Genomic DNA, 72,089 nt, shown 5'->3' with positions numbered 1-72,089 from the left:
AAACCCATCCTCTCCAAGACATAGAGTCTTGCATGGCATGGGATAAGCTAGTCGAATTTTAAAAGATGAAAATTAGACGTTGAAATAGTTGAAGTCATGCTTAAATACGAAAAAAACAGTTGTCGTTGTTGCGTACCGTTTCAACATCGAAGGTCTCCTCGAGCTTAATGCTGAAGCGCCGATCTTCGTCCAGCTGAAGGAACCTGTCGCACAGACCTCGATCATCGTGGCACCAACTGCACTCCCCCGGGAGACTGTCATCATCCGAGTACGACATTTCCTACGTTCATAATTCAAAGATTAAACTTGTACAATTAAATATATATACTAAAAAACCTAAATTAGATCATTATTTTTCGAGAAAATCCAGGCCACTCGATATTTCCTACATATTCTAGACAAGTCATGCCAGAATTCACGGAAAAATCTGGCATGACCTTTGCTAAAAAAGGACATATCGAGCGCCTGAAATTTGCTGGAACAGAAATTAATCAACAGTCCGGCAAAACATAGGCCACTCGGAGGTGTAACCTGAACATGACCGGCCACTTGGGCAACCACATATCCTATTTGAGCAACACAAGATATACATGGAGATTTGGCTGGTCTCACCTCGAGGTCGGAGGGGGTCGGTGACGGGGACGACGGCGGGGATGATGGAGGGGCTCCTTGATTTCTGCAAAAGCAAAAACCCTATAAGTTATCACTAATACATCCCGAATAATTGCTTAAACTAAAAAAATAACAACAAATATGACATGTTCAACTAGTTCTATTAATTCAACTAGTTCTTACTAAATATAAACTTACTATAAATAGAAAAAAACTAGTTCTTTCTAAAAATAAAGTAGTTCAACTAGTTATATTAATTATCTTACTAAAAATACATTAGTTCTATTAATTCAACTAGTTCAACTAGTTTATTAATTTACTTACTAAACTAGTTCAACTAAAACTAAACTAGTTCAACTAGTTTATTAATTTACTTACTAATTATTTTAAACAGTAAAAATAAACTACATTATACAATAGTAAAAAACATCTACTATTAACCATACTGCCCTAGTTAACTAGTACCATCACTACTACTAATTAACATCTACTACTACTAAAAATCATTATCTATGAACCCTAAATTAACATCTACTACTACTAAAAAACATCTAGTACTAACTAAGCAGAGAGAAAGGGGGTGGGGGAGGGGTGGGGGGCTTACAGAGAGGGGAGAGACGGTGGCGGGGAGGTGCTCGACGACGGAGAGGTAGGGGCGGCGGGGGCGGGCTCGGGATCAGGAGGCGGCGGTGCTGGGCGGGCTCGGGCGGCGACGGTGAGGTCGTGGGCGGCGGCGGTGAGGTCGAGGGCGGCGACGGTGAGGTCGAGAGCGGTGGCGGGCGGCGGTGGTGAGGGCAGGCTCGGGCGGCGGCGACAGAGGAGTAGGGGAACATGGGGGAATGGAGGACTTAGCAAAATTTTGAGCCCGCAGGTGGTTAAGTCAAACTAGAAGTAGCGCACTTTAGTAAACGCGCTATAGCTAACGTAGCAATTGCGCATTTTACGTAAAAACGCTACTGATAAGTCTAAACTTAATTAGGTGCAATACTTAGCAGCAGCGAGTTTTGAAGAAAAACGCTGCTACTAAGTACTTTAGCAGCAGCGCGTCCAGGGAAGGGCGCTACTACTATATCTAGCCTGGAGGCAACGTCGTGGCAATTATAGTAGTAGCGCTTGTTTCATCTAGGGTGCTACTGCTACCGTGTTATTAGTAGCGAGCTTTCGTCAAGATCGCTACTGCTAATTAGCAGTAGCGTTTGTTTTTAAACCGCGCTGCTGCTAAGATTCCATGTATAAGGTTTTCCCTAGTAGTGACACCACAGTCATCGCCCAAGAGGAACCATTTGACTTGTCCGTGACCACCACAGAGAGGGAAAACTGTCCCGAGAGGGAAAATTGTAATTCATGTGCTTCTTGGAGCAATATAGTTTGCTTCAATTGGTGAATAGCAGCCGGTTGAATATCAGAAAATTAGTACTTCTTGTTAGTCACGCTTCATTGATTTTATAGCATATGCTTCTAATGTAGACATGTAATGCTGCACACCAACAGTTTTTCAGGAACATTAAATTTGTGTACCCAAATCTTGCTTGGAAAGCATGTAGATTTCTCAAGTCAATTTTCTATGCTTTTAGTGCATGATGTAGAAATCTATGGGTAAGCGTATCAATCTACATACATGGAGACCCGCCGGGTATATATATTGATTGTGGATGCGGTACAGAAGATAGTAGCGTCAAGGCTAACCATCGGAAGATATTACAGGAGGTTTAGGAGATAAGAGAGATAAAACACAAAAGAAGGAAACCTCCTAACTACCATCGCCGTGAGCCTCAAGGCCTCAAGTCGTGTTACAAAAGGACACGCTAAAACCTGTACACAATATATTTACCATCCTCCCTTAATATGAACTTCTCAAGTTTAGATTACGCTTAAATTCTTCAAATGATCTTGTGGGCAGAGCCTTTGTGAATCCATCTACAACTTGGTCCTTTCTAGCAACCCTTTCTCTCACAAAATGATAATCAACCTCAGTATGTTTTGTTCTTGCATGAAAGACAGGGTTAGCAGAAGGATATGTTGCACCAATGTTATCACACCAGAGACATGGAGTTTGTGTGCAACATATTCCAAGTTCCTTAAGCAGAGCTTTAACCCATATTATTTCCGCTGTGGCATTCTCCAGTGCTTTGTATTCCACCTTAGTACTTGATCTTGATACTGTTGCCTGTTTCTTTGCACACCAAGAAATTAAATTGGGCCCATAGAAAACCGCAAAGCCACCTGTAGACCTCCTATCTTCCAAGCAGCCTGCCCAATCAGAGTCAGAAAAACCACTAATAAGAGTGGAGGTTGACTTTGTGAAGGTTAACCCAACACTTAATGTGTTCTTAACATATCTGAGTATGCGTTTGGCAGCAGTCCAATGAGCAGAAGTAGGTGCATGAAGAAACCGACATACCTTATTTACTGCAAAAGAAATATTAGGCATGGTAAGTGTCAAGTACTGAAGTGCTCCTACCAAACTCCTGTATTTGGTGCCATCCTCTTGACTCAAAGGAACACCCTCTGCAAAGAGACAATTGTTCTGAATTGGAGAGTGGTGTTGATGATGGTTTACAGCCCTGCAACCCTGCCTTGCTCAGAAGATCAGTTGCATATTTTTCTTGAGAAAGATGAAGACCACTTTCCTGGTTCTTCTTGACCTCAATGCCAAGGAAAAAGTGCAAGTCACCGAGATCTTTGAGAGGAAAATCTGACTGCAAGTCTTTCAAGAGATCTATTACTGCCTCATTGGATGAACTAGTGAAATGATGTCATCAACATAAATAAGCATGAAGATAACAGTGTTGGATTTGTTGTAAATAAACAATGAAGTATCAGACTTGGAAGGAACAAATCCAAGAGTGTGAAGTTTGGAGCTGAGACAAGAGTACCATGCCCTTGGAGCTTGCTTCAGTCCATAGAGCGATTTATCAAGTTTAGAAACATGGAATGGTTTATCAGGATCTACAAACCCAAGAGGTTGCTTCATGTAAACTTCCTCTTCTAGAACACCATGAAGGAACGCATTCTGCACATCTAGCTGACGAAGGCACCAACCTCGAGACACAGTTATGGATAGAAAAAGATAGATAGTGGCGGCTTTAACAACATGACTAAATGTGTCCTCATATTCGAGGTTGTTACTTTGCTTGAACCCTTTGGCAACGAGATGAGCTTTGTAGCAGTCTATGGAACCATCTGATTGTCGCTGGATACGAAAAACCCACTTGCAATCAATTAGGTTTGTACCTATACGGGAAGGGACAAGATGCCAAGTGCGATTTTTTGAAGAGCTCCAAACTCTTCATGCATGGAAGGTTTCCACTTCGGATCAGCAAGGGCCTGAGAAACAGTGCGCGATTCCCCTATAACAGCATCAGAAATAATTAAACCATGCATCGGCAGGCGGCGAGGCAGAGGCACCGCCTCGGGTAATCAGCCCTGATCTACTCTTCTTCAAGACCCTGGCCTGCGGCTTCTTCGGTGGGGGGGTGCCCCTGGACCTCGTCGTGACCCCGGCGGGGTTCAACAACTCCCTCACCGAATGCTTGCCGGCCTCGTCGTCATCAGGGAAGGTGCGGAGGAGATCGGCTACGCGCGGAGGAGAAGTCTCCCCCTCCCCCTCCCAGGTCACCTTCGAGTCCGACCTCTCCTCCTCGCCGGACTCGCCGGAAGACACCACCACCGGAGCCTCGCTGGGCGTCGGCGGGACAAGCCCGCACTCGTTGAAGACATGCATGGCAGCGGCGACCTCCGCCCCATCTGGGCGGCGGTACAGCGGAAGATGGGTATCTGGCGGGTACCCCTGGTTCTCCCCGACCAGGAGATGGAGGGCCTTGTCCAGCTCTTCGTCGCACAGGGCGTCCGGGCTCAGTGACAGAAACTCCTTGATGATCATGGCCCTCGTCAGCTTCTCCGCCTTCGGGTCGTCAGGCTTGAGGTTGGCAGCCATCTTCTCCAACACCTGCTTTGCCCGGGGTCTGCAAGCTTCGCTCTGAGCCAACCCTCGTGAGGCGAAGGCATCCCTGTCGGCAGCGCCAGCCGAGGATAGGAGCTCTTGGCATCCATGAGGACCCATTTGTTCCTAAAGCCCTTGACTTTCTTCCTGGCTCTTGAGATTGCATTGGTCCCATTGGCCGCTATGAAGTTAGCGCACCCGGAGCAGTGGCCCTCCTTGTTCCGGAGGTAGAAGAAATGGTGAAGCAGCGCCACAGACGGCATCACCCCCACAAATGCCTCACAGTAGAAGGCAAAGATCGACAGGAGGAGGCCGGAGTTGGGATGAAGATGGAGGGCATGGAGGTTATAATGGCCAAGGACAACATAGAAGAAATCAGAGAAAGGGGGGACCAGCCCCACATAGACGCTGTGCTAGAAGAAGGGATAAAAGGTACAACCCGAGGCCTCCGGCTTGACAGAGCCGACCCGAAGCGCAGTCTCTTCCCCCTCGTTGCTGTCACCCGCCGTCACCAAGAGCGCGGCGGCAAGGTTCTTCTCCGAGACCGTGGGCGCGCTCAAGGCAGGCTCGTACCAGGAGGGCGGGTGCGTGGCCTTCGCCTTGTCGTGTGATGACCCACAAGTATAGGGGATCTATCATAGTCCTTTCGATAAGTAAGAGTGTCGAACCCAACGAGAAGCAGAAGGAAATGACAAGCGGTTTTTAGTAAGCTATTCTCTGCAAGCACTGAAATTATTGGTAACAGATAGTTTTATGATAAGGTAATTCGTAACGGGTAACAAGTAACAAAAGTAAACAATGTACAGCAAGGTGGCCCAATCCTTTTAATAGCAAAGGACAAGCCTGGACAAACTCTTATATAAAGTAAAACGCTCCCGAGGACACATGGGAATTATCGTCAAGCTAGTTTTCATCATGCTCATATGATTCACATTCGTTACTTTGATAATTTGATATGTGGGTGGACCGGTGCTTGGGTACTGCCCTTCCTTGGACAAGCATCCCACTTATGATTAACCCCTCTCGCAAGCATCCGCAACTACGAAAGAAGAACTAAGGTAAACCTAACCATAGCATGAAACATGTGGATCCAAATCAGCCCCTTACGAAGCAACGCATAAACTAGGGTTTAAGCGTCTGTCACTCTAGCAACCCATCATCTACTTATTACTTCCCAATGCCTTCCCCTAGGCCCAAACAATGGTGAAGTGTCATGTAGTCGACGTTCACATAACACCACTAGAGGAAATACAACATACATCTCATCAAAATATCGAACGAATACCAAATTCACATGACTATTTATAACAAGACTTCTCCCATGTCCTCAGGAACAAACGTAACTACTCATAAATCATATTAATGTTCATAATCAGAGGGGTATTAATATGCATAAATGGTCTGAACATATAATCTTCCACCGAATAAACCAACTAGCATCAGCTACAAGGAGTAATCAACACTACTAGCAACCCACAGGTACCAATCTCAGGTTTTGAGACAAAGATCGGATACAAGAGATGAACTAGGGTTTGAGAGGAGATGGTGCTGGTGAAGATGTTGATGGGATTGACCCCCTCCCGATGAGAGGATCGATGGTGATGATGATGGTGATGATGATGGTGATGATTTCCCCCTCTCGGGGGGATGTTTCCCCGGCAGAACAGCTCCGCCGGTGCCTAGATTGGTTTCTCCAGGTTCTGCCTCGAGATGGCGGCGCTTCGTCCCAGAAGCTTCATTCTTCTTTTTTCCAGGGCAAAAGACACCTTATACCAGAAGATGGGCATCGGGGGGCTTCCAGGTGGCCCACGAGGCAGGGGGCGCACCCAGGGGGTAGGGCGCGCCCTCCACCCTCGTGGACAGTGGATGGCCCCCCTTTGGTGCTTTCTTCGCTCAATATTTTTAATATATTCCAAAACTGACTTTCGTGAAGTTTCAGGACTTTTGGAGTTGTGCAGAATAGGTCTCTAATATTTGCTCCTTTTCCAGCCCAGAATTCCAGCTGCCGGCATTCTCCCTATTCATGTAAACCTTGTAAAATAAGAGAGAAAAGGCATAAGCATTGTGACATAATGCGTAATAACAGCCAATAATGCAATAAATATCGATATAAAAGCATGATGCAAAATGGACGTATCAACTCCCCCAAGCTTAGACCTCGCTTGTCCTCAAGCGAAAGCCGATATCGAAAAATATGTCCACATGTTTAGAGATAGAGGTGTCGATAAAATAAAATACAGACATGAGGGCATCATGATCATTCTTAGAATAGCAACATATATATTGTCATATGATTTCTTATGCTAAAGTAACAATCTATTCACAATGTAAAGTATGAATCAGAAACTTCATTGAAAACTAACAAACTATAATCTCAGTCATCGAAGCAATTGCAATTTATCATAACATCGGAAAGAGTCAATATAAGAGCTTTTCAGCAAGTCCACATACTCAACTATCATTTAGTCTTTCACAATTGCTAACACTAACGCAACACTTATGGGTATAAAGTTTTAATCGGACACAGAGAAAGATAGGGGCTTATAGTTTTGCCTCCCAACCTTTTACCTCAAGGGTGACGTCAACAATAATGCTTTATGAAAACCCACATCCAATTGGATATATATATATATATATATATATATATATATATATATATATATATATATATATATATATATATATCAGGATCTTTCCAACACATAGTGCTTTCCAAAAGATAAGGTGTAAAAAGGAAAGGTGAAGATCACCACGACTCTTGTATAAGGTATAAGACAAAAATAAAAGATAGGCCCTTCGCAGAGGGAAGCAGAGGTTGTCATGTGCTTTTATGGTTGGATGCACAAAATCTTAATGCAAAAGAACGTCACTTTATATTGCCACTTGTGATAGGGACCTTTATTATGCAGTCCGTCGCTTTTATTTCTTCCATATCACAAGCTCCTATAAAGCTTAATTTCTCCACACTAATAGATCATACATATTTAGAGAGCAACTTATATTGCTTGCAACAATGACAACTTACTTGAAGGATCTTACTCAATCCATAGGTAGATATGGTGGACTCTCATGGCAAAACTGGGTTTAAGGATATTTGGAAGCACAAGTAGTATCTCTACACTACAAAAAAAAGACACATCTGTGACATTTTGGGCTGAACGAAAAAAATTTCTGTCATACTTATGACACTTCTATGACGATAATTGTGACAAAACCCGGTATCATCATAGATGTGGTGGGCTCCTAGTTCTACGACAAAAACTCTTGACAGAAAATGGGCTTTTCGTCCTGAGCGGGCCGGAGACGCAGCTGCATGACATTCTTTGGGCCGTCCATGACGGAAAAAACCGTGGTAGAAGCGAGGGCGCGGAAAATATCAGGGAGTTCCCAGTACGGTGGGTGGTCGCGGGCTAAGCGATGCGCGTTTCTCTCGTACACGTACGCGCGCGGGTGCGAGGCGTTGGGCTCTAACTGAACCCGAGCGAGGCGTTCGCCTGCTAAACCCGAGCGATTGCACTTCAGGCTACGCGTTACTGAACCCGAGCGATCGGTCGATCCCTTGCTGTTAACTGAACCCGATCGATGCTGCCTCTGGATGAAGAGTGAGCATTGTTGGGGGGTTTGGATGAATATTTCTCGGTGGGGGTTTGGATGAACAGGACCCCATGGTAGTAGAGGCCGTTGCCGCTGGGTGAACAGTACCCCAATCGATCGAGCCGGTGGAGGGGTGGATGAACAGGACCCAGTGAAGGGCTGGATGAACAGGACAACCCCGTGGAGCGCTGGTTGAATAGTAGCCGGTGGAGGGCTGGATGAACAGTAGCCCGTGGAGGGGTGGTTGAACAGGACCCCGTGGAGAGGGATGGCTGAACAGTAGCCGATGGAGGAGCGGTGGAGGCTGGATGAACAGGAGCCCGTGGATGAACAGTCGTAGGTGGAGGCTGGAGGAGGTCGACGGTGGATGAACAGTAGCCCGTGGAGGCTGGAGGAGGTCGACAGTGGAGATGAACAGTATCCCGTGGAGTCCCGTTTTGCGGTACGTCACACCCCTCCTGATGAACAGGACCCCCGTTTCGACTGTAGCGCTCCAACACAAGTCCGTTTACTCCATTTTGCGGTACGCCACACCCCTCCCGGTCAACAAGACCCCGTTCGACCGTAGGAGGTCCAACAGAAGTCTATTTCCTCCGTTTTACGGTACGCCAGACCCCTCCCGATGAACAGGATCCCGTTTCGACCGTGGCCGGTCGAACACAAGGCCGTTTCCTCTGTTCTGCGGTATGCCAGGCCTCGTTTCCATCGGCTGTTCCGTCCAATCCGGTTGGCTCCCGATGAACAGCACGCGTTCCGTTGCCTCCCGATGAACACGACGCATTCCGTTGCCTCCCCATGAACACGACGACGATGCAGTTTCTCTGTTCTGACTCAGCCATGTACACGATCCCTGGCCGTATGTATGCGCGAGTAGGCGTTCGAGATCCCGCCTGTATGTACGTACGTGGCCGTATTTACTTTTTTGCACCATGGCCGCTGTACGTATGTGTACATGCTACGTGCGCGCCTCTACTACGACACGTGCACGCCTCTAGTACGACACGTGCCCTTCCTTGCACGGCCACGGTTCATCGCTGCAGCCTGCAGACAGACCGATCGACCAGTATGTATGTACACGTTCACGACCAGAATGACAACGCTACGTACGCTTCGACCAGGTGGGTCTCGACTGTCAGGCACTTTCTTGCGTGCGAAGATGTAGCTGGTGGGTCCCAGCAGTCAGGGGGCGAATTCGTTTTTTTGCCCGTAATATGGACGCACTTCCTTGCATGCGAGGATGTAGCTGGTGGGTCCCAGCAGTCAGGGGGGAAATGTTTTTTTTCACGAAATATGGTGGCCCGTCCGGTGGGTCCCTGCTGTCAGGTGGAGGTATCATTATTTTTCGCGTAATAAGGAGGCACTTTCCTTGCTGCGGCAGTGGACCAGCTGTCAGCCTCTCCACGTACAATACTCTTCCCGATGGATGTCGTTCCTTGACCACGTTGACCACACCGCGCCGAGAGCGCCACGGCGGTGGACGACGGTGAGGCCTACGAAGGGGACGACACGGAGACGGGGAAGACGCGGCATGGAAGCCCACGCGGAGAGGAGTACGAGGGTTCACTGGTTCGGCTGCGGTGTGAGGCTGCCGTCGCCGCAGAATAACAGGGGGTGTGGGTGAGTAGAGGGGATGCCTGGCCAGCGGTGGGAGTAGTAGGGGGCGGTGAGGCCTGCGCGGCAGCACAGCCGGCCACGGGAGGCGGGAGCAGGCGTCCCGCCGGCGCTGGATTTGGCGGGTGGAGCAAGAAGATCAGAGATTGAAGAAACACGACGGCCGTTGGATTGACATCCAATGGTTACGTCTGCTAGAATCGTTTGTTGACGTATATAATAAGTAAAAAAATCTTGCATACGCATCAACTTAATAGGCCCACAAGTCAGACCATTCCCTATTTTTTTTAATAATTTATATATAGCTCATTGCAACTTCTTATGCAATTTATTGCAGTCCGTTTTTTTGTTGGCCAGGGCCAGGGTTAAAAATTTAAAGGAAATTTCGCATATTTCTGTGGGTTCCAAACTATTTTTAATACCGAAATGTCGAGCCAGATTTAAAGTACTTTGAAGATATATTAAAATTAGGTTAAAGCCCAGTGAAATAGAAATCTGAAAATGTGAAAAAATTCAGAAATTATAAAGTAATTGCCAATTTGTCATCTGTTTTTATATTTATAACCAATTTCATATTACTTTCAAGATTTGCAGGCGTCTTGAAAGAGTTGCAGCCCATCAGGGCGTAGAAAAATAAGTAGGCCTGGATTGGGTATTCTACAGAAAAAATAATCTGGGCTCATTTTCACAAAGAAAAAATAGCTGGGCTGGTCATATGGTGAACATAAAATATATGCCTGGGCTAGACGGGCCACAGCCCAGTTGAAACCCTGCTCCGTCTCAACAATAACAAAAAGAAACAATACTGCTCGAGCAGCTACGTCCCAGGTGTCAGCCGATCTTGTGCTGTTCTCTTGTCTATTGACTATATACGCTCACAATGTCGTGGGTCCCAGATGTCAGGAAACCACTAGGAGGAAGCATTTTCTTTTTCCATACGCTGACATGGTGGGCCCCTACTGTCATCCTCTCCACGTACTTCTGCCGATTCCTGTTGTTTGTTGACCATGTTGACAACGCGAGAGGGCGGCGCCGCGGCGAGCGCACCAAAGCGCGGAGGACGACGGCGAGGCCTCGGACGTCGGCGTTAACGATTTAGGAGACGGTGGGGCGGCGATGCGTGCGCTGAGGCGCAGCCAGCCATGGGAGGCCGGAAGCAGGCGACCCCGCCGGCGCTGGTTTGGTTTTGGCGGCTCGAGGAATATGGGACTGAAGAAACACGACAGACTGTAAAAGCAGCAGGAGTACTTAACAACCTTAACTGAAACCAGCAGGGGCACTTAACAACCATAGCTGAAAGCAGTATGAGTACTTATACAGGTTCAACCGTACAAAGCACGCCTCGAACAGTGCTACTTTGCCTACAGTTAACCAAGGGTGAGGCCGCCAAGCCCCAGGACAAGGCCCAGGCGCCACCCCGCGCATCCACAACCTTCTGAAAGCGGCTTCATCTCGCAATGTGGTCAATAAACAGGATATTCGCTTTAGAGCCATGGAAAAGCAGGAACATAATCTTCTGTCCTATTCTCCAAGATGGACGGGCCTTCATTATTTGAGACCACCCATGAATAAGTATCTTTTCACCTCCAAGGGGAATGGAGTAGGTCGACATAAACATCATGTTGTGACCAAGCGCAAGTCTGACCCGACCATGGTCAGGCATCTGTATAGGAACAATAGAACTGGGCAGTTTCTGTTTCAAGAAGATCACAGCTGTAAAACTGTGTATAAGCAATAGTTTATGAACAACATATATAACAGAAAACAGCTCGTACCATAAGTTTCTCGACACAGTTGGACCTGTTCAACGAGTGCAGCAGTGGCACACATATCCCACGTGGCCTTCCACCATTGAAACGCCCCACAAGGACCTCAAGACGATCAATAAAGTGTAGGAACTTGTGGATGTCGTCCCAGTCAACTTCAGTGCCATCAGTAACAGCCGAGTTCTTATAGAATAACAAACGAGCAGCCTGCTTAACTCTGAAAAAACCTACACGTGCCACCAATTATAAGAAAATATTAGTTAGAAGTAGCATCTTCGTGAGAGATTCGTTGCTACTTCTAAAGTTAAATTGTGATTAGTTAGACAGAATAGGTGGATTAAGAAGTAATCGAGGCAACAAGCAAGAACCAGATACAAAACTAACATGGATGAACAATTGGAACGACGTCGGGGTGGAAGATCGCAGTGAAGATGAGACCAGGTTCTGCTATTTCCATCAACATTCGTGCGCCAACTTTCAGTCCGTAACACTTGAGAAAGTTTATCCAAGTTCGGCCATAAAAAAGCAGCGATCTTCTTGGTTCATGAACCCAACTCGGAACTTATATCCATGGCTTGTCTTCACTGTGACCATTAAACTGGTGTATTCAGTTATGGCAAGGCCGAGCATCTTGAGTACATGTGTTCTGGCAGAGCAAGTAATGCACTGCAGGAAAAATAATATGAGAACACAATGTATTCCCTATCCAAATCTAGAAATAATTTCCTCCTTCACGTCAGTGTTGACCATCGTACTAGTACCTTTTATCCAAATTTCCAAATTAGTCGACAGCATGTTCAAAAAACCCCACCCTCCGAGATAGAAAAGAGGATTCTAGGAACATACTGTGCGCGTTTTAAAATCCTGTGTTAGGATGAGAAGGAACAAGTGTGGCGTCTCGCGAGGGCGCAGAAACCTGTAGGGTCCTCGCACTTTGGGCACTGCAAATGAAACACACTAGATTCAGTAGGAAGAAAAATGCATCAACGGCGGCGGCTGCCATCCTAGGATTACCCGCGACCAAGGGACTTGGATTTATCGGGGATGGATGAAGAATTCGTACCTGGTTCTCCATGAGAAAACCCTATGCAATCGCCGAGAGGGGGTTTTCTCTGAACAAGCAGACGAGGGAGAAGGGGATTCAGGCCCAGTGAAATATTGTCGCTTCGTCCATCCAGCTTACTGCTAAAGCTGGAAAGGTGGGGGGTTTGTGATTTGACGGCTCATTGGGCATTACTGCGGCGCTACGACCGGGGTGTGTCTACCGTGCAGTTGTGCACTCTAATTTGGTGCATATGGCACGTGGACCCCGTTGCCGGATGCCCCACATATCAGCGAAAGGAAGTAGAAAGACAGGAGTAACTAGTTACACATAAATATATTTTTGACAGAGAGATACTCCCTCTGTAAAGAAATATAAAAATCTTTTATATCACAACTTTATACATAAGAAAAATCAAGGGGAATATATATAACATATATAATTATAAAAAACAGAGTTTTTTTAACACAGTATAGACGAGTTGGTGATGATGGTGTGCCTGCCATCTTGCAACATAGGCCGTCCGATTTATATCTGACGGATAGGAAGGAAACTATGGCAATTTTGCAAAAAGGTACCCACACACCTCTCCACATTTGCAAATAAGGCCTTCCCTCATTCATCCTTTTCTCTCACAAGATAAAATACTCATACAAATGCATCTTGATGTTACATGCAACGCACGGACACTATGGGGGTTCAGCTGAGAATATAATACTCAGACAGGCTCACGGTTCTGGACTTTGGGCCATAGTCCGGTGGGCCTACATGTTTGGGGGCCCATGTGTTCTACCTTAGCGCTTTCCATATTGCAAGCGATCGGTACGGCGCTGGTTTTAGATGCTGTCGCAAGGCGAATACACAAAATTGAATAAAGCACGGCAGCTGTTGGAATGAAATCGAACGACAGTTCCTAACCAGCAATCAGAGTTGCAATTCTATCAACGATATACCATGTGATAAATAATACTATCGTACTACTTATACACACAGGACACTTGTTTCACCATGACAGATTATTACATCAAAATCTCTCAGAGGATAGATCAGTTCGACAGTTGCATGGTGCTACTGAAGAATTTCAAAGTTGATTTGGACCAGCTCTCCTTGCCGAGAAAGTTTGATTTTGACATCATCCCCTACCGCAAGATATGATTTAGATTTGAACCTTGACCATTCTTTAGCATCAATCATCATGCGACCATCCTTTGTACTTATGGTATATTGAGCAGGTTCATTCACACCAAGGCTGCGCATGGTAAGAGAAACTTGGCCACGGTCGCCCGGATTGTTGAACGACTCCCTTGTTGCTCTAGGAATTCTTTGTTTGCAAACAAGAAGACATACAAAAATAGTTAGATCAACATAGTGAATCATGTGAAACAACATGGAAAGAAAAAAGAACCACCCGCCAAAAAAGGAAAAAAGAACGAAGCACTTGGGCGGCCAATGCTTACCAAGAAGGTGGACATGTCACTTTTTGTAAGGACTTTGGTATACGAAGTGCGAACTGCAGCCCAGTCTGTTGCCGGTGCAACTGCTTGTTCGGTTGCCGCTGCACGGGCCGGAGCAGATGCAAGTGTTGGTGCAGGTGCCGAAGCCGTTGCTGGTGCCCATGCCGGTGCGACTGGTAGTGCCGCTGCTGCTGCCGGAGATGGTGCTCCTTGTAGAGCTGGTGCCGGTGTCGATACCCGATCTTCCGGTAGATCAGCCTGATCCGCTGACGCAGTCGGTGCCCAATCCTCGGCTGGATCAGACTGAGATGTTGCCGCTGTCAGTGCTACAGCAACTGCCGGTGCTCGATCCATTGCTGAAGGTGGTACCGATGTGCGAGACAGCGGCGATCGTGTCTGGTCTGCTATGATCAGCTTTCTAACTTGACTAGGCTCCGTGATCGTGATCCAGTTTTTTTCTTCATTTCTTTTAAACCCGAGAAGGACTAATTGTGACGTGTTTGTTAAACCAAACTTTAGTTCATCATAGGGATTCAGCTTGTACTCAGACAACAGACTGATCCAATTTTTCCAGTAATATAAGTGATGGACAGTGCCTTCGTTACAGACACGACATAAGAACTGAAACCTGCAAAAAATTAGCCATCGTAGAGCAAACCAAACGGGTTATTCTGTGCTGAATGTCACATGGCAAAACGTGCATCGTAAAATTGCAGCAAAAGAAAGAAAACATGACATTAAATCAATAAGATTGTGACAGTAAATCAATAAGATTTACTTGATGTGACACGAGTGAATCCTTACCAGGAAATCACTATGTTGAAGTACTAAAGAGAAGATTGATTGTCAAACTATGCATGGCATGCAGGGCCCCCGCCTACTCCCACAAGCAGGACAGTCCAAAGGTCCTGACAAATCGTATGGACCGAACATCCAAGGGATTGGAAATCCTGGTGGGTGCGATAAACCCTGCAATGCATATAGATATTGGAGTGTAACCATAATTGATAAACCATCATCACAAAAAATATGATCTGGATACTTCAAAATATACAGACTAAATAGAGTGGACAGACATTAAAATAGACTGTTCTCAGGACTCACCACACACCAAAAGCGGCAGTACTAAACAATACAGGGTTTACAAACACAAATCAAGTACTGAACAATAGTACTTACTACAGACAAGCAAAGTTGCACTAATTAAACTCTGCAGACTATTTCTTGCCACCGACCTACGGGATGAACCCCGCATAACTGACTAGGCCATGGACTTCGTGAGAGATGTCTACCGGCACCATCACCATCTCGTCAACATGACGATGAAGACATGCCGCACCAGATTTGTCGGGAAGCTTTACAAGAACCACACCCTTCATAATCGAAGGCACAGCCAGGAAATTGTTGTGGCCAAGTACAGCCTCGAGAATATGCCTGACAACAATGCTACAGGAAAACACTAGTTCAGGACACGTGGCGACAAGGACACAACAGCTGGATAGTTTAGAAGTAGAACTCATCCTCAGGTCTTCCAGTTCACACGGCATGACTTTGAGAACTTCATCTCCACCGCGGACCTGGTTCTAATTCAAACAGAAACCAAATATTTTATTACTACCTCCGTTCAGAAATATAAGATGATTTTCGATATTATACTCCATATATGACTACATATACGCACAGAAATGAGTGAACAAATACACTAGAACATGTCTTCAAAGGCATGAGAGCAGAGGGATTACTTGCAATATCCATAACACAAGTTACTGAGGCAAATATACCCTCTTCAAAAGTAGCATTGATGTTCATAAAGTAGTTGAAAGTAATCTATAAGAAATCAGTGTCAACCTCTCGCATGTTTTGGTCAAAAGAGGAATTTAGAACCGTCACTTTGGCACACAAAAATCACATGCAAGATCACCCAGAAGGTTGTCCTACTAGTACTAGTACTGCGGGTTAGATGAAAAAACACGATCAAGATCGAGAAAAAGATCGTCAAGAAGAGATATTACCTGGACTTGCTTAATGAGGGATCCCGGAGAGGGGGGCTTGGACAGGGCGATGGCTTTGAGCTTGTCTGCGGTAGTCTCGGCGGGGTGCTTGCGCTTCTTCGTACCATGAGCCTCGACGGTTTTGGCCAGAGCCATAGACATCACTTCGGCCGGTGCTCCAGCGTCCATCAAGAAACTGTCAAATAGAAATAAAAGAAAAGAAACCATAATCACAAACCCAAAAGAAGAACAGAGAGGGAGTTATAGGATCAGTCTCGGGGTTGCAAGACCGGGCCTTGGCCAGAATCAACACCATTGATGCGCTCACCTTTCCTTCTTTGGGAGAGAAGAACAATGGCAGAAGCAGGTCGGGGTTTTCTTGAAGAAATGAGGAACAAGATGAGGGAGAAGCGAGTGGGGGTTTTCTTCAAGAGAGGAAGCTGAGAGAGAAGAGTGAAATGATGGTTGCTTCGTCCGTCCAACTTACTGCTGGAAAGGAGGGGGTTTTGTGATTTGACGGCTCATTGGGCATTACTGCGGCGCTTCGATCGGGGTAGTCTACCGTGCAGTTGGGCACTCTACTATGGAATAATTTAGTGCATGGCTGGTGGACCCCGATGCTGGCTGTCCCACACGTCGGCGAAAGTGAGTAGCAAGGTTCCCGACGACCGTGGAGGAGGATCCGCACGGTAGAGCGTGTCCACTGTTTTTCTGAAGAAAAAAATGATTACAACAAGCGTTTCCACTCTTACGACGGAGGAGTGCGAAACACCGCAGCCACTTGAACATACACAGTGCTCCTACTACTAGGCATGTGCAGTGGTTCATACGTCAGTACTACATAATCTTGTTGCTAGTGTAGTAAGATATGACGATAACAAATGATGTTGTGCGCATGTCAACTATATGAACAGTAATGTAGTAACATAGTACCGCTTTTTCGACTGTCCGGTCGAGAATGAACAGTGAGATCAATGTTAACAGAACTAGGTCTACAGCGCACGGAGAGTACGGTGCTACAGTACTACACGAAACATGAACCATATGAAGCACGAATCAGTGTTAGGCAGGGTCTATGAAGGGTGCACGGGATGGGAGCAAAAGTTCCCTTCTCGACCCACTTTTGGTGTTTGGCAGAGTGCATGAAGGGTGCATGAGTCCACACTAGTAGGTTAACACAAATACACGAAGAGGGAACAACTATATTGAGATGAGAATGCAACCAAACACACCCACATGCTTTGTGCTACAGTGACTGATCTGCACCGTCTGAGTTTGATCCAATGGTCATGTTGCGCCGAGACATGGACATGCCCATGCAGAGGGCGCCTAAACAACACCGAAGTCCCTCTGCTTCTCGAGGCGCACGACGTTGGTGATGCAGGGTGCAACCGCCTGCAGAGCCCGCTCCCGGTCGACGGGAGCCAGCTCGTCAAAGACGGCGTCCAGTGGCACGAATGGATCCCGGTGACGGAGCCCTGAGAGGATTCGCCCGGCAACGGCTACGGCAGCCCGCAACCCCTCCTTGTCCAGCTCTGCCCACACCATCGCGCGGAGACGGCTCAGCTCCTCGAAGATATAGGTGAAGAAGGAGACCAGGTCAGGAAGCCACAGCTCGTTGAAATCAACGGGGTGGTCGAACGGGTTTAGCCCGACGGCCGGCGTGGTCACGCTGGCACAACAGTACGCATCGCGCAGCCGCAACACGTGCGTGGCAACTTGGTAAACCAAGTGCCTGAGGCGATCCTGGACCTCGTCACGATCGGCCCGCTCGCTCTCCAGCCGGCTGCCCTGATGGCCTATCGTATCTCCCGCTTTCTGCAGCAACGCCGCCGACACCTCGAGCATCTTTGTGGTGGACGCCTGCCGCTTTTGAAGCTCCGTGAGCTCCCGCACATAACGGAGGAGCATGGCACTCCTCTCCTCCTTGAGCTCACGGAGCTCCACGTCCTTGACCCTGAGCTCCGCATCCTTGGCCTAGAGCTCCTGTGTTAGGCGCCTCACCTCAGACTTCATGATCTGCTGCGCCGCCATGGCACCAGGTAGAAGCAATGGGGAGAGGAAGCAAAGGGGGCGAAACGGCTGAAAGGCAATGCAATCTACGGGAAGGCGGAGGGAGCCAGCCGAGGAGCGGGGAATCTTTTGGTTTTCACCATGGGAAAACACCAGTCGACGACTTCTCACATCAGGGAGTAGTGGGTTTTACAGGCGAAGTCATTGTGACTAATTGCTGCAGCGCCTGCTCCCGTCAATCAAAAAATTAAAGATCCTGCCACACCTACTCCCGTCAATCAAAAAATTAAAACTCCGGCCGCACCCAAACACCAGAGAAACACCGCGGTGGATATTTAAATTTACCTGCCGGCGAGGAGATAAAAAAGGGGTGAAAAAACAAATGTGGCGGCGGCCTAGCTAATCGGTTGCACTAGCCCAACTAGCTAGCCACCGTGCTTACTGATGTACTTGGCGGAAAAGGTGGTCTTTCGTGATTTGATGACTCATTTACTTGCTTGGGCGCTATGACTAAGGAGGACCCAGAAAACGCGCGGTAGGGCGTCCCACGTCTCGGAAAGGAAGAATATATGAGTGCACCACTCGGGAGGACACCGAAACCGCGTGGTAGGGTGTGCCACGTCTCGGCACGGAGGAAAAATGTGCGTGTAAAAATATACTGTATCAGACGTAGTACCTATGGTTCAACCTCGGGACCCAGCCAGTCGGTCGAAAACACCCCACTAGCCACATAGCTTCATCATGCTAACGTGGCATGGAGGACAGGTGTGGTTAGCTCCATCTCAACCAGCCACAACGTCTCTTGTTCTTGGCAATTCTTCTATTTTCCAAGATTTTTTTAGTTATAATAACACCACGGCAAGCTAACGCCGCCGCTCTTCGTGTGTGCCCGTGCGTCTAAAGGTTAGACGATGGAGAGGAGAGACAGATCGCAGACCTGGGACCCACCAGTAAGTGAGTCAACGGTCATGCACGTGTTGACGACGCACTCCCTCTACTCTACTCAACGTAATACTATATAAAATCAAGTTACGGGACAAAGCCAACAACCGTTGTTGTTTCAGGCTATCGACTTACGCTTTGTAGTCCAAGTTGCCAGTTCGAATCTCGTCTTTCAGATTTGTTAGTTTTAGGTCCAAATTTGATCAATGACAAGTGGGACCCCCGTGTGTTGTTCCGATATTTCAGTGTAGGATGGTTTTTTTAAACAAAAACTTTGCGCGATTAGACAAGTAACAGCACAAGTTACACGTATTTTGCAAGTTTACGAACAAAAATGACAACGGCATAGAATATCACATCCACCCCGCAGCTTAGATGCTATGGTGATACGAGTTTTTACATCGTTGGAAGTGAGATCCAATGGCTTGGGAGTAGTCTTTGTAATTATGCGCAATTTCCAAACTCTCCAAAGGTTTTTTGCAAATAAAACATTCAGGCCTCGTGTGTGCCGCTGCATCTTGGATCCAACGGCTCCCCGTTGCTCATATTAGGTGCTCCCCGTAGCTTAATTAGCCGCTACGGTGATACGAGCATCTAGGTCGTATGATCTGTGATCAGATGGCACATGCGTAGTACTTGTACTTTCTGCGCAATTCCCAAACTCTCTCAGTCGTATATTGCAAAAACATTCAAACCTCCTACTGTGGGCCGTTAGATCTCCGTGAACTCGTATCACCATAGAATCTACGGTGCGGGAGCACCTCATATTCTCCCGTGCGAGAAAACATCAGGTGCTCTCGCAGCTTGGATGCTACGGTGATACGAGCTTCGAGGTCGTTTGATCTGAGATCCAATGGCATCTGAGCAGTCTTTGTGCTTGTAAGCAGTGGCCGAACTCTTTGGGGCTTTTCTGCAAAAAACCATTCGAACCACCGAGGAGTTGTTGGGTCACAAATCCAACGGCTCCGAAGAGCTTGTATCACCAAAGCATCTAAGGTGTGGTAGCACATGATATTCTTACATACAGGAGAATATGATGTCCTCCTTCATCTTAGATGCTACGGTGATACGAGCTTCGAGGTCGTTGGATATGGGATCCAAGGGTATCTGAGTAGTTTTTGTACAAATTGTGTGCAATTCTCAAACTCATTAAGGTTTCCTGTAAAAATATTAAGACATCCTGTGAGCTGCTATATCTCAGATCTACAAGCTCCAAGCAACTCGTATCAGCATATAGCATCTAAGGTGTGGGGGCACATGATATTCTCCGGGGAGGAGGGGGTGCACAACCAATCGGTGTTTGGGAGTAGGGTGGGGACAAATATAATCTAAACAATCCTAAACAGAGCTTCATAATTTTATCTAAGGTCGAGGGGTTAACCCCCAACAATCTAGATAGCTCCGCCTAAACACAACATTTGCATGTACTGTAGTACTAGACTTAATATTCATGTTTCAGTTTCCTGTTCATTTTAAATATTGAATTGAGGACCATGCATGTCTTACATTTTACTCCCTTCGTTCCTAAATATTAGTCTTTTTAGAGATTTCAAATGGACTGGCACATACGGATGTATATAGACATATTTTAGAGTGTAGATTCACTCATTTTGCTTCGTATGTTGTCACTTGTTGAAATATCTAAAAGGCTAATATTTAGGAACAGAAGGAGTATTTTTGAATTCGTGTCATACATGCATGGTTTGGAAAAATAGATGCACTATACTTATTGGATTGTTGTTGTGTTCGTGTGTGTGTGTGTGTGTGTGTGTGTGGTCATATGCTTGATACATACAAAGTTTTCTCACCACCATATTGTTCATCTTTTAAATTTGAATTTGCAATGAAAAACTTACTAGGGATACCATGAAATGTGAAATCCATGTTGAGATCACTATATCACAAACTCACTCTAATTCAAGAACTCGTCATAAATCAATTACCACGTCGAGATTACTATTTGCAAGGAAAATACGGGCATTGTAATACACATAGATTCATTCGGCAATTTAAAAGATTCCTTTCGTATTCTCGAATGGTACCCAATGGCGTACGAGCCATACCTTGGCTCGTGTTGATCCTCAAAAAAAACCGGGCTCGTGTCCTTCTGGTGGCGTGCGTGGTACACACATTAGCCAACCCCAACCAGTCGAGCCTCCGCGTTTCGAGTCGAAATATCTGGCGGCCAGAATTCCAGCCCTAGGAAATTCCCCTCATGTCCCCGGTCCATAATGACTACCGATGAACAATGGAGGGATGATTTAGTAACTAGACAACGTTACCTACCATGCCGAGCATGGTTCAATTCCCTCGGTCGCCGCTCCCCAAGGTCACCCGTCAACTGCATTGCCTAGTACTACTACTACTACACCAGGATGAGCACAGAATTGAGCCCGTTTGTTCATGCCTAGTACTTGAGTTAATATATCAGGGACACCTCAGAAAAGAGAGTTAATATATCAGGCAATGCACTGGTACGGACAGATTATCCTTTTACTCCGCATATATAACTTGTCCGAAGTCTAACTAAGGAAAAATGTTTGACCAAATCCTTCTTAAGAAATACAACAGGACAGATGTATCGCTTGAAAATTTATTGCATGATGCAGGTTATGATATTGTTTCGAATCCTGGATTTTAAATTTTAGAAAATCCAAAAGTGACCAGAAATTAATGAAACTGAGCATGGTCACGTGATATGGCACAAATATTCCTTCATAATTTTTTTCTTCAATTTGAGACAAGCTGCTTATGACAAGTTGCACAAATGAAGAGCCAAGGTATTTTGGAACAAAGACCTGTCACGTTAAGGCGAACACTTTCACTATTGAAACCGTGAGCGTTTACGTGCCGCCACGAGTCCCACTTCTCATTGGCAGGTGCCGTCCGAGCAAGCGTGTTAGTCGACAGGAGGCGTGCGAGCAGACCGCTGTGCCGGCTGACAGGGAGGCGTGCGAGCAGACCGCTGCGCAGGCTCACCGGGAGGTGAGCCCTTTAACCAGGCTCCGCCGCCCACCTTCGTCCCAACTGCTCCCACTTTTAATGTTGCCGGTGCCGCAGTTTAAAATCAACCCCGCACTACCTGGTATCGCTACAATCTTCTCTCTTCCTCTCTGATTCTCCTGTCGTCTACCTCCAACTAGCCTGACCTAAACATACGCCATGCCGCATCACGATGGTCTGCCCTTAGTCTTCCAGTTTCCTAAGGAAGACATCCAGCCGGAGTCTCAAGAACATAAGGCGCTTTGGGACGAGTTTGAACCGGCCTTGCGGGAAGACGCCGCGCCTGTCGCCGCTCCCGTTCCGGCTCCCGTCCCCCCACTGCGCCAGCGCCCATCCCCGTGGCATTGATGGGCTAGGAGCCACACAATGTCGCTGAGCTTGATGCCACGGGATTCCATAAGGTCCCCCCGACTTTCACGCGCCCGTGCACCTGCCAGCGCATGCGCCTGCGCGTGCAGTAACGCGCACGCCCATGCCGGTGCCCGTGCACCTGCCAGCGCATGCGCATGCACGTGCACTAACGAGCGCACCCGTGCCGGTGCCCGTGCACACGCATGTCTCCGCCACGCTGTTGCCAGCGCCTGTCCCCGTGCGGGTGCCAGTGCCCCCCTCAGCGGCATGGATGGCCGCCGTCGACCGCTTCCTTGCACCAACGCTAGTCGCCTCCTCCCGCCAGTTGACTCGCTCCTGAAGACCGAAGTCCAGAAAATTGTGGCCTTCCTTGAAGCTAGGGCCAACGTCCAGGAGTACTCCAACAACAGCGCAAGACAACAACAGCGCAAGATGCCACCATCGCCGTCGCTGTCACCGTCGGTCAGTGGCCCGACGAGACACACAGCACGGCAGAGGAGCCGCTTCCCACCGCAAGACGCCCCCGCCGCCGCCGCGTAATCTAAATTTGCCATGAAAAACGTTCGGATTGCCATGCTTAAAATCCGAACGTTTATCATTTCCATTTATTTTACATCGATCGCCGTATGAATGTAAAGTCGGAGTCAGACTGAATGAAATCTATGGTTTGATCGATTGAATGTTCTGCTAGAGCCATATCAAATTAAATATAAAATGTCATCAAGCCACATGTATTCCTTCTCATCCAACAACCTAGACTGCTTCAATGTCGAGCGCTCAACACATTTAGCGTGCAGTTAATTTCATGCCAAAAATAGTGCTAATCACATAATAACACGCAAATAATATCCTACTTAATATCCGCATGCACTTAATATACTTCCAAATTATCGTGCATTGCACATGCACATTGACTAGTACTACTAGTACGTGAAACTGGTGCCGTAACTTGTGAACGCGTCCAGATATGGTCAACGGCAACATCGCCCGTGAGTTCTTCGTGTTTGCCCGTGCGTCTAAACGCAGAAGGGGAGGAGAGAGAGAGGGAGAGGGAGAGAGCACACATGGAACCCACCAGTAAGTGAAGGCGAATAGTACGTGCTAATGAGCCGGTCCCACTAATGTACTAAAAATAATATTACATGTTATCCATTAAATAGGATGTGGTAATATAAAAACATTATATGAACAAAGGGGGGTACAACAAACATTGTTGTTCTACGTATGTTGCCAATTGACGTGCAGCTTGAAGGCCCTGGTCGCATGTTCGATCCTCGTCCTTTATTTTTTAATTTTATATGGGTCCAAATTTGTTTCATGACAGGTGGGCCCCTCGGTGTGTAGTTTGTGGCACTTTAATTTGTGGGTCGAAATTTGTTCCATTCCAAGTGTACTATCGGTGTGTAGTTTTGTAGCTTATTCGTAATAATCAAAGTTTTTTGCAATAATACCATGGTGCGACGTTGAAGGCGAGAACGGACGTGCGAGAGAGCGATGACCGAGCCAGAGGGAAATCAATTGGGGGAGGTGCAGGGGTTGCAACGGTGTTTGGAGTAGTTGTGGGCCGAATGCTATGAAAATATAATCTACCACCGGAATAAATGCCTACACAAATTAATCCAAGTTTGGAGTCCCCCTCGCAATGTAAATAGCTTCGGCTTTGCGAGGGATGGAGAGGTAGCTTCAATGTGTGGAAGATACGGCGTGAGAAAGCGAGGTCAATCGGGAGACATATAGATAGAGAGACAAAGTGAGTGTGGTCCGACATTCATTGAAAAGATATATATGCTCTGGAGAGATATTGTCCGATTGAGCTTTTGGGAAGGGTGAGGGCTGTAAGATAGAGCTTGAGAGATGATCCAGTCACAGACATGTAGATATATTTTGTGCGTGGGAGGAAGCAAGGTCAATCGATTACATATTTAAAAGGAGAGAGATTGAGCGAGTGTGGGTCGTCGTGCGATCGAAAGAGTGATACGGGTTGGAGAGAGTGACCTAGATAGACAATGTGCGTGAGAGAGTATACAATATGGATATGTCAAATTGGGCTCAAACATGGAGATATATCGTTTGTGTCCGAGAAAGAGCGAGGTCAATCGAGACATACAAAGAGAGACAGAGAGAGAGAGGGAGGGAGAGAGAGATTGAGTGAGCATGGCCCGCCATGAGGTCGAAAGAGTGGGGGCGGCTTGGATGGACTGACCTAGATAGACAATCTGCGTGAGAGAGTATAAAGTGTGTCGATCGAGGCCCGAACAGGGAGATATATCATTTGTGTGTGAAAGAAAACGAGGTTAATCGAGACTCGGATAAAGAGAGCGAGATTGAGCAAGTGTGGCCCGCCGTGCGGAAGAAAGAGTGAGACAGTCTCGAGGAAGTGACCTAGATAGACAACGTGCGTGCGTGCGCACGAGAGGTTGGGGGCTAGATAGGCAATGCATGTATCTAGCGAGAGAGGGTGGGAGGGAGAGAGACAGAGAGAGCTCGGCATGGGGTGCAATGGCGGGTGTGTGAGGTAAATACATTTGGTAACAGAGTGGAAAAGGGGGGTTGTATAGTTGAGAGAGTTAGACAACGAAACATGGAGAGAAAGAATGAATGTGTGTCGGAAACCGATAGCTTCTTAAGGTGGTTAGGAGAGGAAGATTGACCGATACAGGAAGTATGTAGCGTGTGTGCCGGGGGGGGGGGGGCTAAAAACAACATTTGAATGTAGATAGTACCAGACTTAATATCGATGTTTCAATTCGGTGTACATTGTAAGATTTGAACTGAGGACCATGCATATGGGTAATTATTTCGAATTTGTGCCATACTAGGTTTGGAAAAGTTGACATTGACTCGATTGTTGTGCTATTTTTGTAGGTCATATGCTTGAATCCATCCAAAAAATTTCTCGCTACCATGGTGTTCATCATATACATACGAATTTGTATTAAAAAAGTAGCGTGGATACAGTGAAATGCGAAATCAACGTTAGAATTGGAGATCGCTATGTGACACACACTCTAGTTCAAATAACTAATTATGTGACACACACTCTAATCCACGTTAGCGTGGATACCGTGGATACCGTTTGGTTTTTTTCTTCAAATAACTCCTCATTAATTAATTTATACTATCTCGTTTTGAATGACTAATTATTTGCAAGGAAAACACAGGCATGGTAATACATACAGGTTCATTTGCAAATGAAAGAAGATTCGTTTGCATCCTCAAATTTCCTCTCAAATGTAGGCGCACCAGGCAGACCAGGGTCGTGTCGTGGTGGTCGCGTGTGTCGTACGGACGCTTAGCACCCAGCCACCCAGCCCCCTCCCTCCCTCCCCCTCCCCCCCAAAAAAAGGACGACGACAAAATAAGTTCGCGCTTCCACATTCCGGATTGAAATATCTGTGTTGGTGGGAACGACACCTATGGGGTCACTGGGATCCCTTCCACGGTCGGCGGGCGTGAGGTTGTGCAAAGAGCAGGTCTGACAGGAAGCACACGGGTCGTTTACCCAGGTTCGGGCCGCGAAGATGCGTAATACCCTAGTCATGCTTTGGTGGATGTATTTCAGAGTGTTTTTGAGCTCTCGAACTAGCTACGGTGGCTGCATAGTTCCAAAGAGCCGAATCCATCTCCTGGTCCCCTCGGGCCTCCTTTTATAGGCAAAAAGGGGTTGCCACAGTGGCACACAGGAGGTGGAAAGGTGTACAGTGCGCGAGCTTATCGCCCGGCATTACGGGACAAAGCGCATTAAATGCGCTACTTAGGTGTCCATTAGCTTTATCGGGGACGGGAACGAGGCCCGTCCCGTCCGTCGCCGCTCCGCCTCGTTTCGACACGCGCCCGGGCCAGCGATGTGTGCATCGCCATGTAGGCAGGCAAGCTGCTGAGGTGGCGCGGTGGCAGGGCCTTCACGAAGATCCGCATGCCACCACGCAGGTGCTTGCTGAGTTGGCCTGGAAGCCGCATGTTGCCATGCAGGTGCCTGCCCAGCTGGTTGGGCTGGCAGCTGCATGCGAACGGCGGCGGAGTCTTGGTCGATGCGGGCCCGGCTACGGCCCCACTAATGCCATCGGCAAGGGTCTTGCCCGGGGGCCCGACAAGGGTCTTGTTGTGGCGTTGCAGTCATCTCCGGCAAGGCGCTTGCTGGGGGTCTTGTGGATTCCCTCGGCTAGGATCCCGCAGAGGGTCGCCATCTTCTGATCCTCATCTAATCTTGTGTGTTCATGATCTTGACAAAGATTTGCATGCCACCACGGAGGTGCCTCCTGAGTCCTGGTTCCAATGTAGTTGTTGACGGCGTTTGGAACCTTTGGGCTCAAGGGTGGCTCGCTCTGCTAGTGTTGGGCAAGTTGCCCGGCAAGGGTCTTGCCGGGGCCGCGGAGGCCGCCCCGGCAAGGGTCTTGCCGGGGGAGTCCACCTCGCCCCTTTGCTCTTTGTGTTTCTGGTCTTGGCGTTGCCTCTGGTCGCCTTGTGCCTTCGGCTTCTCTCCGGCCTCCCTCCTCTTTCCTACTAAGTGTGGCCGTGGCGCGTGGCTCTGACTGCCCGTGCACAAGTAAAGGGGTCAAAAGGAGAGCCCCTACTTTTGTACACCGACAGGAGCCCCCGGGTCTGGGCCACCCATATGGGTGACGCGTTGTTGGGCCAGGCCCAGAACGGTGCGCGGGCAGGTGGGGCGGATATTACCGCAGTAATTTTTCGTCTGATGCGCTTCCCCACGACCCACGTTGGACGTGCGACGTGGAGGGTCCTGTGTGACGTGGGGGTCATGTGTGGGGCGGTTCCCGCACGCATGCGTCACATCGCAGTTAATGGGAAAAGAGGCGGCCCGCGCCTTCCTCGTAAAAAGGAATAACCGCGGGCGCGCTGCTCATTTACCCTCCGTGCATTCCCCAATCTCGGAACCGCCGTCCCCTTCTCCTTCCTTCGCAAGCTTTCGCCTTTGCTCACCACCGCCGCATCTCCGACGCCCATCCTCCTTCACCTCTCGTAGACGCCATGGTGCCCAAAACCAGCAAAGGCAAGGGAGTGGCCAAGGACGCCAGGGCGGAGGAGCCACCGGAGAGCGAGTTGGCGGTACGGCAGACGCAGTCCGCCTACTTCCCCACGGCAGTCGACACGGTCCACCTCCGGGACTACTTCAAGCATCTGTGGGGGTGCAAGACGGGAGGGGAGACGACGGGGCACCCGGCCACACGCGTCATCCCTACTGCCTTCACCAAGGCCGGCCCGAATCGGTACCCATTCTTCGTTGACTACTTCTCCTGCGGCCTCTGCCCCCTCTTCTCCGATTTCTTCAGCGACATCATGCACACCTACGGCTTCCACCTACTGAGGAGAGGGACAAGAACGGGATTACGGGCACCTTATCTCCTTTTAGTTTGTAAGCCTGCGGTTACTTGTTAATTTTAAGACTTGTAATCCCCTTGCTCATGTTTTTAATTCCGTATGAACTGTACCTGTATGGGATGTTTTTAATGAAAAAGGGTGCTTGTCGGGTTCTTTGTGCGTGAGCGAGGCCCATGCCAAGGAACGAATCCTTGTTATTTTTAAGATAAACATTGTCGCCCGGCAAAAGGCCTTGCCGTCCCCCCACTTCAGTCGACCATTCTCGCGCTCTTGGCGGAGGCAGGGGCGAAGTAGAGTTAGGCCCCTCATTTATTTCCTTGCCACCGCGTCTACGACCCGGTTCTATCCCAGGGGCTTGGGTACAAGAAGAAGGGGGAGCACGGTGGTTTCGGAGTAAAACGAGGTTTCATTTGTCCCAGTTCCATACGGAAATGCACAACAGGGGATGAAGGACTTATCTAAATCCGCAGCCCCCGGCAACCTTGGCTTGCCGTGGTTGGATCCTTGTGTCTTCAGCCCCTGGCAGTCATGGCTCGCCAGGGCCGGGGCGCCGGTTCGTCCTCTTTTTCCCAAGCGGCTCAGCGGAAGTGTCCACGTGCCCTGTGAACCAAAGAGGACAGAAAGACACATACTCAACCTCTAGGCTAGGGGTTAGCCGCCGCTAAGCACTATCAAGCCTAACCGAGGGAGAGACTTAACCTAGCATGCATGCTAAAACTTAGGGCGCGAGCGCTTCGTTTATTTATGCTCAGGGTATGCGCCTGGCTTTGTACAGAGGGTTACATGCCTTGTCGGCAAAGCTTGTACAAAAGGTGGCTTGTCGGGAGGCCCGGCAACCGCACCTTATGGGTAAAACTTGCGAAGATGTTCGATGTTCCAGGAGTTGCTCACTGGGACAGCATCTTCGGTCTCCAGGCGGACTACACTGGGCCTGGTGACTCATATTACCCGATAAGGGCCTTCCCACTTCAGCGTCAACTTGTTGGAATTCTTGGCCGACTGAACGCGCCGAAGAACAAGGTCGCCTTCCTCAAAGCTTCGGGCATGAACCTTGCGGCTAAGGTAGCGGCGCAAGGCTTGCTGGTAGCGTGCTGCTCTCACAGCCGCCCGAAGACGATCTTCCACAAGGAGTGTTGCGTCATCTTGCCGCAATTTCTCTTGCTGAAGCTCGTCATAAGCGAGCACTCGAGGTGACCCGTATGTGAGTTCCATGGGGAGAACTGCTTCTGCCCCATATACCAGGGCAAAGGGTGTCTGGCCGGTGGCTCGATTTGGCGTCGTTCTGATCGACCAAAGAACTGCCGGCAACTCATCAATCCAGCGCCTTCCACTCTTGTGCAGCCTGTCAAAAGTCTTTGTCCTCAAGCCTCGCAACACTTCAGCATTTTCCCTCTCCGCGTGGCTGTTGTTCCGTGGATATGCCACGGAAGCGAAACAGACCTTGCTGCCGAGGTCTTGGATATATTGCATGAAGGTGTGGCTTGTGAACTACGTGCCATTGTCGGTGATGACTCTGTTTGGCACACCAAAACGGCAGACTAGCCCTTTGAAGAACTTGACGGCTGATTGTGCAGTTACCTTCCTCACTGCCTCCACCTTCGGCCACTTTGTGAACTTGTCGATTGCAACATACAAGTACTCAAAGCCCCCGATAGCACGAGGGAAAGGGCCTAGTATGTCGAGCCCCCAGACCGAAAACGGCCAGGAGAGAGGGATTGTTTGAAGGGCTTGAGCTGGTTGATGAAGCTTCTTCGAATGGTTACTAGTGTCGTTGCATCCTGGAGGGCGGTGGGCCAGAAGAAGCCTTGCCGGAATGCCTTGCCGGCAAGTGCCCTCGACCCTATGTGGGAGCCACATATGCCTCCATGTATCTCTGCCAACAGCTCCAGTCCTTCCTCCCGGGGGATGCACTTCAATTTCACACCGTTCGGTCTTTTTCTGTACAGGACGTCGTCGGCGAACTGGTACAAGCCAGACCGACAGGCTACTTTTTCCACTTCTTCCTGCTCCTCAGGAAATTCCCCTGTCTGGAGGAAACGGACGGTATGATGTGCCCATGCCGGAGGCTGGGGCTCGACGGCGAGGACCAAAGGCATCTCTTCTGCCATGGGGGCGGCCATCTCTACGGCCAAGGCTTGGTGCCCTGCCGGAGCTAGCTGCCCCTCGGCAGGCTCAGTACCCATGACATTACACCTGCCGGTGGCCCTAGGGGGCTCGGCGGGAAAGTACTTGCCGGGGTCTGATTTCCTCCGCTTGTTCTGCCCCGTTCATGGTTCGGCGGATGGTTGAGTTAGCCGAAGCACAAAAGTACCTGGTTCCACAGGCAGTTTGAAGGCAGCGCGCTTTGACAGGTAATCGGCGATGTCGTTCTCCACTTGGGGAACGTGCTCTGCTTGTATACCGTCAAAGCGCTCTTCCAGCTTCCTCACCTCATCTACATAGGCCTCCATCAACGGGCTCTGATAATCCTTGTTAACTTGTCTGATGACAAGCTGTGAATCACCCCTGATGATGAGCTTCTTATCCCCGAGGTCTGCTGCGATCCTTAAACCGGCAAGCAGTCCCTCGTATTCGGCAGTGTTGTTTGTGGACATGTCGCTGGGAAAGTGCATCTGGATTACATACTGGAGGTGCTCTCCGGTGGGTGCGACAAGCAGCACACCGGCACCGGCGTCTTGCAGCGAGAAAACCCCATCAAAGTACATGATCCAGTCGCGACTTGCCTCCTTGTCGGGGAGAGTGGTCTCCTGGATTTCCTCGTCAGGTGTTGAGGTCCATTCTGCAATGAACTCCGCCAAGACTCCGCTCTGGATTGTCGAAGTACTTTCAAACTTCAAACCAAAGCTCGACAGCTCCAAGGCCCACTCCACAATCCTTCCGGTTGCGTCTGGGTTGTGCAGTATCCGTTGTAACGGGAGGCGGGTGACGACGGTGATTTCGTGTGCTTGGAAGTAGTGATCCAGCTTCCTCGAGGCCATAAGGAGGCCGAAGAGCAATTTCTGCACACCAGAGTACCTTGACCTAGCCCCCTGCAGGAGGGAGCTGACAAAGTAAACCGGGTGCTGCATCATCTTCTTCTTCTGCACCACCTCATTTGATTGCATGGGCCCTATCCTGATGGTGTCAGACTCTGCTGGGGGCCTTTCCTTGCCGGCATTGGGCCCTGCTGGGGGAATCTCTCGCTTGCCATCCGCCAGTCCCGCTGTCGCCACTGCCTCTTCATCGACCTCCCTCTGCGCCACTAGTGCGGCACTGACCACTTGATTTGTCGCTGCCAGATACAGCAGCAACGGCTCTTGTGGTTTAGGCGCAACCAGTATTTGTGTAGAGGAAAGGTATTTCTTCAGATCCTGCAACGCTGCCCCGGCCTCTGGGGTCCACTCCATTGGGCCCGCCTTCTTCAAGATCTTGAAAAAGGGAAGGGCACGCTCAGCGGACATGGAGATGAATCTGCTCATGGCGGCAACGCAGCCAGTGAGCCGACGCACATCCTTGATCCGCTTGGGTGCCTCAATCTGCTCGATAGCCTTGATCTTGTCCAAGTTTGCCTCGATCCCACGCCGCGACACAAAGAACCCGAGAAGTTTGCCGGACGGGACGCCGAAGACACACTTCTCAGGGTTCGACTTGATGTTGATCTTGCGTAGGTTGGCAAACATCTCTTCTAAGTCTTGTACAAGGGTTGCCTTGTCCTTGGTTTTGACCACTATGTCATCCATATAAGCTTCCATATTTCTATGTAGCTGGGGCTCAAAACCAATTTGGACCGCCCTTGCGAATGTCGAGCCAGCACTCTTCAACCCGAAAGGCATCCGTAAAAAGCAATACGTACCACATGGGGTGATGAATGTTGTCTTCTCTTCATCTTCCTTTGTCATGAAGATCTGGTGGTAGCCCGAGTAGGCGTCGAGGAATGATAACAGATCGCATCCGACCGTGGAGTCAACAATCTGGTTAATGCGCGGCAATGGTAAGGGGTCCTTAGGACAAGCCTTATTGATATCTGTGTAATCAATACACAGCCTCCACTTCCCGTTCGCCTTGCGCACCACCACCGGATTGGCCAACCACGTCGGATGGAGCACTCCTCTCACCAAGCCCGCCGCTTCCAACTTCCTGATCTCCTCTATGATGAACTCCTGCCATTCCAAAGCTTGCTTCCTGACCTTCTGCTTGACGGGCCGCGCATGGGGACAGACAGCAAGATCGTGCTCAATCACTTCCCTGGGAACACCGGGCATGTCGGATGCTTGACATGCAAACACATCGACATTCGCCTGTAGGAAAGTGACGAGCGCGCTTTCCTATTTGCTGTCGAGGGTGGAGCTTATGGTGAAACCCCTCCCATGCCATCCTCCTTGACGGACACACTCTTGGTCTCTGGTGGTGCAGCTCTGGATTTCTTGCTCTTGCCGGTGGAGCCCTCTGGCACGTCCTCGGTGGTAGCACAACACTCCGAAGAGGTGCGCTTGCCGGAGTGGGTGCGAGAGGTCTTGCCGGTCTTCTTCTTAACTCCTGGGGCTTCAACGGCAGGAGCAAGTGCCTTGGCGGCAGCTGCTGCAACTGCTTCTCAGTAGAGTTGGTCAGCACAAATCAGCGCGTCCTTCTTGTCGGAGGGGACGGTGATGATGGACATCGGCCCAGGCATCTTCAGCATGTTGTAGGCGTAGTGCGACGCTGCCATGAACTTGGCTAGTGCCGGGCGGCCGAGGATCCCATTGTAGGGCAAGGGGATCTCAGCTACATCGAAGACAATCCTCTCCGTCCTGTAGTTCAACTCGCCCCCGAATGTCACAGGCAATGTGACCTTCCCCTTCGGCTGGCCCTTTCCGGGTTGACCCCTTGAAACGTACCCGTTTCCTCGAGGTCTCCATCAGGAATTTGCAGCCTTTTGATCACGATGGGTGAGATCAAGTTCAGGCCGGCCCCGCCGTTAACCAGCATCTTGTTCACCTTGAGGTTGCGTATCATTGGCGAGACCAACAACGGCAAACACCCGACCGCAGTTGTGCGGTCAGGGTGGTCCTCGGCGTCAAAGATGAGGGGCATGCTGGACCACTTCAGTGGCTTCTGAGCGTCGAATGATGGCTCTGCTCCTGTAATCTCACGCGCCCATTGCTTGAGCTGGCGGTGAGAAGTGTGCAGTGAGGCGCCACCATTGACACACATGGCCTCTGTAGCCTTCTGAAACTCTTGCTCGCCGGACTCGTCGTCCTCGTCATGATCATCGTCTTCCTGCTTCTTATCACGGCCCCGAGTGGGCCTCTCTTGCTGGTTATCCTTGCCGCGTCGGCCTCCTTGCCTCCACGCTTCTTGTCGGATCCTTCGGCACCATCCTGACCCTTCTCCTTGTCCCGCCTCTCATACTCGGCCTTTTGCTTCTTAGCAAGCAGCTCGACCTATCGGCAGTTCTGGAGGCCATGGCCCTTGGTGCGGTGGATCTTGCAACACTGCTTGTCGGAGCTTCCTGGCTTGTCGGCGGCTGTCAAGGCCCGGCAGGTGGCGCACCTAGCAATCTCCTTGTCGGGGTCGTCTGCCTTGGCCTTCTTGGCGGCACCGGTGTCGTCGGATCCCTCGACGGCAAGCACGGCCTTGCCCTTGTGTTTCCTGTTGTGATGCCGGCCCTTCTTCATCGGGGCGGCGGTGTCTTCATCAGTAGAGTCAGTTTCCACGCCGGCGTCCTCGCCGGGGTACTTCCTTCCCTCTTCAGCCCGGGCACACCTATCGGCCAGAACATAAACTTCAGCCACATCCTTAAACTTTTTCATCGCCAGCTCTTCACGCATCTTGCGATTGTGCACGTTCTGATGGAATGCGCTAATCACGGCGGCGGGATGAACATCGGGGATGTTTTACTACACCCGGCTGAACCTCTGTATGTACTTGCGCAGGGTTTCCCCTTCCTTCTGGGGAATGATATGCAAATCACTGGCCTGGCCATGAGCTTGGTGGCCTCCAGTGAAGGCACCGACGAACTCATGGCACAAATCCGACCAAGAAGAAATGGAATCTGTCGACAAGTGCATCAACCAAGACATGACGTTGGGCTTCAGTGCCAACGGGAAGTAATTGGCAAGCACCTTGTCGTCGCGAGCTCCAGCTGCTTGCATCGCGATGGTGTAGATGTTGAGGAACTCCGACGGATGGATCTTGTCGTTGTACTTCTCGCCGACGTCGGGCTTGAACGTGCGGTGGGATGGCCACTGGAACTGCCGCAGCTCACGGGTAAAGGTTGGGCAACCTACCTCGTAAGGTAGGCCGCCGGAGCCCCCCGGTGCTGGGTGGTCCATACCGGGCCCTGCCCGCTTATCCGACTGGTGGCGTGTATCGCGCCGGCGCTCGATGGTCGTTCGAGCGTCTTCATGGGCTCGCTCCCGAAGAACTTGGCGCTGATCGCGGTGGGTCCGTGGGTCGGACGACGCTATAGAAATGTTATCACAAGCGTCGTCATGACGGACCGGCACCGGCGGCAACTGGCGCGGGGGAGGAGAGTGTACCATGGCTACAGCTCCCCCGGTCCTACCACCGCTGGCATGTGGTGGCTCGATGGAGCGCCGGCCCGAGGGCCCCGCCGATCGTGGATCGTCTTTGTTGGCGATGGTGACGAGGCTCCGGATGGTGGCTCTCCACTCCTCGAGCTTCTTCGCAGCAGGAGGGAAGTCGAGGAGCAGCTGCACGCGTGCCAAAGCTTCTGCTGGCGTGGGTGGTGGCGAAAGCTGCGTGGACCGTGGCGCGCTTCGACTTCTAACCACGTTAGAAGGAGCTCTATCATGGCCCAGCGGCTGCGTGCCATTTTCGCCAGCACTTCGGCGGGCATGCTGGCCTCCTTCGTCCCGCAGATGATGCACAGGGCTCTTCCCACGGCGGTGTCCAGGGTCACCTGTGTGGTGACGCTGCTCATCGCGCACACCATGGGAAGAGCGTGCTGTGGGCGCCGGGTGGGCGTCTTGGAGGTCGCCATGCCGCCCATGGGTGGCACGGCGATGCCCCCGGAGGGCCCCGTGCCGCCTGCGGGGGGCCCAGCTCCGTCTCTGGATTTTGCAGCGTGCGGCCCGTCGTATCGCGCATGAACGACGCTGCTCGCCAGGCTCTGATTGCCAGAGCGATGTTGGTGATCGCGGGCCGCGCCTCGGGTCCTATCCGCGACCGGCCCGCTGCTCGCCCACACCGGTACGGGCCGTCCGGCTCCCGACAAACCGACCGTCGTGGCCGCCTTCTTCTTGGGAGCCATGGTGATGAAGAGTTGCTAGGCTAACTGCTAGGACGGATTCTCACAACTGCGCCAACCCCCTACCTGGCGCGCCAAAGATGTCGGTGGGAACGACACCTATGGGGTCACTGGGTTCCCTTCTACGGTCGGCGGGCGCGAGGTTGTGCAAAGAGCAGGTCTGACATGAAGCACACGGGTCGTTTACCCAGGTTCGGGCCGCGAAGATGCGTAATACCCTAGTCCTGCTTTGGTGGATGTATTTCAGAGTGTTCTTGAGCTCTCGAACTAGCTACGGTGGCTGCTTAGTTCCAAAGAGCCGAATCCATCTCCTGGTCGCCTCGGGCCTCCTTTTATAGGCAAAAAGGGGTTGCCACAGTGGCACACAGGAGGTGGAAAGGTGTATAGTGCGCGAGCTTATAGCCCGGCATTACGGGACAAAGCGCATTAAATGCGCTACTTAGGTGTCCATTAGCTTTATCGGGGACGGGAACGAGGCCCGTCCCGTCTGTCGCCCCTCCGCCTCGTTTCGACATGCGCCCAGGCCAGCGATGTGTGCAGCGCGATGTAGGCAGGCAGGCTGCTGAGGTGGCGCGATGGCAGGGCCTTCATGAAGATCTGCATGCCACCACGTAGGTGCTTGCTGAGTTGGCCTGGAAGCCGCATGTTGCCACGCAGGTGCCTGCCCAGCTGGTTGGGCTGGCAGCTGCATGTGAACGGCGGAGGAGTCTTGGTCGATGCGGGCCGGACTGCGGCCCCGCTGATGCCTTCGGCAAGGGTCTTGCCGGGGGCCCGGCAAGGGTCTTGACGTGGCGTTGCATTCGGCTCCGGCAAGGCGCTTGCCGGGGGTCTTGTGGATTCCCTCGGCTAGGATCCCGCCGAGGGTCGCCGTCTTTTGATCCTCATCTGATCTTGTGCATTCATGATCTTGACAAAGATCTGCATGCCACCACGGAGGTGCCTCCCGAGTCCTGGTTCCAATGTAGTTGTTGACGGCGTTCGGAACCTTTGGGCTCAAGGGTGGCTCGCTCTGCTGGTGTTGGGCAAGTTGCCCCGGCAAGGCTCTTGCCGGGGCCGCAGAGGCCGCCCCGGCAAGGGTCTTGCCGGGGGAGTCCACCTCGCCCCTTTGGTCTTTGTGTTTCTGGTCTTGGCGTTGCCTCTGGTCGCCTTGTGCCTTCGGCTTCTCTCCGGCTTCCCTCCTCTGTCCTGCTAAGTGTGGCCGTGGCGCGTGGCTCTGACTGTCCGTGCACAAGTAAAGGGGTCAAAAGGAGAGCCCCTACTTTTGTACACCGACAATCTGGCGGCCCCAATTCCAACCCTGCAAAATCTCCCTTCTCCATCGTCCCCTTCCGCGCCCAGATTGCTCAAATCCCCAATTCTCCGCCAACCCAAGCAAAGTTCGAATCGCCCCTCGTCTCGTCTCTTTCCCCACCTCTTTGCCGGATGACGAAGACGACGGTCGTGCTTCACCACCGCACCGGAGCTACCTCATCTACGCCCTCATCCACCGCACCGGGTGATCCACCGACAACGTCGGCCGCCGCATCCGACGTGCATCACAGACACCGACTTCCACCGCATCAGGTGTGCTTCACCGACGCCGTCTCCCACCTCACCGGGGCTACTTCACCGAGCACATCATCGCACCTCCGCCCCCCGAGGCCGTTGGGGCTTCACCAACGGTCTTGTCCACCGCATCGTAGCGCTCCGCTGCCACACAAGATCTGCATCCGTGCGCGGCCAGCCAACACCAGCGCATCACCCTCAACGGCTCTGAAGACCCGCACTCTAGCTAGGCGAGCAAGCCCAAACACCGGCCCAAACTAGGTATCCACACATCACTCCCTTGTGCACTGTTCTGACGATGTTTGGATATCCTTTCACTGCTCTCTTAGCTTACACGCCTATGCAACTCTGACTTTAACTCTTATTTCTTCTGGAGATATCATCTGAAACAAGCAAAACCATTTTTTAGCGAAGCGTGACGGCGCTACGGGATCTGGTACACATCCTGCACACCCGTATAACCTTGTAAGTATCTGTCCTCCGGTACAACAACAAGGTCGATTCCTCTTATTTGATCAACCATTCGCCGTGTCAAAATGCAGAGGGGGATGCAAGGAGCACAAGGCCTGCACATCCAAGCAAGTGGTAACATGGACTTGTACATGGAACATCCCAAGCGCAAGCAGAGCTGCAGTGAGCCTATACAACGAGCTAGCGTAAGTCCCTGCATTTCATTTAATTCGTACTGGCATGCGTGTATGATTTGTGTGCAGTGGCGGATCCACGAATTCAAGTTACCAGGGGCGAACATTTAACTTAAAAAATATGAAGGCACTTGCACTCCAAAATCAACATAACTTGAGAAATGTGAAGAAGCTACATGCACCTTGAAAACTAGCTAATGATCCAAAGTAGTTCAGATTATAAAACACTAAATGATGCAAGCACCAAAAAACACAAAATGCAACATGGTGTACAAGGACTACTAACATGGTCTGTACCTGCTTGAATTATTCGTTCTCTGGCTGAAAATATTGAAGTGTAAGTGCACCTATAACCAGTGTGCAAACTGCATATCAATATATCTATCTTGCACAAGTATGCCAATAGTTTCAAACAACAGATTAGAAAAGTATTTATGCTACGTTGTCATGATACGGGGACTTTCTGGTAGATGGCCTCGACGTTTCCTCAAGCCATGAAAATGTACTATAATTTGCTTGTCATCAATGCCTGCAAATCTCTATGTCTCTCTCAACATAGCAGATCATCATTAGACACTAAATCCTTCAATGGGAGCTTACAAAATGCTTGCATTAGATCCCTCATTAGACACTATATGTTCATCACCAGGAGCGTGTAAAATGTTTGCATCAAATCCTTCATTAGCAGTCTGTTCATTAGACACTTCAGGCTCAAGAACAACATGAGCTTGTATGTTTGCACCGGAAACTTGATTAGATACATCAGATTCAGTTAGTTCAGTATTGATTGGGGGAGTTATAAAATAAGCAGAAATTGGTTTCATTTTCTCATGGATTCCCTACATACAAGCAGTTTTACAACACCGTCGGCTTTAACTATTGGCCAGAAATTGAACAGTTGAATTAGATATAATCAGGGATGTGATGTACCTGCTCGTTGCACATGCTACTCTTGCAAGCTGCGACTGTCCGTTTGCGCAAGCTCGATGCCATTCCCATGCTTCCGCCGCTGCCTCCCACGCAGGCTACACCCAGGGTTGGATCTTCATCTTCTTATCCTTCCGTTCGATTGAAGCCCGGCGACCGCCCTCCAACAAGGGCGCGAGGAAGTGTTGTGTCGGTCTGTCCAGCGGCGGCTAGGTTAGGAGCGAACCAGACTGGAGGCTGGAGCGAACAAATTGGGATTTTTCCTACTGTCGATCGATATGGGAGGCGCTCGTTTGGGCCGCGAGCCTGCTATAGGGCTTGCCTTGCACTTACGTTATTGGCCCATCCAAATTGAAACATTTTTCTTCATTTTTTACATTGCCTGCTTGTGCGTTGGGCCAACCTGGACGACTCAAACTAGGTGCACACTTTCCAGCCACCCGAGGCGGCCGCCCATACCAGCCCCTATGGTGGCGTCGCCCCTTTTTGTGTGTATGATTGGGGTAGTGAAAAATATTCTAGTGGCTCTTTTGATTTACCCACATAATGGTTGAATTGCTTGTTTCTATGAACTGAGTTCGCCAATAATGTGAAGGATGCCAGTCTTTTCATCCTATTGTAGATTGCTTAGATCTCGATATGCCAAATGTAATCGCATGAAATATACAGTAAAAGCCAGTGTGATGTGTGTGGCTACAACTAGTCTGACTACGTGTCCTCATATAACATATCAAGGACGCACCATCTTACCAGATTAACCATGCGACTTACCAATACAGTGTGCGAAGAAAGAAGTATTGGGACTGCGTATCCAAGCAATTGATGCCATGGACTCCTTCGTAGAACCTTGTAAGCGAAAAAGAAGTTGCAGTGTGCCTGTACAAAGAGCTAGCGTAAGTTCAGTTATCTGCTTCTCGAATTTTAGTTAGCCACTTATTGCAAAATTGTTCAATTACGTTGCTTGGCTTAATTTAGTTTGCTACTAATTACATAATGCCATAGCCTGTTAATCCTATTATAGACTGTGCCTATGTATGTGTTTGATACTTACTGTTAAGAATTACCTGTTTGCCTGAACTTAAATAGCTACTTAAGCACGTAGATAGCTGGTCATATGTACTTCTAGGGTGAAGCAGAATTCACGTGTAATTTACGTTCTGATACCCTGTTTGTTTAAATGGTTTGCTGTTATCACTTGTAGCACTAGTAATGTTTGCATGTTCATAGATAGACAACTGTCAGGTTTATATGAGGGACACCGTCTTTTTAACTTATATATGTGTTGGAATCATTTTGCTTACATCAAAGAAATTTACAGATGTCTGTGTTGCTGGTAAATGGTACCGACTTGTTACTTTAATACGTTGCCAAGAACTTGTTAGTTTTACTAGTTCATGTGTAATTAAATACGTTGCCAAAACCGGTTAGTTTTACTAGTTTGATGTTAGTTTCTTATGGCTCTTGCAAAACTTTATTTATTGATTGCTAACATTCAAGTTTGCAGGATCCAACTGAAACTCCGTTGGCACAACAGGTATGTTTTCAGAAACTTCCTTGTTTACCTGGTTTGCTGCTGTAACTTGTTGCTGTAATCATCTTACCAACTTCAAGTTTTCAGGATCGAATTGGAAGTCCAATTGCACAGTAGGTACATTTTCAAAAATATATTTGTGTAACAAGTTTGCTGCTGTTACTTGTTGCTCTAATCAAGTTACTGACTACTCAACTTTTCAGGATCCAAGAGAAACTCCAATGCCACAACAGGTTCCTTTTGCAAAACTTGTTTGTTTAACTGCTTTGCTGCTGCAACCGGTTGCTCTAATCACGTTACTGGCTACTCAACTTTTCAGGATCCAAGAGAAACTCCAATGCCACAACAGGTACCTTTTGCAAAACTTGTTTGTTTAACTGCTTTGCTGCTGCAACAACCGGTTACAATGATGTTAATAACTACTTTTCAGCATCCAATTGAAACTCTTTAATTCCTTGTTTGTTTAACTGGTTTGCTGTTATAACTCCCAGTTGAGATGTTTTGCTAACTTCAACTTTTCGGAATCCAATCGGAACTTTAATGGCAAAACAGGTTAGCCCAAGATCAAAGAGCGAGGTCCCCATGGACGTTGTATCATCCCACAGCAGTGGCACCGGCCCAATCGTGCATCATGAATTGCCAACTGCTGATGCTCTAGAGGCTAAACTAGTGGTAGAAAGAGATTCTGCTTCTGCACTTAGAGATGAAGTTGACATGTTGAGGAAGCAAACAGCACAATCACAAGCAGTACTCAAGACAACCATTAAATATTTGGTGGATTTCAAAACGAAGCAAGCTGAGACTGACCGCATTGTTAAGGTCCTGAAGGAAAAAAGGAAATTAAATTCCCACTTGGTAAATCATAGGTGAAATGTTCTTTCCATCGTTGAATAACCTTTGTGTTGTTTGTTCATGTAATCAATCAAACCATTTGTTTTAGAGATCATGTAATAATTGTTTTTGTTTTTGGTTTGTAATTTTATTTGAGCACAAGTCTGTATTAATTGATAAGACTCGGAGACATTTCATTTTGATTGCTTGTGCCAGACCTACAAATATGCCAATCGGGCTGAATGTGCATTCAGCAATAATAGTAGTATAGATGGACCATAAGTGGCACGCAACGTAAAGGGCCAAGATGCTGTAGTAGCTTCGCTAAAAAAAGGATGATGTTCTAGTAAAAAAGTACAACGGCCTGGCTTATGTATGTTAGTTGATATTATTGATCCATATACTCTATAAGTGTTTATATGTCTGTTAGTTATGTACATTCTTGGTTGATTGACTCGGTATTTGAATCTTGATACATCACTTGTGTACATATCTAAATGGGAGTACACATTATGCTGCGTGTGACATTTGAGTTGGACATAAAGTGTTCCAAATATTCGAATTCACCTTAAACTGGATTCTAGCTTCTGAATTTGAGTATCGGCATTTGTAAATCATATTCATATATGACAGTGGAATACATCTTTGTCGTGCTTTTGAAGATATATAAAAACACATATAATGATTTATAAAGATTCGTATAGAAATACAAAATGGATTCGAATTTAGTTGCCGGGGTAAACGTGGATGCTTATTGTCCCAAAATTCGAAAGAAGCGGCAAAATGTCCACTCCCACGTCGGCTACCCGCAGCCAAGTGTTTGGGAGATGGAAATTACTGTCTACCCATTACACGGACAATCCATCGGCCAGATTTCCACTGCTTTCAATAGGGGTAGGTTAGTAACTTCAATTAGACGTGACACGACCGCCTCTGAGCCCATTCCGACACGGTGGGCGCCAAACATGGGCGGCAAAACACATTTGATTCAAGCTCATCCGAAAGACCTTTGTTTCTCCCTCCAATTCCCCATTCATACACGGTGGGCGGCAAAACAAACTCGACTCGGCCGAAATCGATGTAGGCAAATATTTTCAATAGGGGCAGTTTGTAACTTCACTCAGACGTGACACAACCGCCCTACCTGTCAGTCCCGTTCATACACCGTGGGCGCAAACCATGGGCGCTAAAACACCCTCTCCTCGCCCGAAATCGCTCTGGGCAAATATTGGCGAGATGCGAGATTACCGTCCTATCCCCAACCGACGAGACATCCAAATTTTAAACGGGGGCTAAGTTCGTAACTTCCCCATATTTCAGACAGGCGTGTCCCAAAAACATGGTTCCCCGTACCTCTCCCTCCATTTTCCTATTCATACACCGTCCACGCTAGAACACCATCCGCACACCAGCCTCCTTCGTCTGCCACCCCTTCCATCGTCGCCGTCCTCCACCCCATCTATCGCCACCGTCTTCCACCATGTCGGAGCGCCTACCAAGACGGCGTCGTCCACTGCTAGAGATGGACGTTTCTCATCCATGGCGACGGACCAAGAGCCTTGCATCGCGTCCTCTCGCTTCATCGGCGATGTCGTCCTCTTTGCCGGGGCCGCTCACACGACCTTCTCTTCCACCGCAACGGGACTTATACCCCAATGCACCCGTCTACCGTCACAGATCTGCTTCAACGCCACCGACAGCCACCGCACCCCCGATGCCTACACGACACCGCAAGAGAGGTGGTACTTCATATCTCCTCAACTTTTGATCTCAACCAGAAAATAGATCGTAACTTGGTTACTCTACTTTCTTTTTAGCTCTTAGAATTTAGTTCTTAGTTCGAAGCAAACAATGGATGCTAAATATCATTTCTCCGGTTTGCAGCTTTAAATCTGCCATGGCACAGTGATAATACAGTTTAATTGATAATGCTTAGGGTTTAATTGACCATGTTGGTTCTGTGGTGGTTTCTTTGATAGAAATCGGAGGGGAAACCCTCTTTTGCTAAAAAAATGCTTAGGGTTTCCCCCTTTTATGATCACTATATGATCAGAATACGTGCTTCGTGTCATAATAGCACTGCTCCACCCATCAAGCTAAACAAGCTTAGTTGTTCAAATACAAATCTGATATTATTAAAACAGAGTCGTTTAATTGGTCAGCTAAATGTTCCTAATTTAGTTTCAAAAATGCATGTTCACCGCTCGGGTGTGTATCTCTACAGGGTGCCCACGGTGGGCCGGCCCACCCTGTGATTTTGGGTCGTCCCAGGCCTCGATTCCCCTCTATTCTGCTGCGTGCTTCCAATCTCTACTTGCCCCCAGCTGCCTGCCTCGTCGGCGACTTGCCGTCCCCGGACGGCATGACTCTAGGAGGAGACGCCGGACTAGCAGGAGGTCAGGAGGCACTCGCCCTACAGCGTCACCGCTGCCCGGGCACGCCGCCGTGCCTACCTTCCCAGTCCGTTCAGGGCTCAGGCGTGCAGCACCCACTAAGCCAACCCGATTTATCCTGGTATACGTCCTCAACACTCATCACTTCAGCAGCCACTCCTCATCACCCATTTTCTAATTGATTCATTACTCATTAGGCAGGACTGTCATTAGGGTTTGTTGTGTGTTGAGTGCTACCTACACTTAATGGTTCATATGTATTTCAGTAATCTTTAGTACCTGTAAAGTTCACAGGGTTTCAAAATTCTGGCCCTAGGAACAGACACTAGTCATTTTGGATTGTTGGTCGTAGTGACATTGACCCAGATTACTACTGCAGGCCAGGTTTGTTGACAATTTTACTTGGCTTTCTTACTCATTCGATATGATATCCAATTATTCACGTCGATTAGTTGCAAACAGTAAGTGCTAGACAAACTTCTTGATTCAGATTTTGGACGGTCTCTTACTGCAGTTACAATTCTGCATACTTGTCCTAGTGAGCTCACAAGTAAATGATTGCTTCACTACACCTATGCTTGCCTTCTCATATTTGTTGTCAATATTCTTTTAGGGTGGACCACCCTGTTTCAAAATACTGGAACCGTAGACATGAGTGAATAGTATTTCTCTGTGTGATCTCTTCCATCATGTATGGGCAACGAATACTGCATTGTATAGAAAGAAAGTGTCATTTCCAGCTTTTACAAAGGCTACGATCTTTTACATGGAATACAATCTGCCTACTTGCTTTGTGTCGCACTACCAACACTCCACCCTTGAAGCTAAACATTATGCCACTCATAATTCCTTGGTTTATTTGTTCAAATATGAATTTGATATGATTCTAATGTTCCTACTTCAGTTTTGAAATGTGTGTCTGCCTGTTATAGAGACATAAGGGGTTTGTATTTCTATGTGTGGTCTGATCAGCATGGTTGGGGGGTGAACTTTGCATATGCATGGGTTTATAGGGAGACACTCTTCGAGTTGACTCCGCAATGCATTCCATAGATAATCTGACTACTTTTTATGTTTTCATGAATCTCAGATTCTGAACAGCATCATAATGATTATGAGCTTGCGCGCATGAAAATAATAAAGCAGAACAATGCCATGGTTGTCAAACTTGGCATTAAGGGACTGAAATCAAGTCTGGATGCAATGCAATGCAAACGCTCTCCACCTACAGATTCATGCTTAGAATATGATCCTAACAATGATTCTGAGCTAGAGGGAGACCTAAGTCAATGTAGCTCCCTAGTGGAGGAGTCAGAGGCAGATGCCCTATCTTATTCACCCATCAAGGTGCTTGCTCTAACTTTCCAAGGTTATATTGGTCGCACATATCTTGCAAATGATGATTTGCATTGCTTCTACTTTGTTGCACTGCCATTAGCTTAGTTTACACATCGTGTATGTGAATACGCCCTGCCTATCCATTTTCAGTACATATTCCATCTGTCATCATACCATATTTATCCATTCAAATGATGTTCTTGTGTATCAGACGTTCAAAAGGAAGAGGGAAATTGCTGATCGCGGAGGAGCACAAGCAAAGTATTTGGAAAAGGTAGTGACACCTAATAAATCAAATAGCCCATTAGGTGTAGTTGCAATATCACCTGACCCGCAAAACACCCCAACTCTAGCAGACTCTAGCCCTACTACACTGGTCATTTCTGATGCCCCAACTCAGCAGACCCCAACTACAGCAAACAGTATGATGATGCCAGTTGACATAGCACCAGCTCTACGGTGCAAAACCCCCATTCCAGCAAAGAGTACACCAAATCCAGTTGCCAAATCCCTTTTCGAACCAGAGAGAGCCCCAATTGCAGCAAATAGAACCCATATTCCATTTCTTCCCGGTTTAGAAGATGAAGCTTATATTGTTGTCAGGAACTTTGTGCGCATCTTTCCTTCATGGAAAGATTATACTGTAGACACAGAACAATTTCCAGTCTTCCTCCGCAACTTACGCGTAAGTAATGTACTAATGTTATTCATGGTAATTACTGCATATGTTTCTGCTGACAGAAGACACAAGATTTCATTCTTTTAAATAGGCGAGGACCAAACTGGATTGTCAAGACGAGCAAGGGTTGGTTGCGCTTTTCAAGCACTCGTTGATGAAGTATCGTTCCTACCTGAGGCAAGCGCACTTCGATGGCAAGCCTCTAAACGAAATTTCTGTAAAGTCTCCGGTGCTACATTTATCAGACAGTGACTGGAATAATCTTGTTACACATTGGTCTCGTCTGCAGCGTAAGGTACTGTCTATGATATCACATCACAATTTGAACTACATTTCTGCATTTGCCTTAACGTCTCACTTGTACGAAAACTGTTAGCAGAAGAACATTCATTCTCAAGGGACCACAGAATCTCGCAACTATACTGCACACTGCATTGCTCTTGTGAGTACCTCTTGCCCTGTATGACCATACTTACTTTCATAGTTGTTTGATTATGTAGCATCACTGCACATGTTAGCCTCGTTATCGTCCATTTGGTGGACATTATAAGATCCGTATGGACTCTTACATAAATTTAGAATCAACCCAATGCTTTTGAAGAGGTTTAGCTCTGCAGTCCTCTTGTAAGGACTGAACATCGTCTATCACTGTACTTACATTAACAGCTACTCCCTCCGTCCCATAATATAAGAACGTTTTGTACAGTACACCAGTGTTCAAAACACTCTTGTATTATGGGAAGAGGGATTGGTTCATTGTGTAGCATTCTGCATCTTATCTCCCTCGCCCACCATTTACTAAAAGATATCAGATCTATATTTAATCTTACCAAAAAGTTGAATACACAGACAATGCCAGTGCAGAAGTGTAGCCCATTGGTCTTGTAAGTACATTTCGTCCTGTAACGCTTGTACTTCCAGGGATTGGTAGTTGATTATGTAGCATGAATCTGCATCTTATCTTCATTATCCTCTATCCCTTCCAGTATTATCATATCTATAATTACTCTCTACAAAATGTAGAGTACATGCAATGCTTATGAAGAAGATCCTGTGCTGAAATTCTTGAGTTATCCTTCCCTTGACATGGAGAAGGGCATTATAAAGCCGGTGTTAACTGTTAATGTAAGTCAGTCCTTCTAAAGCCTTTATCCTCAACTGCTGTTTAATTTGCTCATACTCCCTATTGTTTACTGCTGTTTAGTTTGCTGTTTCTATCAAAATGCATGTTCGCAAGAACCGTAAGTTCCAAGTTTTACTTGTAAAACCAAATTCCTTATTCATACCATGCACATTACTCAATACTCCCTATATGTATGCTTGTTTTTGTGGATCTATAATCCAGTGTGTGGTGAAGCAGCCCACATTTGCACCTTGTCGTCTCCTGTTTTATCTTACTGATGTGGCTGATGATATGAACAACATGCCATGCACATTAACCAAAATAGATACAATGATTGTCTTTGCCCTTCATCTATGCTTGTTATGTTGACATGGTAATCCAGTAGTGTGGTGAAGCTCCCCGCATTATGAACAATGCCAGATTTTGTTATTGATATTTTGAACTTACTCTTTATTTTCTAATTTGAAATTGGATGGAATTGACAGCACAGTTATCATCTTTGTTTATACACGTGGAAAACCTGTCATCTCTCTGCTTGTTTCAGGGTGATATGCCTGATGGCATGCACAAGTCTGTTGAAGGCTGTGAGACAAGCCCAACATATATTGCAGCAAAGAAGGCAAAACATCTTGAAGATAGCGAGACAACCCCAAAGTCTTGTCTTGATGCAGTGTTCAAGTTACTTGAGACTAGCAGTCAGACAAGCTCACAAAATTCGCTGTCTGAATCAGTTCGACTTCTTCAGTCCCAAGTTCTAGCAGAAAGGCATTCTGCAACTCAACTTCGACTTGAAGTCCTATCTCTAAGAAAGATTGCGGAGAACACCAATGAGAACCTCATTGCTAAACAGCTACACCTGGAAGCTATGACCGACATGCTAGGCTGGTCTCACAGCCTTGCTCAGCAGCTTGCGCAGTAGTTCCCGCGCAAGGCTAACCTTTCTTGAACTATCTTGGAAGTGGTCTCGGTTTAGTATTATTTTGTTACGCTGCAATGGTGCCCAGTTTTTTAATCTGCTTCTTCGTTGCGCTTTATGATCACTGGTGGCGAACTTCGATGCCCAGTGGATGTAATATACCATAAATCCTTTATTGTATAGTGTAGGTTTATTCTAAGTTACTATGCCATAATTTCTTTATTGTATAGAGTAGGTTTGTTCTTAATTCGTACTAGTTACTGCCATCATTCACTATCTGAGAAAAAATCTGATGTAGTCGACCAGGCCAAAACATTCGCCTCTAACGGGCCTGGTTTTTAGCGGGCCACAATTGGGCCGGCCTGCATCTTTCTTGGGTGCGAATAGCCATTGGGGCCTTCACACTTTGCGCCAGGCCCACAACTTGCTCTGGCCTATATTCGGCCCAAATTTTAGTTGGGCCTTTTATGGACCCATCGCTTAGATTGGCCCAGGTAGCGGTGGGCCATTAACAGGCTCAATATTCTACTAGCCTGTTACGGCCCAGAAGAAACCATGGGCCTTTAGATGGCCAAAATGCATGTTGGGCCTCAATTTTCACTAGTCGTCGACGGGCCTTCAGCAGGTTGAAATGTAGACCGGGCCTTTTTTGGCCCAGTTATATGACGGGCCGTTATCAGGCCAAAACATATCTTGGGCCTTAGTTGGCCCACTGATATCATGGTCCTTTAAGAGGCCGAAAGCTTAGTACATGCATCAACGGGCCGAATTATACGACAGGCCTTTAATAGGCCCAAAGTCACGTTGGGCTGAACTGTTGCCACCTTTATCACGGGCCGTTAGTGGGCCAGATGTCGCGTCAGACCATATATGGCCCATGGGCAGCACGGGCCATTCCCAGGCCAAAAGGCACACCCGGCTAAAATGGGCACATGTCTACATCGGGCCTCTAACAGGCCAAAATTCACTGGGCTGAAATTGGGCCCAAATATTCGGCGAACAATTAACGGGCCAGATCTGGCTTCGGGCCATAAATGGGCCTTTATTAAACAGGCCGTTATTGGGCTGGCCCACTAGTACCTGAGTAAGTACTACAGGCCTTTGACTGGGCCGGCCTTTTAACCTATATGGGCCTCTGTTGGGCCCTGCCACGTGTCGACGTATCATAGGCATGTCTCCTCCAATGGACGGGCGACATCTGACCCACCGAGGAGCAGACACGTGTTTCCTCCGGCCAATGAGAATTTTACACGTGGAAAATCACCATTGCTCCGGGTTGTTAACGGGTTATCGGATCCAAAACCGGACCCGATAGCTTAACGGCGTTCCATTACGGTGGATGCCACGTGTTAGTCACCCTTGATGAAAGCACTTCTATGACGCGCGATTTATCTTCATGAAAGTGGACACTTCCGTGATGATAATTTTGGTAATGTCATGGAACACTTCTACCACAGCACAGGTATGACTATCTTGATTCTGTCATAAAATCGTCATGGATGTACATGCATGACAGAAAACGTGACCTACTGTGACAAACACATATCATCACGGAAGTGTATTTTTTTTGTAGTGCTACTTGGTACAAAGAATTTGGCTAGCATGAGGGGGAAAGGCAAGCTCAACATGTTGGATGATCCATGACAATATAATTTATTTCAGATATGAGAAAACATAACCCATTACGTTGTCTTCCTTGTCCAACATCAACTTTTTAGCATGTCATATTTTAATGAGTGCTCACAATCATAAAAGATGTCCAAGATAGTATATTTATATGTGAAAATCTCTCTTTATTTATTACTTCCTATTAATTGCAACGATGACCAAAACTATGTTTGTCAACTCTCAACAACCTTTATTCATCATACTCCTTATATGTGAAGTCATTACTCTCCATAAGATCAATATGATCTCTTTATTTCTTTTTATTCTTTCTTTTTTCTTTTATTCCCTCAAGATCATAGCAAGATAACCAAGCCCTCGACTCAAGACTAATCTTTATTATATATAGCTCACGGACTCGATTACATAGATAAGGATCAACAAAAAAACTCAAAGCTAGATCGTACTAAACTTTATTCTACTAGATCAAGATATAACCAAAAGGATCGAACTAAGAAAAATGGTAAAGATAGAAGTGTGATGGTGATACGATACCGGGGCACCTCCCCTAAGCTTGGCAGTTGCCAAGGGGAGTGCCCATACCCATGTGTTTATGTCTCTTTCTTAGGAGGTGGTGATGATGGAGTTGTTGATGACGTAGGCTTCTTCCTTAATTTGCGCTTGAGGATAGAATTTTGCTCCCTTAGGTCATCGATCTCCTGCTCAAGGCTTCATATCTTTTTGCATAGTTCCTCTTTGTTCTCCTGCAAGAGGCGAAAAGGGATAAACTCGATCTTAGGTTTCTTTGCTCTATCAGGGAGGCTTGACTTTTTGAACTCCACATGCATGTCCCCAGGTTGAGGTAATGGGACTTCATCTTCATCTGAGCTCATCTCCTCCTTTCCCCTAGGATCATAGTCTTCTTCTTCCTCCGTGGTCCAACCACAATGCTCCAAGTTCCCGTAGACCTTAGGGTCTACAAGGTAATCAGTCACATAGCTTCCTCCCTCCGAATCCTGGGACGACATATTGCTCTAATCTGTGGCAGAAACAACTCAAAACAAAAACAGAGGATTTTGTCCTGGTACGGTTGTCGGTTCAATATCAGGCGTATCTCGTAGTAGAGGTCCTAAGCTAGGCGTCTTGGAGCGATGGTAACATGGACACGGGGTTTTTGTCACGACCAGTTTTTCAATAAAATAATTATTGAGAAACCAATCCCTTTTACGGACCAGTGAGGAAGAATTCCTTCTCACTGATAGACAATATATTGGTCACAGAAGAAAAATACCAGGAGTACTAAATATAATACAAGGTTGAGCAGAGACTGCCCAACAATTTATTACATGCACGCCGATAAAACAATACGGCGGATAGGGTGGCAAACTACTAACTCACGATAAAACGGTGGTGGGAATATCATCGCGAGGCGAGTGACATGATTCCAGAATACTACAACTCTTCGAGCGTCGGAGTGAGGCTCGAGAAGACTTATTGCGGGTGGCGGAAGCGTAAACGATACAAGTGACCAATATCCGGGATCGCGCAGGACTGACTGGGACTCCTCTAGGCGTCGGACGCGCTATCAAACTCTTCATCCAAGAGATCGCCTTCGTCAACATCTGGCCAAATCAACAAGCCAGGTGAGTACTATGAAAGTACTCGCAAGACAGTTCGGACATAAGGTATAACAAATGCAAACATGAAGCACATGAATAAGTTAACCAGTGCGATCAGACACAGAGATAATAAATACTGGGTGCCAAGCGAGGGTCTGAATGACGCCTCGAGCGGAAACTGCAGAATAGTAATACTGGTGCCAAACGAGTGTCTGAAAGACTCCTCGAGAGGAAAATGCGGAATAATAATACTGGTGCCAAACGAGTGTCTGAAAGACTCCTCGAGAGGAAAATGCGGAATAAAAATACAGGTGCCAAACGAGTGTCTGAAAGACTCCTCGAGAGGAAAATGCGGAATAATAATACAGGTGCCAAACGAGTGTCTGAAAGACTCCTCGAGAGGAAAATGCGGAATAATAATACAGGTGCCAAACGAGTGTCTGAAAGACTCCTCGAGAGGAAAATGCGGAATAATAATACAGGTGCCAAACGAGTGTCTGAAAGACTCCTCGAGAGGAAAATGCGGAATAATAATGCCACAGTCGGGCGTCGGGGCAACACCACATAAAGGGCTTATAACAGAAAGTAAAGACAGTGCATGCCGCAGTCGGACGTCTGAGCGACATCACATAAAGGGCTTATATCGAAAGTGAGAAACGAGTACATGCCACAGTCGGACATCTACGCGACGTCACATAAAGGGCTTATATCACAACTCAATAACACAATAGCTCGGAGACATAAATTATCACAAGCATGAGACACAAAATAAAGTTAGTCCATCCACTGGAATAACAATAAATCTGAGATTTTACCGCTTGAGCTTGTTTACCGGGGGCAAGATTTTCACACGGATAGATTTGGATGTAAAGTCTACATTACTGATCATGGATACGATGATTTGGAAAGAATTGACTCTGCAGAGTTTGTACTTAACCACAGCCAACGGATTTCAGTAGTCACGGGGACTAGTTTCGTCTACGGTGTTCTGGAAGGAACACGTCTAACCAGTACACACCCAATTTAACCATCCGAAGCCAGGGATCACCCTCGGCAACATTCAGGAAAAACCCTGAGTCGGGGAGGCTACAACCTCGCGTAGCATGGGATCAAATTTCTATACGCGCGCTATAAGGGGGTGCCCCCCCTCTCGGTCCCAACCGGAAACACCCATGCCCCCTGACCGAATGACTGGCTTTAATCCTGGGCCAAGGTACCATCATCCCGGCCTCTCTGTTTGGTGTGTACACGGAAAGAGGTTACCAACTTACTAAACCGTTTCCTGGCAATGAGACATGTGGTAGCACGGAAAGGGGAAGGGACGATAACACGGCTCCAACCATGTTAACGTCGGAAAAGTCGGATGACACAAGGCTGGCATGCTACAACAGTACCACCTTGCTGCCCTTCATGTCACCACATGATTAGGCCACCTCTCATCAGAGGTCATCGCAACTTTGGAACATGCGGGAAAAGATCGATAACGTGGCTCCAACCACGTTAACGTCGAAGAAAGTCGGATGACGCAAGGCTGGCATGCTACAACAGTACCACCTTGCTGCCCTTCATGTCACTACATGATTAGGCCACCTCTCATCAGAGGTCATCGCAACTTCGGAACAACCGGGTCGTTGCCTTACAAGCAACGAGGTATTTATCGACACTCACATGCCACGCACAAACTTTCACATGAACATGCAAAACATCTGCCATATCAAATGTTCAAACATGCTTGCCTGGTTCGGAGAAGTCGGAGTCTAGCTCGGCGAAGTTCGCGGCTCCGTCCCCTCTCCCGGAACCTACGGCAATCACGAAACGGGGTACTAACGTGAAAACCAACACATGCACAGAAACTTTGCCAAATATTTTTCAAATAAATCCCATAAAAAACTAGACAAAATTTGGAGATTGACAGAAAAAGAATCACTCAAAAATACCTTTTCATTAAAAAGTTATAAAGGTTTCTGTCCAGGGACCTTTCTGTAATGAAACAGAAAAGTTCCAGGGTTTTAACTGAGAAAACAGAAAACGCTTCGGCTGGGAATGCGCAAGCGCAAGGAGAAAACGTATTTTGCCCGAAGGCGCCAACAGAAAACGGTTCGGGGAAATAAAAACAGAGGCTGACACGCGGGGCCCGCATGTCAGGTTTGAAAGCTCGCCGGCGCCCGAAGACGGCGGTGGACGCCGGCGTCGAACCACGGCGAGTTAGGAGAAACGGAGGGTACCAAGAGCTTCAGTGTCTTCTTCCGCGTCGGTGGGTGGTGGACTCGTCCAACGGGGAGCACCACGTCGACGGCGACACTATCTCCGGCGGACGGCGGTTCGGGTGAGGTTGGGGAACTCCGGTGGAGGGCTGCAAAGTACGAATTGAGGCGCGGGTCAGAACGGGTGATGCAAGGAGAAGCTACTGGCAAGAGAATGGGGGCTGCGGAGCACACACGGGGGCGAATCGGGCTGGACCCCGTGGCGGATCGCGGCGGCCGGAGTCGAGGAAGGAGACCCCCTTGCGGCTCTTCCAGTGGCTGGGCGTGCACTAGGGGAAGTGTAGGGCTGGTGGGTGCTCGAGTTGAAGCTCGGGGCCCCTATTTATAGGCAGGTCGACGGGGTGGCCGTGAACGGAGAATCTCCGGCGAGCTATTACGGCAGAGCAGTGGGTTGGCAGGGGGTTTGAGCAGTCGAGCAGCATCAGTGGATGTTACTGGACTCGTTTAGCAGCTAAACGGAGCTGGCCCTGGCGTAATGGCGTCTGCCCACGGTGAGGTGACCGCACGGGTTCAACGGCGGCAGAGAGCGCGCTCCGCGCCCTGGGGTTCACGACGAGAGCGGCAGCGCATTCGGGGGAGTGGACGGCAACGCGGCGGGCTCCGGTGGTTTGGGCGGCGCCGGGTGGAGTCGGCGGCGCCGTGTCTCCCGCTGGCGTCCGCAAAGCCGCCGCCGGCGTCGGTCACGGGGCGGCGCACCTTCTGCTGCTTGTCGCCGACGCCCGCAAGATGCCAGGCACTCGTGCGGTGCAGGAACAAGAGGGCGAGGACGAGGAGCAAGGCGACGCGATGGCACTGGCGAGATCGATGCCCGTCGCTGAAGAAAACGACAGCAAGCACTGAACTGAAACTCTGAATTTACTGAAACTTGACAGTGACCATGCATTGCAGGTGTTCGACAGTAGGTTTTGGTAAAGAGATAAATTTTTCTGGAGCTATAACTTGGTGAGATGATCACTCAAAGCACCCAGGGGCTGCATGAATTTACTTGGAATTTTTGGAGAAAGTTTTGAATGAATTTCACCAAATTTGGCAAATCTGGTCCAAACTTGCAGCTGATGTAGTTTGAAATTTTTGAACTGGAGACCAGTGGATCTTCATGGTTCCAGGTTGAGGGTTCAAAGGACTAGGAGGGGAAAGAAGTTTGGGGCCAAAAATCAAAACAGAAAGAGGAGTTCCTTTGTAAAACTCCAAGTGGTAGTATAGAAGACAGAAAATATTTGAATAGGATTTGAATGGAAAATAAATACATGGGGAGGTTCAACTTGCTGGATTAGGTGTAAAACATGATCCAAAGGTGAGGGAAGGGTTTGGGGAGAGGATTTGCACTAATGCCATGGCAAGAAGGAATAGTTGAAAGTGGCAAAGTACTTTCCAAAAGCCATAGTGCAAAATTCAAAAAGGTTTTTTTTTTCAAAAGTTCTTTTCCCAAATAAAAAACATTTTGTCTTGAGTCCAAATGAAAAGCAAGAACCTCCAAGGTCAAAGGCAGATCTTGGGTGAATCCAAATAAATTTTTTGCCATAAAGAAAAATATTTGAGAGTGAGAGTTCTCTTGAAGAAAAATTTTAAATCACTCCCCTCAAGTCAAATAAAACCTTTTGAAAAATCCAATAAAAACTTGGGTGTCACCGTTTTACCCAGCTTCGGGCTCTCTTGATGAGATAATACCCTACATGCTGCTTTTAATTGTATTCATATGGGTGTAGTACAGAGTACATCATGTATCTACCATGAGATGGTAGTAATGAATATGGGATCATCTATTGACTAGCCTGGCCTCGATTTATATAAGGAACCAGAGGCCTAGGGGTTAGGAGAGTCCTTGTCTTGGGCGCCAAGTCTTCTGGAGTCTTCCTTGTATGCGGCAGGAGCTGTCCGAACTGGCCCATGAGTATACGGCCATGAGGGTCCTCGGCCCAATCTAACTGATCGGGAGACGACGTGGTGAGTACCCCCTAGTCCAGGACACCGTTAGTAGCCCCCTGAACCGGTCTTCAAGTTGGGGACACTCCTCGATTCTTCCGAACTGTTCTTCATCTTCGGTCGTCGGTCTTGAAAACTGGTTCAACAAATCTTCTCATCTTCAATCTTGAGGATCGCCGAAGTGCATCCGAAGAGTTTACACGTCGGGTATCCGAGGAGCCCCTTTAAGTTTTCGGCCTTTATCAATGCCTTGTTATTTTTATGCCACACCTCGGGTTTGGAGTTGTTCCCGGGCGACAGTGTCCTCTTGCGTCCGAGCTCCAACGCCAGACTGCATTCGAGGTATCTTTGCAGCCGAGCACCAACGTCGGACCGCTTCCGAGCTCCAACGTCGGAATGTATCCGAGCTCCACTGCCGGAATGTATCCGAGCTCCACCGCCGGACTGTATCTGAGGAGTATTGTTACAGCCAAGCTCCAACGCTGAACTGCATCCGAGCTCCAACGCCGGACTATATCCAAGGTGTCATAGATCACCTTGGTTCAAAAAAGTTGAAGGAGTTTAGCCGAGCTTAATGCTGGAAATGCCCTCTACGGAGCCAGCCACTAGCGTCCGAGCTTTATGCCGGACTGCTTCCGGGGTGTCTATTGTAGTCGAGCACCAACGCCGGACTATATCCGAGGTGGTGCACCACCTCAGCCATGGGCTGATTTTATGAATTTAATTCCGAATTATGCAATGTAATCTCTGCCGAGATGTATAGCCAGTAGCCCTCAAGCTGCATGTTGGCCTAATATCCGGGATGCACCTGAAGGAAAAAATCAAAACCGCTGACCCTAGTAGCCCCTGAGACTCAGGTCGATTCATAAAATCAGCCTGAGGATCAATTCCCAGCTTGGCAGCATACTTAGGAATAGAAACGCGGTGTGCAAAGTCCTCGAGACTCAGGTTGGGTGCGGCCGACCAACCTGAGGATAATAATCTCCTCGAAAACTATATTGCACTTTAAATTTTCTGCATTGGATTGTCAATGCAGTAGCCCCCGAGACACTGGTCGGGTGGCAACACCAGATCAGGGGATCGATGTACCCCTTTAATATTTGTAAATGATAAGCACGAAGCCAAGTAGCCCCCGAGCCTTAATCTGGGCACGGGTGGACGAATTAAGGATCGATGTCCGAAGTAAAATCACAAATTATGTGTAATGATTCTACGTACCCAAGTACTCTACATCATTAATACTCGAATCCGCATTGTACAAAACTTTGTCGACCGACCATCGGCTTCAACCTCCTCGGCCAGTAGCCGGGGAGTGTTTGTCCCACTTTATAAAGCCTTGACAAGGGCAAAGATTTACGACAAACAAGGCAATCCGGCCATACGATTTTATAAACAAAGGCACGCGGAGAGATATGTTATATTACTTTATAATGTAAGAAACATCTTCCAAAGAAAATAATCCCGCTATCGGTTTCTTTCTTTGGGTTGTCATGCCAACCATGATCATGAAACCACGCCTCCGATTAATGCAGGAGAAAATATTGAGGATTTAGTTCGGGGAAAGTTTCCAAACTCTATGGTATTAAGGAACCACAATTTTCACTTCCGTCATTGCCGACCAATGTGATACTTTAAGATTGCTAGCTTTCGGCCTAACCCAGTCTGAGGTACTAACTCGGATGACCCGGCAGTAACAATCACAGAGGTGCTCCCTTTACCGCCTAGCCGAACAATCGGGAACGTAAGAGTAAGCACAGGAGCCAGGCAACCCAGCTTGGCCAAAATCTTAAGTCAAATTGATGCATATTTATGGCTTTATAACGATGATTACGGAAGGCAGCCCTTGTATAGTGAATAATGACACTTATTATAAAACAGCTCATATAAATTTAAGAGCCCCCAAGTGACTTGGGTAAAAGAATTTTATGTATAATGATTGTATGTACCGAAGTACTTGTATTATATATGTGTTCACCCAAACTTTATACGCGTCTTAACCGACCGTCGGCTTCTCCCTCTTCGGTCAAGGACCGAAAAGTGTTATGTACTCCACCTGTCGAGAATATCGACGGTGTATCCGATAACCAGGCAATCAGGCCATAAGGCTGTAACAGACAAAGCGCGCTCAGGGAACTTATGCTATATTACCGACGAAGTGTAAGAAGCATCTTTGAAGAAAATAGTACCCCCACCGATACCTTTCTTCGGTTGCTCATTATTACTGTGAGACTTGTGCAATAGATTTTTTGTACTCATGAGTTCCGTTGTGTGCCGACCATTATTGAAAACAGTAAGAGCGCTAGCTTTCGGCTTCACCCAGTCTGAGGTCTGGCTCGGATGACCCGATCGTGACAATCGCAGAGGTGCTCCCTTTACTCCCTAGCCGAACAATCAGGAACGTAGGGGTAAACACAGGAGCAAGGCAACCCAGCTTGCAAATCGCTTAAGTCAACATGGTGCATATTGTGGCGTAATACACGAACAAGGAACGAAGCCGTACAAGTATAATCATTTGCAAGAGGAAAGGCTTCCTAAAGGAAGCCCCCAAGTAAACGGGGTATTTGAATTTGTGTGTCACAAACAAAGTTTGGACAAGGAAGTTTTTCACAAACAACTTTTTGCCAAAAAAGTATAATGCTTGGTCGGACCGAACAAAATTTAAAATAATTTGAGCATGAAAGCGACTTAGCTAGTTAATGTGTTCGGCATTGATGGCGCAGTCCGAGCTTGATGCGGGACAAGGTCCCAGCCCCCAAGCCAGTCCCGATGTGGCGGAGTGAAGAGCTCGGCACTCCGAAGTGGCGACGAAGCACGGCCAACGTGGCGAGGTGTAACCCCCAAGTCCGACTGAGGCAACGGAGTAGGCCGGCAGTATGACGCCGAAGTCCCCGGCGTGGGTTAATGAGGTAATGATGAGGGCCCCGGTCCAGCCGAGGTGATGACACATCTCGGTCGGCACAGATGGGACGATGACGTCGCCCTACCGAGGAGGCGGCGTGGGCCCCACCTACACACATTTAGATAGTTCAAGCGAAAGACAATAACAAATAATAATAATTTTCCTCTACTTAATTGATTTAAGGAGGTATATAGTTAAAGAAATATGGCCTGGGCGCCTAAGTTGGCTCGATGGAGTAGTGGCGTGGAGACATGGGCATAGGCCGGAAATCCACTAGACGATGATGATGATGACACCATGATGCCGCGACCATATGAGGTAGTTTTGAATTTGCATGGCAGACAAAGTCGCGGATGCGGCGAACCGAATTATAACCGGCCGTGGAAAATTTTCCTGGATGACCGCTGCCCGCGCCGGAGTGTACTCGGCGTGGCCGACATGATGGAGTAGGTTGGCACGGTATATGCCAGCTTGAAGAAGTGACGACGTGGCGATGCCGGCATAGGGTGGCTTTCCGAGCTGATGAAGTCGATTACCTGTGCACATGAAAGAATGCAAGCCATGTTTCAAAAAAGAAAGAGTGCAAGCCAGAGTTTTTTTTTTAAAAGGTGCATTGTTAATTTATGAAAAGTGAATAATCCGGTAAGGATGGCATGAGCGCCGAGGTCTGCTCGATGGCGTGACGGTGTTGTGGCATGACGACGTCGACACATGTCAGCCGGCCTAGATCACGGCGAGAGGCTGGCCAAACCGACAGCACGTACAAGCATCGGTAGAATATCTCTGCAAAAATAACGCAGTACAAACCGCCAGAAAAATATTTTGCATTGTAAATGAATAGCCAGGAAAAATAAAACCTGGAATTATAATTCATCCGAACAGCAGACTTCTATGCATCATGTAGCAATTGAAGATTGATGTAGGTTCGATAGCTTCTGTGTGCCAGCCAAATCAATTGCGTAGGGTTCACCTCCACGAAGAGTTTACAACAGCAATTGATGAAGAACAATAAAAAAATCAAACATTAGTTTTGGTCCTTCACGTAACTAGTAATGCAAAGCCAAGATGCACTATTCATTGCTCGAAAACCGTGCTATGCTTGGACTATTAGTATTAATTGAGGAAATTGATTAGCTTTCCTGATGGTTCACGTTGAGAGGAACTTGCGAATCGGTGGTTTGCTGTTTCCAGACGTTCGCTGATACAGAGTATCTTCTGGGGCCGCGTGTTGCTGGACAATCTGGTGTCCAATTCACCTCGCGTGTAGTTACACCGGCCAACAGCCGAGGTGCTTCATTCACCACGTGCTGCCCATGATCCTTGGGACCCACCTCAGGCAGGAAACTCCATGCGGTTGTTGCTGCGGCCATGCGCCTCGGCGCTAGCGGCCAACTCGGGTTAGGGCATCATCAGACGCCGCATGTGACGGCCGCCATCCAAGCACTTTCAAAGATCGATCTTGGAAAATTCTGCGACAAAAAAGTATGCTCGTGGACAGCGACAGCTTTGCAACGAACATAATTTATATGGTACCGATCTAACTGAAAAAATATCACCTAATCGTGAATTTTGATTCCCACCGAACCACGACGACCACCTAGCAGGCTCTCAATGAAAGCACCAATGTCGGTTCAATATCCGGTGTATCTTGTAGTAGGGGTCCTAAGCTAGGCGTCTTGGAGCGATGATAACATGGACACGGGGTTTTACCCAGCTTCGGGCTCTCTTGATGAGATAATACCCTACATGCTGCTTTTGATTGTATTCATATGGATGTAGTATAGAGTACATGTATCTACCACGAGATGGTAGTAATGAATATGGGATCGTCTATTGACTAGCCTGGCCTCGGTTTATATAAGGCACCGGAGGCCTAGGGTTTAGGAGAGTCCTTGTCTTGGGCGCCAAGTCTTGTGGAGTCTTCCTTGTATGCGACAGGAGATGTCCGAACTGGTCCATGAGTATACGGTCATGGGGGTCCTCGGCCCAATCTAACTGATCGGGAGACGACGTGGTGAGTACCCCCTAGTCCAGGACACCGTCAACGGTGGTCAAAACCTTCAGGATATTATATAATGAATTTTTACCGACCAAAAGAAGTATCGTGCAAGAAAACGGAGTCTAGAGGGCACACGAGGTGCCCACGAGGCAGGGGGCGCGCCCAGGGGGTAGGGTGCGCCCTCCACCCTCGTGGATGCCTCGTGTCCCTTTCGGACTACTTCTTATTTTTCTATTTTCTTAAATATTCCAAAACGGAGAAAAAATTGCTATTAGAATTGTTTTGGAGTCAGTTTAGTTAATGTACCACATACTTATTCATTTTCGGAGTCTGAAACGTTCTGGAAAGTGTCCCTTATGTACTCCCCTGGGGTTACGGTATCAATAACATTGGTTTCAACATTTATGAGATTACATGAGATATAATGTTTGATTTTTTGACCGTTCACCACCTTCGGATTTGTGCCTTCGAAGTTGTTGATTTTCATGGCACCGGAACGATAGACCTCCTCGATAACGTAAGGACCTTCCCATTTAGAGAGGAGTTTTCCTGCAAAAAATCTTAAACGAGAGTTGTATAACAAAACATAATCACCTACATTAAACTCATGCTTTTGTATCCTTTTCTCATGCCATCTTTTAACTTTTTCTTTAAACAATTTGGCATTCTCATAGGCCTGGGTTCTCCACTCATCAAGTGAGCTAATGTCAAATAGTCTCTACGGTGGCGGTGCTACCCTATTTATAGTAGCCTTGCTCCTCTTCCCAAATGAAGGTGGGAAGGGATCCCACAACGGCCAAATTCGAAGGGAGGCAGCTAGTATATCTTATCCTGACAAAAGTAGTCTTCGCCTGCAAAGCTTCTGGTCGTGACGCCGTGGTGGGCTCGGTGATGACCTCCGTCCTGCCGTCCTGGCGGTCTTGGTCTTGTTGCACGAGAATGGAAACCTTTGGCTGATTCCTCGGGACTCTGCGCCTACACTTGCCTCCTTAGAACGGAAGAGGAAACTGATGTCCTGCGCCCGCTGGCGCCCGCCTGGCCTTGGTTGTCATGGCTCACGTCATCCGAACCTCATGAGGTGTGGCTTGCATAGAGATCTCCGCTCCTGAAGAGCCAGCCTGAGGAGGGCACTCCTTCTGGAGGCCTTGGTGTCGTCCGCCTCGCGAGGCTTGGCCCCTCGCGAGGGTCTTGAGTTGTTGATGCCGAAGGTGGGCCATTCCAGGCCGTCAATGGAGCCACGCCGTGGGCCGCAGGCAGGCAAGTCTGGGTACCCCCGTTCCCAGAACGCCGATAGAACTCCAGCTGGAAAGCTTGCAGCTCAATTCTCCACTCTACCACTCTCCCAACAGAGTTGGGGTTGTGCAGCACCTTCTCCAGGGGTATGCAGAGACAACCTTGATGGGGTCGCCCTGGAAATAATGGTGCAGCTTCCTCGAGGCGACGAGGAGCACGAGCATGATCTTCTGCTGCATAGGGTAGCACGCGCATCCCGTGGCACAGTGCTGGCGGAGTACACCGGGTGCTCGACAAGGGGCAGGGTGTCGACGGCGTCCTTCCTATGTGGGGCGCGAGGGGCCCGGGCGCCCCGTTGGTTGGTGAAGTGGCGGTAGCCTCAGGGACACCGTCCTGAGGTGGCAAGAGCCGCGCGACCTCTCGCGGGTCGCCTGGCCTCGCACCTGTGCTGGCGCGCTCCTCCCGGACCATCATGAGCACCGCGCTGGCCGAGTGGGGTGTGGCCGCCAAGTAGATCACCAGGGGCTCGCGAGGGCGAGGTGCCACCATAATAGGGGGGCTCGTGAGGTGTCTTTTGAGGTCCTCGAAGGCCGCCTCACCCTCCAGGGTCCACTCGAAAGGGCCCTTCCTCTTCATCAGCTTGAAGAAAGGGAGGGCGCGCTCGCCGAGCTTGGAGATGAAGCGCCCCAAGGAGGTCGCACAACCTGTGAGCTTCTGCATCTCCTTGAGGATCTGAGGTGGGTGCTACTTCTTGAGCTTGTCTTGATTTTTTCCCTTGAAGAGGAAAGGGTGGTGCAGCAAAGTAGAGATAATTAAGTATTTCCCTCAGTTAAGAACCAAGGTATCAATCCAGTAGGAGGCACAAGCAAGTCTCCAGTCTATGCTCCTGCACAAACTAACAAACACTTGAAACAACGCGAAAAAGGGGTTGTCAATCCCTTCACGGTCTCGAACCAGAGTGAGATCTAATAGAGATGGGTATAAAAGATAAATAGAAAGGAAAACTAAAGTAAATATAAATAAATTGTAGCAAGGTATTTTTGAGTTTTTTGGTTTATAGATCTGAAAATATATGATGGAAAATAGACTCGGGGCCATAGGTTTCACTAGAGGCTTCTCTCTTGAAGATAGCATACTGTGGGCAAACATATTACTGTTGAGCAACTGATAGAAAAGCGCAAAGTTATGACGATATCTAAGGCAATGATCATGAATATAGGCATCACGTCCGTGACAAGTAGACCGTCTCCTGCCTGCATCTACTACTATTACTCCACACATCGACCGCTATCCAGCATGCATCTAGAGTATTAAGTTCATAAGAATGGAGTAACGTCTTAACTAAGATGACATGATGTAGAGGGATAAACTCAATCAATATGATATAAACCCTTCTTTTTATCCTTGATGGAAACAATACAGTACGTGCCTCGCTACCCTTTTGTCACTGGGCGAGGACACCGCAAGATTGAACCCAAAACTAAGCACCTCTCCCATTGCAAGAAAAATCAATCTAGTTGGCCAAACCAAACCGATAGTTCGAAGAGAAATATAAAGATATCTTAATCATGCATAAAAGAGTTCAGAGAAGACTCAAATAATATTCATAGGTAATCTGATCATAAATCCATAATTCATCGAACCTCAACAAACGAACCGCAAAAAAGTATTACATCGAATAGATATCCAAGAACATCGAGGAGAACATTGTATTGAAGATCAAAGGGAGAGAAGAAGCCATCTAGCTACTAGCTATGGACCCATGACTACTAGGAAAAGGGCTATAGATGGAATGGCCACTAATGGCGCACCAGAAATGTGGTGCGCCATTGCTATATAGCAATGGTGCACCATGTGCTGGTGCGCCATTAGTGTGAAAGACACTAATGGCGCACCAGACAAACGGTGCGCCATTAGTAACAAATTTTATTTTTTTTTATTTTGCCAGACATACTAATGGCGCACTAGGACATAGTGCGCCATTACTAGTTGTAACTAGTAATGGCGCACCAGCAACATAGTGCGCCACTAAAATATTTTTTTTTCTTTTTTGCAAAACTACTAATGGCGCACCTGGTGCAGTGCGCCATTACTAGTTTAAGCTAGTAATGGCACACTGCTCCCCGTGCGCCATTACTGTATATTTCATGGACACTTGATCTCGATCCCCATCCATCTCGATCGCTATCCCACCTCGCCAGATCCGGTCCCCTTCGCCGCCGAGCACCCCCTGCACCCTCTACCCCGCTCCACCGGGCGCCGCCGCCGACCCCCCGCACCCTCCCCCGCTCCACCGCCGCCGACGACCCACCGCTCCCTTCCCTGCTCCACCGCCGCCGCCGACGACCCACCGCACCCTCCCCCGCTCCACCGCCGCCGACGACCCACCGCACCCTAGCTCCCCTGCTCCACCGCCGCCGATGACCCACCGCACCCTCCCCGGCCCGCTCCACCGCCGCCGACGACCCCCTGCACCCTCTCCGGCCTGCTCCACCGTCACAAATGAATGCTATAGCTAATTCCTCCCTCTCCCTCGCCAGTTCCCCTTCGTCCCTCTCCCCCGCGCCAGTTCCTCTCCGTCCGCTCCCAATCCGCGCCCCCGCCGCCTCCCTCTCCCCATCCTCCCCTCCGACCCCACCCCACTCTCGCCGGAGCAGCGCCGCAGGGCCGACACCAACCTCGCCCTCGCCCGCGCGCGCCGCAACCTCCGCCTCGCATTCAACAGCTACACATTCTACACCGAGGACAAGGACATGAAGAGCGATGGTTATCAGAACTCCGGGGTAACGATGGAATCCTACACCGGTAACGACAAGGACAGAGCACCCCCCGCAACCCCCGACGACCCACCGCACCCTCCCCCGCTCCACCGCCGCCGAGCACCCCCCGCACCCTCTCCCCCGCACCCTGTTTTTATAAAAATTATTACTGTTTTTATAAAAAAATATTACTGTTATGATTTAAACAAGTTTCAACATATTTAAACACAAATAAATATCAAACAGCATTTTAAATGCATTTTTTATAAAAATTATTACTGTTTTTATAAAAAAATATTACTGTTATGATTTAAACAAGTTTGAACATATTTAAACACAAATAAATATCAAACAGCATTTTAAATGCATAAAAAAAATTGGGAGCCTGGGAATCGAACCCAGGACCTCCTAGTGTGTGTGCTGCGTGCTGACCAGTCGGGCTAGTGGGCGTGTTCTGATGGAGATAGGGTTAGGTGGGATATAACCTGACCAGTCGGGCTGTAAGTAAAACAAAATTCTAATGGCGCACCAGGGGGAGGTGCGCCATTAGAATCGACGTACTTATGGCGCACCAGGGGGAGGTGCGCCATTAGAATTTTTATACTTGTTCCCCTCGCACTGTCGCCTCCCTCCCTCCCTCGCTCGCCAGATCCCCCACTCCTCGACCCCAACCGTACGCCGCCGCCCCCTTGCTCCGCCCCCTCCGTCCGCCGCGCCTGCACGCCGTCGGCGACGCCGCCGCCGCTGTGGTCTTGCGCTGCCTCGACGCCGCCGCCCCGACCCCCGCGGGACTCCACCCCCGCCACCCCCGCGCCCCCCGAACGGGATCGGCCGAGCGCGCGCCGCCCGCTCCTTTCCTCTCCTCCTCCCTCCGACGAGCGAGGGCCTCCTCCAGCCCCTTGCAGCAGCCGGCGAGCGCGGCCCCGACGCGCCCATCCCGCCTTTCAAGTTCAAGTTCAGCACTTTCATATGGTATCTCCAGTTCTGAAAAGTAGATTCATATTGTATCTCAAGCAAGTCTCATTTCTCATTATCATAAGGAGTATAGGCAATATTTACAGAGCTTCACTTGGTCCAAATCAGAACCTATAATGCCCACATCAATTTGTTAGTTTATGTTCCAGCTTGACAGTTTGTTTGTTGAAAGCAGTGATGTTGTTAGTTTAAAGGGAGCAAGCTTTGCTGCCCATGAAATCTGTTACTCTTTAGGTCCTGGCCATGTTTGGCATGAATAACCTCCAGATAATTAATTATTGTTTGAGTAATAATAAAAAGTAGAAGTGTGATTTAGAGACGAAACCTTCGAGGAGTGACAAACCTTCGAGGTCCCTGCCAAGACCTGCCAAGACACTCAGCAACATAGCATTTAACACCAGACAAAACCTTCGAGGAGTGACAAACATGGCTTGCACTGTTGCACAAGGTGGCAAACACCACTTACTAAAAATATATCAAGCAGAAAACAGATTCATTCAAACAAGACCCTCACTCAAAAATATATCAAGCAGAAAACACCAGACAAAATTCATGTAGCTCCATTCAAACAAGACCCTCACTCAAAAAAGTTTCAAATGCAGCCTCTCAGATTTGCTGCATTTGTGGCATCGGTTTGGGACACTTCGTGGAGTTGTGCTGCACAATTAACTTCATGGAGAACATTAGAATTTGTGTTTAGTGAAGTAGTTAGTGTACTGTACTTGCAATAGTTTGCTTGGTCTTTCTTTGGTTTAAGTTAAGTTATTGTCAGATTTTCCTCTCCATTGCTCTGAGTGGTGCTTGTGTTTCTACTTGCAGAAATGTACCATGAGTGGTACAATCTAATTTACTACTGCTGCTATATACATCAATGCTTTACTACTAGCCCTTGAGTGGTGCTTGTGCTTCTACTTGCAGAAATGTACTACTTGGGAATTTTGTCAACTTGTGATGCTGCTGCTGTACCCTGAGAGGCCCTTGAGTTTGCCGAAATGTCGATTGACTTCCGTTCCGGCAAATTCGGGTACTCCATATGTCCTATTTTCAGCAAAGGTCATGCTGAAATTTTCCGTGAATTTTAGCATGACTTTGCTAAAAATAGGACATATGGGGCACTTGCGACTAATGCATGGGCCGGGGTATCTTAGTACTTAATTAAGTAGGATCAACTGCCCCTTTATTCTTGCTGCATTAAACCATAGGTGGCAATAGAGCCAAGTGATTAGGCCCAACTTAGAATTCTCCTTCCCTTTTCTTGATAGGGTGTATTATTAGAAGATACCCATATATATCAGTCAACCTAGGGTCCCTCGGCATCGATAAACCCTAAATGATGAAAACTTAACTTAGCATTTAGGGTGCCTCAGCGTCGACAAACCCTAAAGGATAAAACCTTGGCTTTTAGGGTGCCTCGGTGTCGATAAAAACCTAAATGATGAAAGCTTAGGCTTTTAGGGTGCCTCGGCGTCGACAAACCCCAACATATTCTATTTGGATGGCCCTGCTAACCCTTGACCATAAATACTTGAGATGGATGTAGCAGGCTTAAAGAAAGAAATGTTTTTAGGCCAACTCCACTGGGCCTGGCTGAAAATGCACAAGTGTGCATGACTAACAATATTCTATTGTAAAGCTAAACAGGAAAGAGGAACCACTCATCCTAACCATTAGCTCTCAAAATTACCACTTCACTTCTTACTACTGAAAATCATAGACCATCTCCATTCACCAATTGCTCAAACCAGTTCGAAGGGCGTGTTTTCACCACACTGTGGATTATCTTATTGGACCCAACAGAGATGATGTAGTTTTGAATTATGAACATAGGAAATGTCGTCATCGGACGACGAAAGTCTCTCGGGGGAGTGCGACTGGTGCCACGACGGTCGAGGTCTGTGCGACAGGCCTCACCTGGACGATGATCGGCGCTTCAGCATTAAGCTCGAGGAGACCTTCGAAGTTGAAACGGTACGCAACGACGACAAGTGTTTTTTTCATAATTAAGCATGACTTCAACTATTCCAACGTGTAATTTCATCTTTTACAATTCGAGTATAGTTTATCCCATGCCATGCAAGACGCTATGTCTTGGAGAGGATGGATTTTGAAGATCATGAAAATTTTGAAACGAAGAAAATTCACCTAAGGACACATCATGATGTGGATTTTGAAGTAAATCTGTATAATGCTGAGAGCGTAACCCATTTTGGTTGCAAAAATTGGGAAGCATTTTGCAAGATGTATGGTTTTGATGAGGGTATGCTTGTCACCATGGATCTTGGTGATCCTGGCATCGACCAAGACAATATGGACATTTGGGTCCTTGTTGATACGCCTCCAGTTCTACCGCTATGTGAGTTTCTCAAACATAGTTAATTATTAACTAATTTATATTGTTCATTTCAAAATAGTTGACAGCTTATTTTCATTGACAGCTTATTTTGATTGTTCAAACAATGTGCGGAACATGGTAGACAGAACCTACTACACCGATGGCTCTGAGTTAACTTATAAGGAGAAAACTCATCTGGTCGGATTTTGTACTGATATTGAGAATTACAATATCTACAATCAAACTCCTCATCATTATGGTCCTCAATACGTGCCACTAGTGCACGTGTTGAACTACGGTAACTACTATGGAGATACCCTGGTAAGATTTCTTACTATTACGACATCCGTGCATATTTTGCATAGTTCTAAAACTAGTACATTATCATTGCTAACTATGAAGTTATTACTATGTTTTTCAACAGATAATCCCAGAGGATTGTGTGCCTCATTTGATGTATCAGAATGGTAGGCTTGATGTTTTGAATATACAACCAGGTCATCCTACGAATCTCAACTGTCCATACCGGATTTCTAAAAGAAGTGGAGACATGCAAATCAAAGAATGGAAAAAATGTATGGACAGTCGCAAGGAGCTTCTTGGAAGCAAAAGGAAGCGAGGCGCAAGAATTGGAGACAGGATGATCTCCATTCTCCATAATGGAGAGTCAGGGTCTATATTGTTTTATGCTATTTTACCTTAAAGAGGGTATTTCGGTCCTACCTAATACTGATGATCATGTGCTAAGAACAATTAAGTAGGGTTGGTTCGATGACTGTGAGGATGATGATCGTATGACTTGTTATTAATAACGAGTAGAAGTTGTATGATGATGATTAGTAGGACTTGTTAGGATTAGTATTAATTTCGACAAACTCGCTACTCGCGGTCTCGAGACTTGTAATGTTCTATCTTTGTTCGGTCTTTTCATTTCGGAGACTAATATGATGAATTGTATTCGGAGACTAATCTTCTATTGTATTCGATGAATCTGCTGTTGCTGTGTGGTGCTGTTTATATTCTGTCCAATAATATATTTTGTAATCTGTGCAAATATCAGAAAAGAAAAAATCCCTAATATACATACTAATGGCGCATCACCCAGACGTGCGCCATTAGTATGCCAAAGGATACTAATGGCGCATTGCCCACCAGTGCGCCATTAGTATGGCAAAGCACAAGCCCACTGGGAGGCATACTAATGGCGCACCGGGGCCTATACTAATGGCGCACTGCCTGGTGCGCCATTAGAGTACCAGATACTAATGGCGCACCAGTGGTGCGCCATTAGTAGGCAAAACTGGTGCGCCACTAGTAAGCCTTTTTCTAGTAGTGCATAGGTCTGTGGTAAACTACTCACGTATCATCGGAAGGGCAGCAAGGTTGATGTAGAGGCCCTCCGTGATCGAATCCCCCTCCGGCAGGGTGCCGGAAAAGGCCCCAAGATGGGATCTCATGGGAACATAGGCTTGCAGCAGTGGAAAATTATTTTGGTGGATTCCTCTGATGGTTTTGGAATATTTGGGAATTTATAGTGCAAAGATTAGGGTTGGGGGACTCCCAAGGGGTCCACAAGCCAGGGGGCTCCCCCCTAGGGCGCGCCCTAAGGGCTTGTGGGCTCCTCGGGACTCCTTTGGCCCCCTCTCCAAGTCCCTCTGGATGTCTTCTGGTCCAAGAAAAATCAACACGAAAGTTTTATTCCATTTGGACTTCGTTTGGTATTCCTTTTCTGTAAAACTCAAAACAAAGGAAAAACAAAAACTGGCACCGGCACTGGGCTCTAGGTTAATAGGTTAGTCCCAAAAATAATATAAAGTAGCATATTAATGCATAAAAAACATCCAAAACAGTTAATATGATAGCATGGAACAATAAAAAATTATGGATACGTTGGAGACGTATCAAGCATCCCCAAGCTTAATTTCTGCTCGTCCTCGAGTAGGTAAATAAAAAATGGAATTTTTAAAGTGGAATGCTACCTAACATATTTATCAATTTAATATTCTTTATTGTGGCATGAATATTCAGATCCATAAGATTCAAAACAAAAGTTTAATGTTGACATAAAAAACAATAATACTTCAAGCATACTAATAAAGCAATCATGTCTTCTCAAAATAACATGGCCAAAGAAAGTTATCCCTACAAAATCATATAGTCAGGCTATGCTCCATCTTCATCACACAAAGTATTAAATTATCCACAACCCCGATGACAAGCCAAGCAATTGTTTCATACTTTTGATGTTCTCAAACCTTTTCAACTTTCATGCAATACATGAGCGTGAGCCATGGATATAGCAATATAGGTGGAATAGAATATGGTGGTTGTGGAGAAGACAAAAAGAAGGAGAAAGTCTCACATCAACTAGGCAAATTAATGGGCTATGGAGATGCCCATCAATTGATATCGATGCAAGTGAGTAGGGATTACCATGCAACAGATGCACTAGAGCTATAAGTGTATGAAAGCTCAAAAAGAAACTAAGTGGGTGTGCATCCAACTTGCTTGCTCACGAAGACCTAGGGCAATTGGACGAAGCCCATCATTAGAATATACAAGCCAGGTTCTATAATGAAAATTTTCCACTAGTATATGATAGTGAAAAAATAGGAGAATCTCTATCATGAAGATCATGGTGCTACTTTGAAGCAGAAGTGTGGAAAAAGGATAGTAACATTGTCCCTTCTCTCTTTTCTCTCATTTTTTATTTGGGCTTCTTTGGCCTCTTTTATTTTCTGTGAAGTCAAGAGACTCATCCCAACTTTTGAGCGAATCATAGCTTCCATCATCCTTTCCTCACATGGGGACAATGCTCTAATAATTATGATCATCACACTTTTATTTACTTACAACTCAAAAATTACAACTCGATACTAGAACAAGATATGACTCTATATGAATGCCTCCGGCGGTGTAACGGGATGTGCTATGATCAAGAGTGACATGTATAAAAAGTATGAACGGTGGCCTTGCCACAAATACTATGCCAACTACATGATCATGCAAAGTAATATGACAATGATGGTGCATGTCAGAATAAACGGAACGGTGGAAGTTGCATGGCAATATATCTCAGAATGGCTATGGAAATGCCATAATAGGTAGGTATGGTGGCTTCTTTGAGAAGGGTATATGGTGGGTTTAATGCACCGGCGAAAGTTGCGCGGTACTAGAGAGGCTAGCAAAGGTGGAAGGGTGAGAGTGCATATAATCCATGGACCCAACATTAGTCATAAAGAACTCACATACTTATTGCAAAAAATTATTAGCCATCAAAACAAAGTACTACACGCATGCTCCTAGGGGGATAGATTGGTAGGGAAAGACCATCGCTCGTCCCCAACCGCCACTCATAAGGAAGACAGTCAAAAAATAAATCATGCTCCGACTTCATCACATAATGGTTCACCATACGTGCATGCTACGGGAATCACCATCTTTATATCTCAAAACAAATGCAAGGAATCAAACTTCTCATCTATTCAATGCTCTTTATATGAAAGTTTTTATTATATCCCTCTTGGATGCCGATCATATTAGGACTAATTTCATAACCTAAGAAAATTACCATGTTGTTTAAGACTCTCAAAACAATATAAGTGAAGCATGAGAGTTCAACAATTTCTATAAAATAAAGTCCCCGTCGTGCTCTAAAAGGATATAAGTGAAGCACTAGAGCAAACTGCCTAGCTCAAAAGATATAAGTGAAGCACATAGAGTACTCTAATAAATTACGATTAATTCGTGTCCCTCTCAAAAGGTGTGTATGGCAAGGATGATTGTGGAAAACTAAAAATCAAAGGCTCATATCATTAAAGACGCTCCAAGCAAAACACATATCATGTGGTGAATAAAAATATAGCCTCAAGTAAATTTACCGATGGATTGAAGCCAAAAGAGGCGATGCCATCCGGGGCATCCCCAAGCTTAGATGATTGGTTGTCCTTGAATATTACCTTGGGGTGCCTTGGGCATCCCAAGCTTAGGCTCTTTCCACTCCTTATTCCGTTGTCCATCAAATCTTTACCCAAAACTTGAAAATTTCACAACAGAAAACTCATAAGATCCGTTAGTATAATAAAATAAATCACCACTTTTGGTACTGCTGTGAACTCATTCTTAATTTATATTGGTGTTATATCTACTGTATTCCAACTTCTCCATGGTTCATAACCCCCCCCCCCCCCCGGATACTACCCATAGATTCATCAAAATAAGCAAACAACACATAGAAAACAAAATCTGTCAAAAACAGAACAGTTTGTAGTAATTTGGAAATTTCTATACTTCTGTAACTCCAAAAATTCTAAAAACTTAGGACAGCCTGGGAAAGTCATATATCAATCTTGTGTAATAAATTCAGATCTATGATTTTTAAAAATTCTGGCAATGAGCGCAAAAGTTTCTGTTTTTCAGCAAGATCAAATCAACTATCACCGTAGACCATCCCAAAGGTCTTACTTAGCTCAAACACTAATTAAAACACCAAAACACAATTACTATAGAGGTAATAATGTGTATACTCATAAAAACAAAAAATAAAAATACTGGGTTGTCTCCCAACAAGCGCTTTTCTTTAAAGCCTTTTAGCTAGGCGTTGATAATTTTAATGATGCTCACATGAAAGATAGCAATTGAAACACGAAGAGAGCATCATGTAGCATGTGAAAAACAAGTTTAAGTCTAACATACTTCCTATGCATAGGAATTTTATAAGGTAAAGATTTATCAGACAAGCAAAAACTAGCACATGCAAGGAAGAAAGAAACAATAGCAATCTCAATGTAATGAGAGGTAATTTAGTAACATGAAAATTTCTACAACCATATTTTTCCTCTCTCATAATAATTACATGTAGGATCATAATCAAATTCAACAATATAGTTATCACATAACATATTCTCTACATGATCCAAATGCATGCAAAGTTGACACTCTTCCGAAATAGTAGGATCATCAAATAAAGTCATGACCTCTCCAAGCCCACTTTTATCAAAAATTTCATAAGATTGATCATTCTCCAAAGTAGTGTGATCATTATTTCGTAAAGTTGACACTCTTTCAAACCCACTTTCAGTATTATTGCAAACATTATTATCAATATCATATTCATCATGAGGCTTAAATAAATTTTCAAGATCAAAAGAAGAATCACCCCAATCATGATCATTACAATAAGTAGTGGACATAGCAAAATTAGCATCCCCAAGCTTGGAGTTTTGCATACTATTAGCACAATTGTCATTAATAGAATTTATAATAACATCATTGCAATCATGCTTTTCGTTCAAAGAGCTATCGTGAATCACTTCATAAATTTCTTCTTTTAACACTTCATCATAATTTTCAGATTCACGAATTTCAAGCAAAACTTTATAAAGATAATCTAGTGCACTCAACTCACTAGAAATTGGTTCATCATAGTTGGATATTTTAAAAAGATTAGAAACTGGATGAGGATCCATAAACTTTTTTCTTTCTGATTTTCAATAAATGCACAATTATTCCGAGCGAACAAGCAAACAAACCAAGTAAGACATAAAGGCAAATGGAAAGAAGGCAACAATTTTTTTTACTTTTCTGAGAACATTTTAGAAGTAAGGGAGAGGAAAACGAGAGGCAAATGGAAAATAATGTAATGCAAGAGATGAGAGTTTATGA

The sequence above is a fragment of the Triticum aestivum genome, chromosome 1D (genome assembly GCF_018294505.1).
Source record: "Triticum aestivum cultivar Chinese Spring chromosome 1D, IWGSC CS RefSeq v2.1, whole genome shotgun sequence".
In the NCBI taxonomy this organism is placed as follows: Eukaryota; Viridiplantae; Streptophyta; class Magnoliopsida; order Poales; family Poaceae; genus Triticum; species Triticum aestivum.
The sequence above is the reverse complement of the archived record's forward strand: the minus strand, read 5'-3'. Positions refer to the sequence as shown.